Here is a 71,333-nt window from a genome sequence, read left to right as displayed (position 1 = left end):
TTCTTATGTGAATTTCTTATAGAACTTAGCAATAGATAAAGTTACAAGAAGCATGCACTTCTTTTGTGATTAAGAAAATAAGCAATAATTTCCATGACAAGAAAGCATTGAAACACCCAGGTGAAGACAAGTGGTTATTAACAGTGCATTCACGGCACAAAAAAAGCCTCTAGAAATCTACACTAATTTTTAAGAAATGTTATAGTTGAAGGGTAGATCTTATATGCTTCGGGCTTTGTTAGGACTCTGTGTTGCAAGGATTAGAAATTAAATCAAGATTGCTCAAGGAATAAAAAGAGAGTTAAAAAAGAAAAAGAAAATATAGATGGCACATAGAACCCCAGGACAGCAAAAGAAAACAAACCAAAAAACCCTCAAATAAGTAAAAAGCCGCTGAAGACTCTCTTCTGTTTGCTCCCCAGCTCTTTGTCGCTTTAGTTTTCCCAGTAAACCCTTTCCCTCTGCTCCTTTGGGACACCAGGAACAGCACATGGCTGGCCTGCCAATCTTAGTTCAGTTCCAGCCACCAGAAGACTGGAGTCAGCACATCCCCCAGTCCCAGGAAAAGCATCTGATTGGCTAAGTTTGGGTCAAATGTCCATCTCTGGTCCAATTGGCGACATCGAACCAGCCAGTGGCGCAGGACCATGCAATGCTGTACTGACACTGATTCGAACCCTTTGGGTGGGGATGAAAAGCTATTGTAGAGCAGCAGTAGGCATATATTACCAAGTTGCCTACTACAAAAAGAGAAGAGAGTATTATAAAATGATAAGCTAAAAAATATATATTTTAAATATCCCCATAGCTTAAAAGCAAAAAGCTGTTTCAAGACGGTAAACAATCAGATAATATGTCCTGGATTAATCATGCATAAATGTAGAACTGTTTAAAAAGTCACAGATAACAAATAGTGAATGACTTTAAAATAATAGTAATGATACATCTTATAGTCTTCATAAGGTTTGTACATTTACTTTCTATTTAAGCAAAATCCAGAAAAGTCAACTGAGGGGTCAAGTGATTTGTACAAAGTCACAGCCAAACTGACGTTAGCCCCACATTTGCACTCCACACACTAACTACTAGATCAGAGGATTGAACTGCTAACCACAAGATCAGAGGATTGAACCCTCCATCTGCTTCTTGGGGAAAAGATGAGGCTGTCTACTCCCATAAAAACTTAAAGTCTCAGAAACAAAAAGGGACAGTTATATTCTGTCCTTATAGGGCCTATATGAATGTGTTTAATTTTTTATACAGGACTACCCTATTGAATCAATCTTCCCACTTTTTCAAAGGTAGTTCAAACTTTTTCAGCAATACAAATTAAAGGTAGGAAAGATTTCAAGTGCTATTTTTTTCTTTAGGAACAATGTATTTTTTAAAAAACGATGTTTTCACCAAATCCAAAAGCAAACAGAATTGAACATGATCCAAACAGCAGCAGCGACAACAAAGGTCTAAACACTAACGATCGATCGCTGTTGAGGTTGTCGGAAGAAACACCCTTGCTTCAGTGCATGTTTACTGTGAACTGACTGCTTTCCATAAAAATAGGCTCGGAGCAAAGTTAAAAAAGGAAACCAGTGCTCAACTGTGCTCTTGCCATGAAGAGGATGCACTGAAAACAAAAAATAGTTTTCTAAATAGTTGTCTAAAAGTGGTGGGATCAAAGGTCACACATTTAAAGGAAGAGGAAAGGGAAATCTAGCTGGGTCGCCTGAAGGGAAAACACAGTTCCAGGGAAAGAACATAAAATTCGTCGTGAGGGTGAATGTGATGAGATTGCTGGTGCAGCGGGACCGTCAAAAGAGCAGGGGACGAAACAAAAAAGAGCCTGCATCCAAACAGCACGAAATACAAAACACTGCAGGAGACCAGTAGCTTAATTAGCCGCTTGAACCACCATTAAAAAAAAAACAAGAAAAGTGGAGGGATTGCTTCTGTAGATCCCAAACAAGCAAGCGTTAAAACCAAAGTTGCAAAAGTAAAATGAGAAAGAGGAAAGAACTAGGAGGCAAAGGACATTTGTGGAGGTCTAAATACAGGCATGTAGATATGCAAATATATTTATATATAATAATAGGGAAATAGATCTATGGACTATATTTATATGTTAAGTATTAAGGCAGCAGATGGACATTAAGTCTTTACTCAAGTACTCCCTCATAGCAAGAACACTTTGTTCTAATAACCCAGAATTCTGTGATGCTCACCCTGATAGGATTGCTGAAGACAAAGCGGGTGCATAAGCAAATGTGGTGAAGAAAAGCTGATGGTGCCCGGCTATCAAAAGATATCATGTATGGGGTCTTAAAGACTTGAAGATAAACAAGTGGCCATTTAGCTGAGAAGCAACAAAGCCCACATGGAAGAAGCCTATCAGCTTGTGTCCTCATGAGGTGTCGATAGGATCAGGTATCAGGCATCTAAGACCCAGAACAAAAATCATATTGATGTGAATGGGGGGTGGGTCAGAGTGGAGACCCAAAGCTCACCTGGTATAAGACATGGAAAAAAAAAAAGATAAATTATCAAAGGTCCATGAGGGAAGGAGGGAGTGAGGATGGGAGAGGGGAAAAAAGAGCTGATACCAAGGGCTCAAGTACAAAGAAAATGTTTTGAAAATGATGATGGCAACAAATGTGCTTGACACAATGGATGTATGTATGGATTGTGATAAGAGCTGTAAGAGCCCCCAATAAAATGATTGAAAAAACCCAAACCAATTAACCCAAGGTTGTAATGACTATCATACATATCTGGGGACTTGGGAGATAATGGCAGAGTCTGGGAAATAAAGCAAAGGTCAGCATTTCCCCGGATCCTGGGCGATCAGAGAATCTTTATGGCCACTAGAGGGCTGTGGACTCGGGTGCAGTCTCTTCTGGCACCAAAGGAAAAGATGTGATAAACTAGATGCATTGTAATAGGGCCAGGGGAGGGTGGGGGTGGTTCTTTTATATTAAAATGATGTAATAAGTCCCACACGCATCCTGTTTTACCAGAAAGCCGTCATGGTAGAGTCTTTGTAAGAATAAGTGGCTTAAGATGAAGCAGTGATTCTTGGAATCCTATTGAATGTATGACGGATACATTGACCAGTGAAACCGTTCCCTGCTGTAGATGCAAACAATAGTGAGAAAGCAAAGGAAGACAAAGCAGCGGCAACATATCTACCAAGAAAAAAAAAAGCTATTTTATAAAGGGATCAATATTACATCAGACTGGACAGAATGAGCAGAACTCCAGCTGTGTGCTGTGACACACTCCAGGAGGGTCAAATTAAGTTAAAATATTTATTGTGGGTGCTTTCTTTTTCTTCCATTCCCCCCTCCAGCATCAGCGTCCCTTTCCCCAGCAGAACTGCCCTACCCCGCAGACATGCCATCCTTTCCCAGTGTGGACACTGGACTTGCTTCTCCCGATTATGGGTCCTGTTAGCAGGAGGGAAAGGCTCTGTGACCGTCTTCCACTGGGACAGTCTGGGATGAGCACTTGACCTAAACTCAGCCAATCCAGAAGTGTCTCCCAGGATTTTGATTTTAAATTGATTCCAGGAGAAGAGGAAGTCGTGGCCAGTCACATCCAGATAGGCTGCTGTCTCTGGCTTCTTGGTTCTCTCTAGGGCTCCTTGATCCTTTCCCATTCTCAAGCATGTCCCCAAATTCATGGCAATGCCCTTGCTGTTGAGTCAGTTCCAACTCATAGCGACCCTGTTTATAACACAGTGCAACACCACCTGGTCCTGAGCCATCCTCACAATTGTTCTTACTTTTGAGCCCATTGTTGCAGCCACTGCGTCAATACATTGTGTGAGTCTTCTTTTTCACTGCCCTTGCACTTTACCAAGCACCATGTTCTTTTTCAAGACTGGTCTTGCCTGAGAACATGTTCAAAGTACTTGAGACAAAGTCTCACCATCCTGGCTTCCTAGGAGACAGATTGATTTGCTCTTCTAGCACTTTATAGAACTTTCAAAAGTATTCACCAGCACCATAATCCAAATGTAGTGATTCTTCTTCAGTCTTCCTTATTCAATGTCCACCTGTACCATGCATATGAGATGATTGAAAATACTTTGGCTTAACTAACTCAGGGATAAGGGAACAACAAGAGGTCTAAAATTTATGGTGAAGAGGGCGTATAATGCCTGGTGGGGTTTAATCAAGTGCATTGTATCCAAGAGGAATTATTGAGAGTCAAATGGAGGGTGAGCATGATAGTGGGACAGGAGGAAGGTGAAAGTAAATAGAAGAAAGAAATAGGAGGCAAAAGCTATTTATAGAGGTATAGCTAGAGGCATATATATATATATATATGTAAATATACTAATTTATAATGAAAGGGATAGAGGTCAATGTACATATATTTATATAATAAGTATTAAGATAGCAGACGGACTTTGTACCTCTACTCAAGGCCTCCCTTAACACACGAACACTTTGTTCTAATAACCTGGCACTCTTTGATACTCACCTTCCGGACACAATTGCTGAAGATAAAATGGGTACATAAGCAAATGTGGTGAAGAGAGTGGTTGGTGCCTGGCTATTTAAAAAAAATAGCATCTAGGGTCTTAAAGGCTTGAAGTTAAACAAGTAGCTATCCAGCAGGGAAGCAAATAAGCCCACAGGGAAGAATTACAGCAGCCTGTGAGATAATGAGGTGTTGATGGGATCAGGTTATCAGGTATCAAAAGATCCAAAGCAAACGACTATATTGATGCAAACAAGGGGGTTTGGAATGGAGACCTAAAGCCCACCTGTAGACAATTCGGTATTTCCTCACAGAAGGGTTACAAGGAAGGGATGGTTCAACCAAGGTGCAGTATAGCACCAACGAATCACACACCATCCCTGTAGTTCCTGAATGCTTCCTCCCTGCCACTACCATGACCCAGTGCTACCTTACAACTCGGGCTAGACTGTAAAACAAACACTGGTACAGATAAGAGCTCTTGACACATGGAATTCATTACAGATAAACACCTCAAGAACAGTAGTGGAAGTAGTGAGATCATGAGGGTAGGAAGATAGGAAGGGGGAGAAAGGGGAAACCCATCACAAGGTTGGATATATAGCACCCTCCACCAAGAGGATGAATAAGAGAAATGTGGGTGAAGAGAGACAACGGACAGTGTAAGATATGGAATAATAATAACACTATATAATTGATCAAGGATTCATGTGGGTGGAGGGTTTTGGAGGGAGGGGGAAAAAGAGGAGTTTACACTAAGGGCTCAAGTAGAAAATGTTTTGGAAATGATGATGGCAGCTTATGTACCAATATGCTTGATACAGTTGATGTATGGAATGTTATAAGAGCTGTAAGACCCCACAATAAAATGATTTTTTTAAAAAAGAAAGAAAACACTTTGGCTTGGGCCTGGTACACCTAGCATAGTCCTCAAAGTAACATCCTCGCTTTTCAACGTTCTGAAGCGGGCTTGTGCAGCACACTTACCCAGTACAATGCATCGTTTGATCTCTTGACAGTTGCTTCCGTGAGCATGGACTATGCATTCCAAAATAAATCCTTGACAACTTCAACCTTTCGGTTTATCACGACGTTACTGATTGGCCCAGTTGTGAGGATTTTTGTTTTCTTTACATTAAGTTGTAATCTACATAGAAGGCTACGATCCTTGATCTTCATCATCAAGTGCTTTAAGTCCTCCTCATTTTCAGCCAGCACGGTTGTGTCACCTGCAAATCACAGGTTGTTAGTAAGCCTTCTTCTAATCCTGATGCTGCATTCTTCTTCATCTAATCCAGCTTCTCTGATGATTTGCTCAGCATACAGATTGAAAAAGGATGGTGAGAGGACACAACCCTGATGTGCACCTTTCCCGATTTTAAACCATGTAGCATTCCCTTGTTCTGTTTGCACAACTGCCTCTCGATCCCTTACAGGTTATGCAAGAGCACAATGAAGTGTGTGGGAAGCCCTATTTTCTCAAGGCTGTTCATAGTTTGTTATGGATCCACATAGTCCAATGCCTTGGCATAGTCAATGAAATACAAGTAAAGGTCTTTCTTGTATTCTCTGCATTCAGCCAAGATCCACCTGACCTTAGCAATGCTATCCCTCATAGCAATAGTTTGTTTATTTTAGCCTAAGTAGGATTCTCCTCTGTCCAGCTGAAGACTGCATTTCCGAGGAAATCACTGAGAAGGATGGAGGAATTTGAAATTATTGATGTGTGATGATATTCTTGGATGTCTCTTCTCCACAATGAAAGCACTCGGGTTGCTGGCCTGGTGGTTTCCTGAGAAGGCTGAAGTGTACTTCCTCATCTCATTGACCCTGGCTGGGCCGTTTGACCTGATTTGGCCAATATAAAGTACGTGGATATGATGGCTACCATGTCTGAGCAGACATTCTGAATAGATTTTGCAAATTTTGCTCACAAACTTAAAAAAAATCTCACTTGCTCCACAGTCTCCTTACCAATACATTTTCAAATCCACCTTGTATCGTCTATGTCAATAGCCTTTTTTTTTTTTAATGTTCATGACCTTTATTCACAAGTACAGTTACTTGTCTTCTGGCTTGTTGAAGCAGTAGGTCAGACAGCACTTGCCGCAGTAATGCCTGTCGAAGTGGCTGGCCATGAAAACCCCAGCACCACACTCGTCTGAAGGGCACTTGCGACGAAGGCAGCTGATTTTGCCATTTTCATCCACCTTATAGTATTTTAAGACGGCCAGCTTAACCTTCTTTCTCTTATGCTTGTTCTTCTTGGGAGTGGTGTAAGACTTCTTCCTCTTCTTAGCACCACCACGAAGTCTCAGCACAAGGTGAAGAGTGGACTCCTTCTGAATGTTGTAGTCAGACAAGGTACGTCCATCTTCCAGCTGCTTGCCAGCAAAGATCAGCCGTTGCTGATCGGGAGGAAATCCCTCCTTGTCCTGGATCTTGGCCTTCACATTCTCTATCGTATCCGAGGGTTCGACCTCGAGAGTGATGGTCTTCCCCGTGAGGGTCTTCACGAAGATCTGCATCCTGGCGGCAGCCCCACCTGGGTGCGAGGGGAAGACGGGTTAGAGCCGGGGACGCACGATGGAGGCGGGGTGGCCGCTGAGCAGAGAGCGGCCGGAGGAGTTCACTCACCGCAGATGGCGGATCAGAAAGCGTCAATAGCCTTTTAACTCATTTCTTGCCTTTCAGTAAAATAACTTTCAAAACCATTCTTCACACACGGCGAGTGCTGTCCACCGTATCCTACAAGGCCCCAGGCTAAAGCTTCCAATGACCGCCTCTTCCCTGCATGGACCAGAGACCTGTCATGACTTGCTCCTTGTGTACCCCGGGCATTTCCAGCCTTTCACTTTATGCTCAGCGACACCGAGCTGCCTGAAGGATCCTGAACCCTCCTCAGTGCCTTCGTTCATTCTCGTCCATCAGCCTGCCATCTTCTCATTTTTGTCCAAAGGACTTCGGATCACCTTCAAGGTTCAGCTCATCGTGAGTCCTCCTTCGGCAGGGACTTTCCCTACGCATCCCTGGTTTCTGCACACAGCTCTGGCATGTTCCATGGTGAACTATAATGAGCTGTTCATTATCTTTCTCTTCCAATAGATGGCAGTCCCTTGGAAGACAGGAAATCTTCAAGTTTTTATCCTCAGAAGCAAGCATGACGGCAGGGCACACAATAAATATTTCACACATATTTGTGGCGTTAAAGTCAACAACAACAAATTAAAATGAGCAAGCAAACATTGTGGTAAGAAAACGGAGTTGTCTCAACACCAGAAACTATTATTCCTACAAAGCTGTTGGCATTATGAATCGATTCCTCTAGAAAGTAGCATAGCAGAGCCACATGTAACAAAAACGAAGAAACGGTTTAATCTCGCTCATCTGGTGTCTTCCCATTTGTGATTGCTCCCCCAAGAAATCAGCCATAAAGGGAAAATGTGCACAGATGTTCCCGGCAACTTTAGAGATCGTACTGGGAAGAGGAAAGGTAAAAAGAGCAACTGGGAGCAACCCAAGGGCCTAATAGGGAAATGACTAAGCAAAAAAAGGGATTATTACAAAGCTATTACCAAGACAGAGGTGCGGACTATGCCAACATGAACACGTCTGTGTCGGCAGGAATGTGAAGTGGACAGGAGGACACAGATCGATGTTTAAGGATTTGTGTGCATAGGAACAGAGGTCACCTGTCCCCTTGAAGACATGAAACGGCTGTTTCCGTGTTTATTGGGGTTTGCGCCCTATGCAGCTCTGTGAATACAGGGCAGAACTAATTGAGGAATAAAGGCTCTAAGACCCTATCAGGTCTGATGTTTGTTCCATCAGACAATGCAGCGCGAAGCCCTTGTAAAGAAATCATGAAAACAATGATATGTCTTTGAATGAACAAAGCATTTTTCTTTAAATAATTTAATAAACATATCCAGGTATTTATCATGGGCTACCACACTTACATTCTGGTGAAGTTTCCAAAACAGGTGCAAAAATTTCCGATTGGATATGTGCTTTTCTCGATTTGAGCGTTTGTGTAAGGAGAAGAGGGGGGCTGTTGGCTTCAGTCTCAAGTTCACAAATTGTCTTGATTTTCATACGTTTGATGCCATCTCCAAATGACACTGCCCATGTGGAACTTTGGATCCAAATACCGGCAACTAGTCATTATTTCTGTGTGTGCGTGTGTGTGTGTGTGTGTGCTTTCTTATGTGCAAGTAAATGAGTGCTAAGTGGAAAGTATTAAGTTCAACTATCTGCTCTTGTAAATAATGTAAAGTACCTGGCTTATATATTTTAATCATTTTATTAGGGGCTCATACAACTCTTTTCACAATCCATACATACATCAATTGTGTAAAGCACATTTGTACATTCATTGCCCTCATCATTCTCAAAACATTTGCTCTCCATGTAGCCCCTGGCATCAGCCCCTCATTTCCCCCTCCCTCCCGCTCCCCTTCCCTCATGAACTCTTGATAATTTATAAAGTATTATTTTGTCTTATCTTGCACTGTCCGACGTCTCCCTTCACCCACTTTTCTGTTGTCCATCCCCCAAGGAGGAGGTCACATGTAGATCTTTGTAATCGCGTCCCACTTTCCAACCCCCCCTCTCTCCACCCTCCCAGTATGGCCACTCTCACCACTGGTCCTGAAGGGATCATCTTTCCTGGATTCCCTGTGTTTCCAGTTGCTATCTGTACCAGTGTACATCCTCTGGTCTAGCCAGATTTGTAAAGTAGAGTTAGGATCATGATAGTGGGTGGGGAAGAAGCATTTAGGAACTAGAGGAAAGTTGTATATTTCATCATTGCTACACTGCACCCTGACCGGCCCTTCCATAAGGGGTTGTCCAATTGCCTACAGATGGGCTTTGGGTCTCCACTCCACACTCCCCGTCATTCACAACGATAGGAATTTTTGTTCTGATGATGCCTGATACCTGATCCTTTCGACATCTGGTGATCACACAGGCTGGTGTGCTTCTTCTATGTGGGCTTTGTTTCTTCTGAGCTAGATGGTGGCTTGTTTACCTTCAAGCTTTTAAGACCCCAGACGCTATATCTTTTGGTAGTCGGGCAACATCAGTTTTCTTCACCACATTTGCGTATTCACCTGAATTGTCAGTGATTGTGTCGGGAAGGTGAGCATCATGGAATGCCAGTTTAATAGAACAAAGTATTCTTGCATTGAGGGAGTACTTGAGTGAAGACCCGATGTCCATCTGCTATCTTAATACCAAACCTATAAATATATGCACATAGATCCATTTCCCCATCCTCATATATAAATATATTTACATATGTACATGCCTTTATTTAGATCGCTATAAATGCCCTTTGCCTCCTAGTTCTTTCCTCTATTTCCTTTTACTTTCCTCTTGTCCCACTATCATGCTCAGTCTTCATTTGGGTTTCAGTAATTCCTCTGGGTTACATTACCCTTGGTCACACCCTACCATCCTACACCCTCCTCACCACCAATTTGGATCACATGTTGTTCCCTTGTTCCTGTTTTTGTTGTTAACACCACTACTTTCCCCCCCACGTCCCCCTCTTCCTTCCATGTCCCCCTGGAACTTTTGGTCCTGTTGTTTTATCCACCAGATTGTTCATCCAGCCTATCTTATTTAGACAGATCTATGGATATAACATGCACAAAAATAAGACAAAGCAAAATCAAGCAATAAAATAAAACATCAACAACACCAACAAGCCAATGCAAAAAAACCCCAAACAAAACATAACAAGAAAAAAAAGCTTGTAGTAAGTTCAAGGACTGTTTGTTGACCTTTAGGAGTGTTTTCTGGTTGAGTCTGTTGGGGCACCAAGCCCCAGCCCCAAAGTCTATTTTTGGTTTTCCCTGCGGACTTCATTGCTCTGTTCCCCTTGCTGTCTGTTCCACACCCTTAGTGTTTTGCTTCAGTGTGGTGGGATCAGATTGGGCGGAATTCCCAGACTGTGTCTCCAATGTTGTCCCCTGTAGGGCTATGGGTCAGTGAGGGATGTCATGTCTCATAGTGGGGCCAGCCCTGCGGTCTTCTCTGTGGATTGGCTGCTCTGAGCGGGAATATCGTCCTCAAGGCTTGGTGGGTCAGGGAAGTGCCTGACTTTTATAGGAAGTAAAAGTTCATTTAGGTCACTGTTCCATGACTGGACTCTGTACTCCAGAAAGAGGCAAATAGCAGAGGGGAGCCCCGAGGACCCCTGGAAGAGCACTGTCAAGTTCTCTCTGTCGGAAGTGGCCACTGAGGCCAGATGCACTAGGCACTGTGGTGCAGAAACACAGAGAAGCAGTTCTGAGACAATGGGGTATCTATCTCCTTCTTATCTAGCCCAAGACTGTGGAACTGTGGGACTAAGTGACAGGCAGGTTGACTTCCTGATCCGCAGAGGCTCAGATCAAGGGATCATGTGGCTGAGAGACTGGAACAGGAGCGAGACTTGGCTGCTGGGTGAGGAGACCAATGACTCAGTCCTTACTGTTGGTTCTTCCTGACTTGTGGTAACCTATTCACTCCCCTAATAAGCCCTCCTAATTGGAGGAGCGGCAGGGGTGGGGGTACGGGTGGTTGGGAAGAAGTAAATCTGAACAAAAATATTTCCACCACAGAGAAAAATCCCATATGAACTGTGTCTGGGCACTTGCTACCCACTCTCCAGTGCTTTCCCCCTTCTTCACCCTCACTCTGCACGATGACTGCTGAAGATGACCATGAGTATCAACAACACGTGAACAGTCACCTAAGAAGCAACTGTCGGTCTCTTCATGCATGGAGCAAAGGAGAATGAAGGAAACTGGAAACTCAACACAGCAATCAGTGCAAAGAACTAACGACCCACATGAAACACAGCCTCCTCTGACCTGAGACCAGAAGAAGCAAGAGGTGCCTACTTACCCTTACTGGCTGTTCCAATTAGGGACACAGAGATGGTCCTGGACAGAATGGGAGGAAATGTCAAACAAACATCAAATTCCTAAAAAAAAAAAAAGGGCCAGACTTACTGGACTGGTAGAGAATAGAAGAGCCTCTGAGACTGTCTCCTGGGATGCCCTATACACATGGGACCCAAATCACTCCCAAAGTCACCTTGCAGCCAGATGACAGATGGTTTCCTCTGTGAGCACTATGCTCATCTAAAAAAATCATTAGAATGAGGCCCATTGGCAAGCATTTACTCAAGACCAAAGATGAGAAGAGTGAGGTGACAGGGAAACTAGATCCATGAAAACAGAACAACCAGAATGGAAATAATGAAAGCATTGACATTTTGTAATGATGGGACCTCCTCAAAACTAGACACTTAGGTGCATCAAAAGAGCTCATGAAAAGAGTACCCAAAGACCAGGAAAAAAATTTTTTGTAGCAACATCAGATAAGAGACTAATCTTTTAAAAAAATCATTTTACTGGGGACTCATATAACTCTTATCATAATCCATTCATCCACCCATTGTGTCAAGCACATTTGTGCATTTGTTGCCATCATCATTCTCAAAACATTTGCTTTCTACTTGAGCCCTTGGTATTAGCTCCTCATTTCCCCCTTTCCTCGCTGTGCCCACCCATGAACCCTTAATAATTTATACATTATTATTATTTTGTCATGTCTTACATTGTCTGCTGTTCCTCTCACCCACTTTTCTGTTGTCCGTCCCCCAGGGAGGAGGTTATATGGAGATCCTTATGATTGGTTCCCCCTTTCTACTCCACCTTCCCTCCACCCTCCTGATATCACCACAAGAGATCAATCTTTAAAGGGGAGCTGATATCAAGGAGTTCAAGAAGAAGAAAATGTTTTGAAACTGATTGTGGTAGCAATCGTACAATACTGCTTGATGTGATCGACCTATGGAACGTTATGATGCCTATAAGATCTTCCGATAGAATGATAAATTAAAAAAAGAGAGAGACTAATCTCTAGAATTTATAGAAAATGTCAGTCCCTCCACAACAAATAGACACACAATTCAATGAAAAATCAGCAGAGGACACGAACAACTAGTTCATCAAAGAACACACTCAACACATGAAGCGATGCTTTGGATCACTAATCCTTACAACACTGAAAAACAAAAAACAAACAAGAAACAATAGCACCACACTCCAGCATTCATAGCAAAGTTTAACAGCAAGCAAGAAGGAAACCATGAACCTTCATCCACTGTGGTGGGGCGGGGGGAAGGGGGGCTGGGCAATGGCGTGGACAGTGTGGAAGCATCATGTGCTGCGTTGAAACGTTGGACACAGCAGGGCATGGGACCAAGCCATCCCACAGGAGGGATCACAGGGAAATGCGAGTCGTGCTGCCAACAGATATAACGTGCACACCCATGACCATCATAGCACAAGGGCACAGATGAGGAAACAACAGCTGCCCTCGATGGAAGAATGGATAGACCAGCCACAATCCTCACACACCCTGGAATACTTACTGTCCAACACGGAAAGATAATGATGCATTTGCAAAATACCTTCTGCTTAACAGGGATCCTATCCCCAAACTTATATGGCCTATGGTCCCATTTTCAGAAAAATAAAATGACTCAGAGCCCCTCGGTACTTAAAAATCATTTTTGCGATAGCCCATCATGCAGGATAAGGTGTAGGCATAGCCTTTGCAACTTCCCTAGCTGGTTCCAGTGCCCCCAGGGGATGGTATCACCCACTTGGGAAGCACTGGTATGGATGAAGGTGGAGGACATTGTGAGAAGTGAAATCAGTCAATCACAAAAGGACAAATATTATACGAGACATCTATTACAAAACAAAACAAACGAATAAGAAGTCATGTTCTTTGATGGTTTCCAGGGGTGAGAGGCTACGGGAAGGCCAATCACTGACTAGAGGGTAGACATGTATTAAATTTGGCGAAGGGAGACAATTGAGGGGGAAAAAATGTAACCAAGTTCACCGAATAACTCATATAGAAATGGCTAAACTTCTGTGTAAACTTTTCCCTCCAAACACAACAAGAACAACGAGGGAGTCCCAGCATATTTCTCAGGCATGAAATAATGAATTGTGATGATCTGACGCGGAACTAAAGAGCCCTGGTAGCTCTGTGGCGAAGTGTTTCACGGTCAACGGGAAGGTCTGAGGCTTAACCCCCTCGACCCATCCCCAGGAGGAAGATGAGGGAGGCTACTTACTAAAGATTACAGGCTGGGAAACCCGATGGGGCCATTCTACTCTGTCCTGTGGGATCACTAGGAGTCAGAATCAAGGGGACCTCAACGGCATAACTGAAACACACAAGGAAATGGCCAAGGAAGTTAGAGGAGCAAGAAGAAGGAGGATCGATGCCTCCTTGCCTATCCCCCTTTCACCCTGGCCCACGGCCCTGTGTGCAGTGCTTCGGTGGAAACAAAAGACGGTCTCCTCCTTCGGACTTTACAACGTACAAGTGGCTCTGGAGGGAGCTTCAACAGGCTTACATGTTTCCTTTGAGGTGTTGTAGCTAGACTCTCTGGACATAGATCAAATTTAGAATACTCAAACTCAAAAGACCACACCTGTGAGTGCTGGTGAATGTGGCGGAGTGGTTATGCCTTGGGGTGATAATGATGAGGTCAGCAGTTTGAAGCCACCAGCTACTCCGGGGAGGAAGAGGAGACGCGAAAAGTGACAGTCTCAGAAGCTCAGGGGCATTTCTACCTCGTGTTCTGGATTCCTGATGAGGAGAATCGAACTCTATGGCAGTGAGTCTTGTTTGTTTTGTTAAGGAAACAACATCTTTGTAACCCCCTGGGTGATGGAAGCAGGCAATGGGGATCAGCCCTCACCAGAGAGATCAGAAACCACTGAGAGGCAATCAGAAGCAAGTCCTGGTCATCTACTTGATTGGAAAAAGTAGCCACTGAAAGATCGGAAAGAGTAGCCACTGAAAGCCCCAGAGCACTGCTCTCCTGGCAACTGGAAGGCACTGCTTCTAGTTACAAAGGCAGGGACTTCCCCGTGTTCCAGAAAGATATGGCTGTTAGATTTTCCAAATGACTAGAGTGGAAACAACTATTAGATTGATTAACACGAAAAGCTCACTGGGGACTCTTTATCAGAAGGCTCCACCCCCTGCCTGTCAGCTTGTCTGACTGTGGTGGCTTGCACGTTACTGCGATACCAGGGGATCCGTCAAGGATGTCTCAAACAACAGCAGGCGGACGGCTTACAGTGGGCCTTCTCGACGAAGTCAGAGCCGGAGAACAGGGCTGGTGATGAACTTCGCGAAGTGAACCCGTGAAAGCCCCCTGTCTGAGACGGTGGTGTGGAAGGAGGAGCCCCGCTGGCACTACGGGGTGAGCATTGGTCTGCTACCTGAAAGGTGGTCGGTCTGAACCCACCAGAAAGATGACGTGGTCCGGTGCGGTGATAACTGAGTCTGGGAAATCCTCCAGAGCCGGAAGGAGCAGAAATCAACTTGAGGGGCTGGAGGACACTGCAGAAGACACAGTCACCCTACAGACGGGCTGGGACATACCAACTTTCGGGAAGATGGCTGGGGACCGGACAACCTGTTATTCTATTACACCGACAGTCGCGTCCGAAGGGAGGGTGCACTTGGGCACCTACGACCGAGTCCCCCAGCTGCTCTCCACCCTCCCCTGAGGGTCCAGGCCTGTGACAAGGCCACGGTGGGGCACTGAGTTATGCACACAATCACCCTGCCGGCAGCAGACAGGGTTCCTCTAACTGCCGGCTGCAACAAGGGCTCCAAAGGAAAACCTGGGAACCAGACCCCGACTCGGGCGGCTATATAATTAGCTCCTTGTGCAGCTTGACCCCACCGAGTTTTCTGACGCATGTGCCTGCAATGTGCCCTTCCCGCGACCTCCCCTGTCTTGTCCACAGCTGGAGATGGCCAGAACTGCACGCAGCCCTTCCTGTGGGCCGGGCCTGCTCCTCCCAGAGCCGGATGCCAGGGCTGTGAGCCCGCCTGAGCCCGGGTTTCCACCACTCGCAGCTTCCTGGTGCATTTTCAACTGCTGGAGTCACGCAGGAGTGGCCAGTAGCAGATGGAAGAGCGGGGTGCTGTTGTTTCTTGCTCGCTTCTCTTTTTAAAAAGTGGCCTTGTCACGGTGGCCTCTGAAGAAACAGTCTAATTGGTCAGTCTTGGGTGCGTTTGATGTCCTCCCAGATAACGTCATTCCCTATTCACCAGAGAGGAAAGGCAGGGTATCCCCACGGGGAGCATGACAACACTTGTTTCAAGTTGGGGAAGAGCCTGTTTCTTTTCCTGCGTTTGGGGGGTGAGGGTGGGGGGAAAGCGAACACACAATGTTCATTTCCTAAATACGGGATGTACCGTGTGACTCCAGGTCACTTTCCACCATGTCACATCCTCCTGGGTGAAGACAGCAGGGGCCTGGACAGGAAAGGGCAAAGTCACGGACTGAGGCCAGCCGTTCCCAGGGCTGCCATTGGCCCTCTGGAACTATAAAGCATGCTCCTCCAGAAACAGCCTCAGATTTTCCTTTCCCCCCGGGAGCTGGCCAAGTGGATGGTAAGTGGATGGGGAGCCTGGAGGGATAATGGCTGGAAAAAATAGCGTCTGATGCTTGCATTGTATCCTGGGTCCGTTAACTATTCGGAGTGACCTTTTCTCATTTTGCTAAGAGGTGTGTGTAACCAGGAAATGTTGGGAAGCATGGAAGTTTTAAAAGAGGACCTAGGAGTCAGGGGTGCTGGATTTGGATCTGGAGCCCTGGGATGTATCGGGTACAGCCCTTACCATGGGTCTGTGTTGCCCTGCGGACTTTGGGAGGTAGAAATGTTTTGTACCCAAGGTATTCGTACCAAAGGATCCTACTCCTAACACTAACCCGCCCCCTTTTAGACGTTCTTAAAAATACGGAGGACAGTGGCTAGGACGGTGGAAATCTCTAGTAGGCAGGAATGTGTCCTTCTATCCCAGACAGTATCTTTTTCTCTTGGCTAGTCATCTTCAGCCAGCTTCTATTCAACTTGATACAAGGGAGCTCTCAGTCAATTGTTGGACACAACTTTGACTGCTTTATTTTATTCAACCGTGTCTAATTTTTCTTTTCTTTTGTGGGGGGTGGGAGAGGGGGTGGAGGAAGCCTTAATAACCAAGAAGCACAGTGGTATTAATTTAATGCAATTTAATTTTAAGTAAGTGGTCACCGGAGGGAGATTTCAGAAGGCTTTTGATGAGTCCCAGTTATCTAATCAAAGGAATCTTTAAGGCAAAGCACATTTTAGGCTTGATCCCAAGATCAGAGTTCTGGAAGACTAACACGCAGAAGACTTGTTGCAGACACGCATCAAACGTAGAGTCGTTTTGTGCTCTAATAGACAGTATGCTTTTTGAGTTTGGGTGACTTGTCTTGTTCACTGTCAGAGAGAAGGTGCAGCTGTTGAGCCGCCCGGGTCCAAGTCTCCCGCTACCCAAAGCACTGAGTGCCCAGTACCACCCACCACTTGTCAAACGCAGCCCTTTCAATCTTGGCAAAGGCCTCAGTATGGGAGGGGCTGCCAGGTGGACCGCCACCTCCTCTTTGGGGAACTTACATCTTGCTGAACAGAGAGTTCATGAAGTCCGTCAGAGAGAATAGGATGGCAGCTCTTTCTGTGGCCCTAAAGCCCCGAGCACCTGCTGTGACTTGCCCCCGATGATAAAACGGGTCTTTGAGAACCTGGCTCAGGGGTGGCAGCAGCTGAGATGGGGCGCCGAGGGCTAACCGTGTGTCTGTTCCCGCAGGGCATGGAGAACCTGGTGGCCTGGGAGCCGCGGGGCGCCGACTCGCTGCGGCGCTTCCAGGGGCTGCTGCTCGACCGCCGCGGGCTGCTGCACGGCCAGGTGCTGCGCCTGCGCGAGGTGGCGCGGCGCCTCGAGCGCCTCCGCCGACGCTCCCTGGCGGCCAACGTGGCGGGCAGCTCGCTGAGCGCCGCGGGCGCGGTCGCCGCCATCGTGGGCCTCTCGCTCAGCCCCATCACGCTCGGGGCCTCGCTGCTGGCCTCCGCCGTGGGGCTGGGGGTGGCCACCGCCGGTGGGGCGGTCACCATCACTTCTGACCTTTCCTTGGTCTTCCGCAACTCTCGGGAGCTGCGGAGGGTGCAGGAGATCGCGGCCACCTGCCAGGACCAGATGCGCGAGATCCTGAGCTGCCTGGAGTTCTTCTGCCGCTGGCAGGGCTGCGGGGACCGCCAGCTGCTGCAGTGCGGGCGGAACGCCTCCATCGCCCTGTACAACTCGGTCTATTTCATTGTCTTCTTTGGCTCCAGTGGCTTCCTCATCCCTAGGCGGGCCGAGGGGGCTACCAAGGTTAGCCAGGCCGTGTTGAAGGCCAAGATTCAGAAATTGGCCGAGAGCCTGGAGTCCTGCACCGGGGCCCTGGACGAACTCAGTGAGCAGCTGGAGTCCAGGGTACGACTCTGCACGAAATCCAGCCGTGGCCACGACCTCCAGATCTCTGCTGACCAGCCTGCAGGACTGTGTTTCTGAGAACATCCTTTCCTCTCGGGACTAAGGCCAGAAACCATCCCCATGGGATGCTCCGGATTTATAGCCCCTCAGGAAAGCACCAAGTTGGGCCAGGATCTGAATGCCATGGATAAAGGGGGGGAGGGGAGGGGACGACACCACCACCCCAAAACGATTCTTCAAGTGGGTGGGTCCTCAGCCCTTTACCTATCACTGGGACATCCTGCATGGAGTCGAAGGTTCAGGACATTGAACTTGGAATGATTCCAGTGCTGTATGTGCCCTGCATATTGTTTTTCCTTTAGCAAAACCTTTCACTGGTCACAAAGCTAAATCAAGGTAGCTGGCCACACCGGATTTAGAGTTGAGGTGTCCCTGGCCCTGGGGTGATGGTTTGAGCTGAGGCTGGAAAGGGTAGAGACAGTGGGTCCTTTCCCTGCAGGCTCTTATATTCCTGTGTGAGATTACATACCTCCAAAAACTCCCTTCCAGAGTTTATGTGTACAACCCAAAACAAACAAAAACTACAGGACATGGTAGAACTGTCCCCTGTGAGTTTCTGAAACGGTAACTCTTTCGGGGAGTAGAAAGGCCCATTTCCCATGGATCAGCTGGTGGTTTCCAACTGCTGGTTTTGTGTTAGTAGCTTAAGCACTAGGCCATCAGATCTCCTCCTGAGTACAAAGAACCTCAGAATCCAATGCAATCTATCCTCCACCTCTGACTTTTGTAGGAAGATTCAGGACCCTTGAAGGCCCCTGAGCTGGGATCTTCTCCTTGCGCCTCTTAGCATACACACTGGGTGCAGAACCAGTTGGGTGTAAGATGGACCTTTTCTGGGTGACTGTGGCCTAGTCTTTCCAAGCCACCCACCAGACATTCTGATGGGAGACGGTGGGAGAGTAAGCAGCCATGTAAGTCCTGTCTTCAGCCTCTTGTATGAAGATGCTCATGTGGAGAAAGATGGACGGATTAAACATTTCATTTACAGACACCACAGTGGAGACCACGAGGAAAAGAGAAGTCACATTTTAGTTTAGCTGTGCCACCAAGAAATCATATAGATGTTAGAGTGGGCTACACATTGCATTGTGAGCTTCAGGGTCAGCAGTTCAAGGGTGGCGTCTCCTCCTGTAGAGGTTGACAGCCTCAGCGACCCCACAGGTCAGTTCTAGTCTGCCCCGGAGGGTCACTGAGTTGGCATTGGTTTGAAGTCAGTCGGTAGGCAGGTGTGAGCTTGGCCCCTTGATCTCTCTCTGGGACTTAGTTTTTTGGACTTGCAAAACAGAGAGGATAAAACATCACCCTGTTGAAAGCTATGAGTAGGGTAAAGTGCCTAGCGCCACGTCTGGCAACTGTGGTACTTGGATTGGCAGCGTTAGCATCACCCCCTGATTTACAGAATCAGAAACTCTAAGGGTGGGCCCAGCAACCTTCGTTTAAACAAACCCTCCAGATCTTTGTAAAAGGGCACTACAGTTTGAGACTCCGTGGGAGGCATACAGCTCTCTAGGGGCTCTCCATGGGCTTCCACGTCACTCACAGAAAATCAAGGGCAAGCTCTGTCCCAGAAGCTGTGTGTGTGTGTGTGTGTGTGTGTGTGTGTGTGTGTGTGTGTGTGAGAGAGAGAGAGAGAGAGAGAGAGAGAGAGAGAGAGAGAGAGAGAGAGAGAGAGAGAGAGAGAGAGAAAGAGGGAGGAGAGGGAGATTGCTAATCATTACATCCTAGGGCCATTTCCCACTATCTGAACTAAAGGATGTAACATAATAAATCCTCTAGAGGGCAGTATTGCCCATTCTTGCGGAAATTGGTACCAAAAGGCGTGTGAATGTTATGGGGGAACTGACCTTTCTCTATATAACCTTCTCTAAAAAACCACCTGACCCTGTATTTTTCTTTTAATTTATTTTAGGTTTGTTACTATTTAATTACTGTGTATTATATGCAGTTGATTTTATTTAAGCACCGTATTTAGAAAATAAGAGGACTAATAAGTTTTTAAATGGGAGATTATGGTTCTCCTCAAAAAGCGAGGTTGAGTTTGACTTTCTAAGGCAGAGCATTAGCTGGACATAGCCTTGCTATCCTTTAACAAGTCTCTTCCTTCAGAGGGGTTTATTTTATTTTATTACTAAGTGTTTTAAATGATCCTGTTAAAGAAATGTGGGAAGTTCTGATTAGGGAGGCCAGAACCCAGCTTTGAGCTTGTCAATGGAAGCGTGAATTGAGGGATATGTAAATGATACAAACATATGATCCTGAGGTACTCTGCAAGCTGACCCACATAATCCGGAAGGAGAACCTGTGCAGTGCAGAAATGTCGACAGGGATGTGTAACGTAAGTGTGGTGATGTGTCGGATTTCTCCTTCGGGGTCTGGAAGAACTCAGTTGGCCAGCTTGAAGAAATCATGTATAATCTCCTCAACGTTCATTCCTGTAATATTGAAACACTATGGTGGAGCTTCTTTGGGACCACATCAAAAACTTGGCTGTATTATCTAATTCTTTAATACACTGCACATCTGCCAACTTTACTTCAGATTCCCAATGAGAGCAGTGTGTCTGAGGGAGTATAATCTCAGTACTGTCCGACAAACAAGGTTGGTATCCTTTCATCGTTGTCATAAATCGCAATTTCTCCGTATCCTGGCTTATCTTGAATGTGATGTTGGTTACTTTGAAACTGGTCCTTTTTTACTAGACCACCTTGTACAGATGCTAGAATTTTACATCCCAGAATGTACTGTATCCTCTCGTTTGTGGTGTTGTGTCTTAAAGGTACAGCCACCCCCGCCCCACTGAACTCCATCTCTGTTGGATGCTTGAGTCTGATGTGTGTTCTTCCAACGCCGATGTTATTCCTTAGAGATAAACTGGGTGCCTTTGGACATGGCAGCAAACCTTTCCAATCCTCAGGCTACCTTGGGAGCTTCACAGCCCTTACTTCTGAAATTGCCATTGTAACTGACTAATAACGAAAGATCATCCATGCTCGAATGCGCCTGGTAGGGAGAGTGAAGTCTTTACTGGGATTTAGTCACAAGTGTGTATTTCCTTCTCTTGTGCGAATGTGAACCGGGCTTTTCCCTCAAGGCCTGCTGGCCCGTCATCGAACAGGTTGGCAATGGTATGTTGTAAAGGGAAGAAAGGAAAGGGGGATTTAGAGTTCAAGTGTACTTCAGGAAAAAAAAAAAACGCCAGAATTTGCTAAATAAATGTGTCTGTGCTAAGTGTTAAAGTGGGGCTCTGTCAGTTTCTTGGGTTTGCAATCACCTGGGCTGTTCCCTTCCACAATCCAGGAGATTCATCTGGGTCTGCCTTTCAAGGATTCACTAAAACTACACCCTGAAAGAAAGAAAGAAAAAAATCCTTAGCAAGCATTCTGATCCCAAGTGCCTCTCTGCACTTGGCCTCGGGCACCCATCAGTGTCATTATGCTGAATGTCAACATCAGAGGCATTCGCTAGGAGAAAAAAGGGCGTGGGATGTCATTCTAGAGCAAGCCTGTCAGCCCATCAGTCAACACCATAGATGATAGATCCCTTACTCCCTACCTTGGTGTGAAAAGAAAGCCCAAGGGACTGAGGCCCTGACATCAGGGCTTTATGCAGAGACACAAAGATCACTGGGGATACAGTTAAAAGAACTGGGTTTTGAACTCCACACTGCTGCCATCAAGCATACTTCCTCCACCATAGCAAAATTACTCCTTCCCCTTTCTTTCAGTAAACTGTGCAGTCTGCAAGCTGCCCTGTAAGCGATTACCTAAACTCATGTTTGCCTGGCTATGAATGCATAAATCTGACAGCGGGCAGCGGTTTCGTTATTTTCCCTTAGATTATCCAACCTCAGACTACATGAATCAATTTTGAAAAGAGCAATCGCGTACAGGAAACCCCTTCTTATGTAGAAGTCAGCCTGCCAGCAGCCCCAGCACCTGGGGACCTATGAGCATCTCTTGGGAGATAGTGCAAGTGTGATTCCAGACTACCACAATGAAGCAAACGCTGCAATACAGTGAGTCCACGAGTTTATAGTATAGATTATACTGTACTGCAGTTTTTTCTGTGTGATAACATCATGAAAAAGTTAGAAATATTGTGCAAATTACCAACATGTGACCCACAGACACCGAGCCAGCGCGTGCTGTTGGAAATCTGGCTCCCACAGACTCGCTTCACGCAGGTTGCTGCCAACATCTGCTTTGCAAAAACCCCACATTATCTTCACAACGAAGCACAATAAAATGAGGTATAGTTGTAATTATAACCTGGGAAATATAGGTACGCACTACCATTTCATTGATTTAGACTCAGAGTGACCTTCTATAGTGCTTCTAAGACTGCAATTATTTTTAAAAGATCATTTTATTGGGTTCCTTTCACAGCTCTTATAACAATCCATACATCCATTGTATCAAGCATATTTGTCATCATCATTTTCTAAACATTCTTTTGAGCCCTTGGTATCAGCTCCTCTTTTTTCCCTCCCTCCCTCCATCCCTCGTGACCCCTTAATAAATGATAAATTATTATATATTCATATCTTATACCCACCACTGTCTCCCTTCCCCAATGGTTTCTGTTGTTCATCCCTTTTTGTGCGAATCATTGTGATCAGTTTCCCTTTCCTCCCCTCTTCTTCCCTCCCTCCCCCTACCCTCCTGCTATCCCTACTCCCATTTCTGTTCCTGAGGAGTTTATCTGACCTGGATTCCACGTGTCGTGAGCTCTTATCTGTACCTCTGAAAGGACTGGGGTCATGATAGTGGGGGGTGAGGAAGCCTCAAGGAACCAAAGGAATAGTGTGTGTTTCGTCAGAGCTATACTGCACCCTGCTTGACTCATCCCTTCTTTGTGACCCTTCTGTGAGGGGATATTCCACTGTCTACAAAGACTGTAAATCACTTTTTGTTTAAGTTTTATTTTAATTTTGCTCTTTAAAAATCATTTTATTGGGGGCTATTACAACTCTTGTCACAATCCATACATCCATCCATTGAATCGAGCACTTTTGTACATATGTTTCCCTCATCATTCTCAAAACATTTGCTTTCCACTTGAGCCCTGGTATCAGCTCCTCATTTCTTCCCCTCCCTCTCTGTTCCCCCATCCTCCATGAACCCCTATTAATTTATAAATTATTATAATTTTGTCATATCTTATACCATCTGATGACTCCCCTCACCTTCTCCGCCATCCTTCCCCCCAGGGAGGAGGTTATGTGTAGATCCTTGTAATCGGGCCTTGTTTCTCCCTCACCTTCCCTCCACCCTCCCAGAATCGCCACTCTCACCACTGGTCCCGAGGGGTTCATCTGTCCTGGATTCCCTGTGTTTCCAGTTCCTATCTGTACCAGTGTACATCCTCCGGTCCAGCCGGATTTGTAAGGTAGAATTGGTATCATGATAGTGGGGGGAGGAAGCCTTCAAGAACTAGAGGAAAGTTGTATGTTTCATTGTTGCTACATTGCACCCTGACTGGCTGGTCTCTTCTCCATGGCCCTTCTGCAAGGGGATGAGGGACTGTCGATCTTCATGGGAGAAGACAACATGCCTTTCTCCCAAAGAATAGCCTGAGGTTTGAACTGTCACCCTTGTGGTTGGCACAATGCTACAGTGCCCCGGGAGCTCCGTGGGAAGTATAGGTAGTACCTGATTTGAAACGTGTTTGAGACACAACAAACTACACCTGTCAATGTTTTTGTTGTTGTACATTTTATTATTAACAATAGGACCTACATACATTGCTGCAGCCTGTGATGCGCTGATGTTATTCTCAGTCACTTGCATATATGAAATCATGAATGACAAAGATACTGATAAGAGACAATAACAATGAAAACAGAAAAAACAAAACAAAAACCAAAACCCCGAAGCATTCAACTTTTGTTGGATCAGATTGATGCTGAAGATCTTGGAAGACAATCCCACTGTAAGTCAGAGATGACCTGCTATGAAAAGAGCGACAGTAAGCGGGAACTTTTTGGATCAGTGCTGTTGAGTTGATTCTAACCTACAGGGACTTTGTGCACAACAGAGCCAAACACTGCCTGGTTCTGTGTCATCCTCACATTCTCATTCACATGCTTGAGTCCATGGCTGGAGTCACTGCCAATCCATCTCGACAAGGGTCTTCCTCACCTAGAAAAATTAGCCTTCATGGAACCCAGACAATAGAGAAGCAGAAAGAAGGGTAAGGCACAGTATTTCTGTCAGGGTATCGAACTTTCCCAGAAACCTTCCGGGTACTTCGCTTTGCAAGTGAATCATGCGAGACTGGCTAAGATGCAACATTTTCAGGTGAGAAGATCGCTGTCGTCGATATACCTGGGGTCTTGTGTGGGAGAAAGGGAGGTGGACCTTGGGCAGGTGGGCCAAGCCACACAACGAGAAAGCCTGCTGTGGCTGCTGCCTCCAATCTGGAATGGCCGTGCTAGAGGTAACCTTGCCCGCTGAGTGCCAGGCTCTGGGCTGCACCTTGGAGACGTTCCTGGGCTGGATGTTGCATTGCTAATGATGGCTGCAGCAGTGGCAGAAAGGGCTGTGTTGGCAGCACCCGACTGTCTGCACAGGGCAGCCATGAGCTGGGACCCCCTATTTGCTGAGACGTGTGTCATTCCTGTCCTAACAAGTGTCCTTTCAGTTAATGGCAGTGACTCTCTCCTTGTTGGGTTGACCGGAGGTTGGGATGTTACTTTTTGCTCCTGGAAAACTCCTAAGAGAGAAAGCCAACCCTACTGTGGTCCAGAACAGGGCAAATAGTGAGTCTTCAGATCTGGCAATAAGATCACTATCACCATCACCACCACCACCACCATCACCACCACCACCACCACCTCCACCACCACCACCACCTCCACCACCACCACCTCCACCACCATCACCATCACCACCATTATCATCATCACCACCACCATCATCACCACCATCACCACCACCACCAACATCACTACCACCAGCACCAACATCGCCATCACAACTACCACTAGCACCACCATCACTATCACCACCACCATTACCACTACCACCATAATCATCATCACCACTACCACCAGCACGACCATCATCATCGCCATCACAACTACCACTACCACCACCATAACAACCACCACCACCACCAGCATCACCACTACTACCATCACCACTGCCACTGCCATCACCATTACCACCACCATCATCACATAGTGTCATTTGTGAATGCGATAGAAAGAATTCTAGCCCTCATGGCACTAATAATTGAGTCAATAACCTTATGCTTTCAGGTAAATCAGTAAGAAATTCTGAATGACTTGACTTGAAAGTTACCAAGCTTCAGTTTTGATCACAAAAACCCATGAACAGATATTTTGTGATCCTATTACCCTCAATGTTGTTCAGCACATGGCAAGATTCTTGTGACCCCAACACCTAGCCCTGATGTGTGTGATTAATAAGAAATTTTGGTAACTGCTAATGTGCTGGGTCAAGGCATCAGCAGAGACTGGTTCAGCAGGTCTTCCTGGGCTGTGTATAACAGACCTCTGAAAATGAAACTTCCCAAGGTCATTGCCTCGAAACTGCCACAATCGGAACCTGCTTGTCCATGTTTCTTCCTCTGAGGGCTGTGTGTTCACGTTCAGTACAATAGTGGTGGACTAAACCTGCTGGAGGCGGTGAGGGAGTAGCTGGAGATGGCAGGAATGGAACCGCAGGCATCAGGGAACTAGACACACACACATAATGATTTGTCTCCTGGTGGTTTGGTTTTAGCATTGCTCCCTGAGATTTTGCACAGAAAACATTGTTACTTGACTTTTATTCTTTCTAACCTCTCTGGAGGGTTTGACATTGCTATCTAACTCGGGCAACTCTTCTCTCTTAAATCCATGGCACCAGTCTTCCTCATTTATTTTTCTATGCACTTGTGGGGTAGTTCATCATTCCTAAACTTCAGGTGATTCCCAAGTCCTAGGTTGAGGCTGCTCCTGCTGTAACCAGTGTCCAGGGATACCACCGTACGCTCCTGCGCTTCACATGATAGCATTCACTGAGAGTGCTTTCTAAAGGGTTGATCGTGCGTGGCAGCCACGTGTGGGGCAAATCAGTGGGTTCCATGTTCCAACAACATGTGCTCATTTCGTGATCTGTGCCACATCTTGGTAATGCCCACAATATTTCAACTATTACACAATGGTATTGCACTCGTAATAAAGCAAAAAACCAAACTCACTGCCACCAAGTCAATTTCAACTCCTAGTGACCCTAGAGGATAGGGTAGAACCACCCCTGTGGGTTTCTGAGACTGAGACTCTTTTTATTTTTGAAATAAATAAGTTTTATAGGAGCAAAATATCATAATTCAAAGGTTCAGTCATATCAAGAAGTGTGGTTACCATCATTACCACATCCATTTCAGAACCTCTTCTTTTACTTCTTGTTATCAGCTCTCCATTTCCCCCCAACCTCCCCTGCTGTACCCCCCAAGGAGCTGTTAATGCCGTGACTGTCTCTATAGATTCCCCATCCTGGATGTCATACCCTGAAAGCACACCAAACCCAGAGGCAAAGGAGCTAACAAGAATAACAGAGTAAAATAGAGAAAAACCCCAGTTAGAGAGAAAACACAGATATTAAAAACTAGAACAACTTTAAAATAGGTCAAAAGAGAGATCAAGTGATAAGTTGGCCGGCAAGGATATTTGTGTCCCTGCTCGGTGTTCAGAGGGGATTCATCAGAAACTTCATCTGCATGTATTCCCCCCCCCCTCATTTTTTCAATGGCTAGAACATTAATGTGTGTAAAAAAAGGGATCTAGTCAGCTGTTACATTTTAATCTAGTATAATCACCAAGACTGCTGCTTACTTGGAGTAGAAAGCCTCATATTTCTGCCGCAGAGTGGCTGGCGGTTTTAAACTGCTGACCTTGAGGTTAGCAGCCAAGTATGCAACCACGACTCCCCCAGGCCTCCTCAATAAACTACCAAACTGAAACTCAAACTCTCTGCCATCAGTCGATTCCGACTCAGAGTATGAACCTGACTTGTATACGCACTGGGAACCCAACAGAGGTTTGTTGTTCGCTTTACTGCGGTGATCTGGAAGGAGACTTGCAGCACGGGGGAGGAGCGACCTAGTCCTTCCCTGGTCTCATCCGAATCCAGTGTTTCACCAATCCTGGTCTGGATGCTGGTTTGGATGAAGCTAGCTCTAAAGAGCTTTCTCGGGTCAATTTGAACTTCGTATTCGATGAGATAAAGATAGAGCTCTATGTTTCTGTCACTCCGCGACCTCATTGGAGTACAAGTGGCTTGGTTTCAACCAATGAAAATGGGAGGTGACAGCTATCAAGACATAGCATCCGGGGTCTTAAAGGCTTGAAGATAAACAAGCAGCCATCTAGTAGGGAAGCAACAAAGCCCACATGGAAGAAGCACACCAGCCTGTGTGATCATGAGGTGTCGATGGGATCAGGTATCAGGCATCAAAGACCCAGAACAAAACCATATTCAATGTGAATTGGGGGCGGGAAGAGGGCATGGATTGGAGACCCAGTGCCCATCTGTTGACAATTGGAAATCCCCTCGCAGAGGGGTCACAGGGAAGAGATGCCCAGTCAAGGTGCAGTATAGCACCGATGAAACACACAACTTTCCTCTAGTTCTTTGGTGTTTCCTTCCTCCCACTGTCATGACCTCAATTCTACCTTACAAATTGGATTAGACCAGAACATGCACACTGCTACAGATAAGAGCCCGCAACCCAGGGAATCCAGGGTAGATACACCTCTCAGGGCCAACAAGGCGAGTAGAGATACCAGGAGGATTAGGGGAGGGTTGAGGGAGAAAGGGGGAATCGATCACAAGGATCAGCCTTAACCCCCTCCCAGGGGGACACACAATGGAAAAGTAGGTGAGGGGGCGACAGAGGACAATGTAAGATGTGAAAATAATCATCTATAACTTATCAAGAGTTCATGAGGGAGGGTGGACAGGGGAAGGAGGGGAGGAAATGGGGAGCTGATATCAGGGGCTCAAGTGGGAAGAGAATGCTTTGAAAATGATGGCGTCATATGTGCAAATGTGCTTGACACACTAGATGAATGTATGGATTGTGAAAAGAGATGTAAGAGGCCCCAGTAAAAGTATTTTTAAAAAAAAGAAGAAAAGAAAATGGGAGGCGAGGTCATGAGTGGGGAGTGATGGTGGGAGCGGGTCAGTGAGGCAGCCAAAGCCCAGGTTATTTAAAGAGGCCCCACAAAGGGAAGTGTTTCCTTTTCATACAAAGTAAGAGCCGGTGTGGCCAGTGTGTTTTGAGTTGATTCTGACTCAGGGCAATTGTGCGCAGAGCAGAATTGCGCGCCATAGGGTTTTCCAGACTCTATGATTCAGGACATGTTTGGGGGAGGGGTTAGGGGGGGGTCAAGGGGATGGAGTCAAAGAATTTAACACCAGTTGGCTGCCCTGATGACCGTTATAAGTGTCAAAAAGGTAAACTGAAAGGTAGTTTATGATCACATATAGTTAAGACTTAGAATAACAAAGGAGGTACACAGCACTAGGCAATGTGAGTTTTAAAATATTGATGCAAAAAATATTAAATAATACCTGACAAAAAAACCTGATAAAACTGTTAGTTATTTTCATTTGCTTCCTGATTGGCGTCCTCATTGGTCATGTCCTTCACTTTCTCTGAGCACCATCGGCTGTGTGACTTAGCTTAGCCTTCCGTTCCCTGCAGAAGCAGGGCCCCATGCCTCTACAGTACTGGTTCCCCACCTCCCTCACGCCGCGACCCTTTCAGACAGTTCCTCAGGTGGGGGGACCCCCAACCATACAATTCTTTTCATTGCTACTTCATCACTGTCATTTTGCTACTGTTATGAATCATCATGTAATTATCTTGTAGGCAGGATGTATTTTCATTGTTACAAATTGCAGCATACATCATTACAGCATAGTGATTAATCACAAAACAATATGTAATTATCTATTGTGAAATACTTATGCGTTTTCCGATGGTCTTAGGTGACCCCTGTGAAAGGGTCGTTTAACCCTCAGAGGGGTCATGAGCCCCAGGTTGAGAATGGCTGTGTTAGAGGGGGGTCAATTAGATAATAGTCATTGTTTGATAGATTAGATACAGGTGACTTCTCAGAACATATAATGTTCATTTTTGAAAAAAAAAACCCAAAACTGAACAAACCAAAAAACCCAACCCTTTTTTCCGTCTGCTGAACTTACAGCCATTGCTCTGACAGTATTTTTAGCTCTTGGACTCTTTCAGGAATTGCGTCATTCACTCATGATACATATCCTGGGAGTTGGGGTGCAGCATGAAGCTGAAGCAAATGCCAGTGTCCCCTCTGGGTGTTTGACACACATTCTCTCCACGTTCTAGGTTGCTTTACTGACGGAGCAAACGAAGGGAATAAAAACGCAGTAGTTCATCAAACGTATGTTGAGTTTTAGGAAATGAGTAAGTAGACATTCCAAGCATAGCTCTATGTAATTCTTTACACCTGTGGCTGGAACGAACGTTACTACAGGTGCTTAGAATATGCTGCCACGCGGTAAGCAGAGTGGGGAATGGGAGGGTGTGGTTCCCACACGCTGCGCCGCCCAGTGTCCACCTGAGAACCCTGGGGACACGAACCCCCCCAAATTAGGTATTGGGTCTGCCGAGCTGGTGCCAACTGGCCGACTCCCACCACGGCCTCAGAGGCATCTGTGAGCAGGTTCAAACCTCCAACCTTTGCTTGGTAATGGAGTGCTTAATCATGTGTACCACCCTCGTGCAAAACACATTTCTCAAAACTCACTGCCAGCGACTCCATTCCCACTCAGCAACCCTCTGGGACAGAGTAGAGCTGCCCCTGTGGGGTTCCACAACTGGAAATTTGGACAGGAGTAGAAAGTCTCCTTTTTCTCCCAAGGAGCAGCTGGCAGTTTAGAACTGCTGACCTTGAGATGATCAGCCCAATGTGTAGCCCACTAAGGCACCAGAGCTCCTTAAAATGGATTGAACTTAATTATATATAGTTTGGGAAACATAATTTCGTTTCTTCAGCAGTTCTATTGGTTACGCTTTTTAAATACAAACAACAGGATGGATTGTGGGTCATTCAGCAGAACAGGAAATTATTACGCTATATTAGGAAGCTCACAGAATCTCCAAGGTCAAAGTCAGGCTTGAGGGCAATGTAGCTAAAAGCCATCCCCAAACCAGGCTGTAAGTAGCCTCATTACTGCTGTCATAGGTGTCTTACCCTCCACCAGAGAGCCAGCCTCTGGACACCAGACCTCTTGCCACAGCTGCCCCTGATGTCGGACAACTCTGCCAATGCCAGTGCCCACCTCTGGCCTGGCTGTGCCTGCTGAGTCGGGCCCGAGTCACGTGCCTGCACTCTGGGTATAAGGGACGGTGAGCCAGCGAGTTTCTTCTTTTCCAGGCTAGGGAGGCAGGCTCCCGGTAGGATAAATTTGCCAATAATAGAAAAGCTGTTCAAAAGATGTAGGGTGATCGCCAAGCATAAGCAGTAGCCAACACCACAGTGAATGTCTTATTTATTCATTTAATTCAAACGTAGTCATAAACTCCTTATACGGAAATCCACACCCTATGAAGTGGAACAGCACAACGCTTCATTTTATTGTGGTAACCGTATCTGGGTGGCCAAAGACTTTCAGAAACACTTCTACTTCTATTTTTTTTAAATGGCATATATGTTTAAATAGGCATGCCTATGAAAGGAAGATGAAATGACCAGGAAGCCAGGAAATGAGTCAAGGCGGCCCTTTCCTTTATTACCCACCCCATACAGAGCATGAACTGACCTTGACACCGCAGGCTTTCTGGGTTTCTACATAAGGATGGTGGCATAACGTGGAATTTCCTGCCTGCTGCTGACTGTAGGTTCAGCCCATCATTTTTTTTTTTTTAACAATTTATTGGGGCTCATACAATTCTTATCACAGTTCATACATATACATACATCAATTGTATAAAGTACATCTGTACAGTCTTTGCAGCCCATCATTTCTATTTAACTCCGAGAACACCATTTTGTCCTCTCTGCTGTGGTTGTTAGCAAGGGCCACCAGCTCTTTGGGGCACTGGGTCTTTGAACCTAGGTGTTCTAGCTAATGCTCAGAGGCTAAGTGGCCTGCGTGGAAGAGAAGTCACCTTGTCTGCTACACTGCCCCCCCCCCTAGCCGTATCCTCCTCCCTGCCCTCCCCACCCCCCACCACACACACACAGCTGCTCCGAGCTACTCCCTCCTGAGTGTGTCTGTCATGTGAGTCCTGTTTGGATGCTCACACTCAGGGACTGTTTCCCCCAGTTTCTTTTCAGGTTGAGAAACTCCCTGTGTTGCGTAGAATTAGTAAATTAATGGGCTGGGGGGTATTGGTTCAGATTAAGCACACTCCCAGGAGACTAACCTCCACACCAGTCTCATTCATTATGGGGCAGCTCTCCATAGAGAGCCCGTTAGATACTGGACACTGGGGATCGCAAAGGCATTACTGCTCATGTTGTGTCTATAGGCTTGTGGAAAACCCAGCACGATGACGTCTATTTTAGACCGCGGTGGTTGTGACAAGAAGGGAGATGCTGAGCGGGTACCAGGTTCACTTTGGAAGCCATGCGTCTTGGATTTGGGGAGGTTGAACAAGGGAAGTGCGGTGAGGAAAGTGGGGAGAGAGGAGCCAGTGCGGGGGAAGATCCAGGTACAAGTGCTTTACTGATATTGGGAGATTAAGGCCGAGTTGAGATTCAAAACTGTTTATTACAGAATAGGTAGCCACTCGTGGGGGCCCGATGACTACCGAAGACAGAACCAGTGGCTTCAGCGATTAGGAGATTTTAAAAGCACACTATGGGTGTTTCTTACGGAGTTCTGGTGGCGCGATGATTTCAGCATTCGGGCTGCTGAGTGCAAGGTTGGAGATTCAAACTCACCCCGCGCTCCGAGGGAGAAAGACGAGGCCGTCTGTCCTTGTGAAGATTTATAGCCCAGAAACCCCAGGAGGGAATTCTTCTCTGTCCCCAGAAGTGACTCCAGGGCGGTGGGTTTTTGCTTTAGTGAGATTTCCTTTCCTTTAGCCTTCCTCGGGACAAACAGTGACGAGGTTTAGTGGGAAGAGTGTGGGCTCTGGAGCCTGGGAGCCTGCGATGAAATCCTGGTTCCTATAGTAACCATTTCCTACAGATCAAGGGCTCAGCTACTGGCTGAAAGGTGCGTCAACTTCACCGCTAGGCACTGAGAAAGAAAGGCCTGATTACCTGCTGTCCTATATCTGAAATATCGCAGCCATGGAAAACCCCATGGCGCTCAGTTCTACTCCGAAACACAGTTACCTTCAGTTGGACTCCACTCCCTGGCAAATTGCTCTGTGTTTGTTTCCAAACACCACCTCACTGTCCTCAGCCCTCACATCTGCCCCTCTTCCAGGGTTTTAACCAAGCCTATTGTCACGTTGATGCAGACTCATGACTGTTAAGCCTTTCTTCCACCAGCCAACCCCCTGGAGAGGTTTGAACTACCAACCTTTGGGTTAGCGGCTAAGCACAAACTTTTTTTTTTTTTTTTGCCACCTAGTATTTTCTAGCTCTTTCTAATAGTTCTACTTGCTTAAGCCTAGCAATCATTGATACATTCCTAGGCTTCATCCTTCATGTTAATGAAAGTGCGGGGACTTAACTCACCTCTACACACCCCTCCCTCAACCTTGTTTATTTGCCTCCCAACTCCTCTGCACCCATCTGGTCCCAAACACGATCACCTTTTAGAGACAAGCTGCTAACTGATCTCTCTATAGCCACTGATCTTCTCATCCAGTCCATTCTCAGAGGCATCCTGTCTTCAGCAAAGCTGATCTTGCAAATCTCTGTAGCAATTCCTGCAATCGCTTCCTGCTGCCTTGAGAATTGAGTCCCTCATCCTCAGGTCCTTGGCATGGCCCATGAGACCCTAGATAGTTCCGTTCCTTTCTATCCTATCTACACACTCAGCTTCTTCATAATCACTACCTTCTATCTTCTATGAATTTCACTTGATGGGCTTTGGGTCTCTGCTCCGACCCCCCCCCCCCATTCCCAACAATATGTTTTTTGTTTGTTTTGGGTCTTCTGATGCCTATTTCCTGATCCCGTGGACAAAGGGTCACAGGGAAGGGATAAGTCAACCAGGGCGCAGTAAAGTTCCAATGAAACACACAATATTCCTCTGGTTCCTTGAGGCTTCCTGACCCCCCCACTATCATGATCCCAGTCCTGCCTTTCACTGGGGTTAGGCTGGAGCATGTGCACAGGTATAGATAAGAGCTCATGACACATGGAATCCAGGAACAGGAATGGGAGTAAACATACCAGGAGGATAAGGGGATGGTGGAATAGAGGAGAGGAGGAAGGGGGAGCCAATCACAATGATTGAAGTATCACACACACACACACACACACACACACACACACACACACATGCCAGGGGGATGAACGACAGAAACCATGGGGACAGGAGATAGTGGTCGGTGTAAAATATGAAAATAATAATAATAATAATTTATGATTTATCAAGGGGTCACGAGGGGGTGGGGGCGGGGAGGGGAAGAGGAGCTGATACCAAGGGCTCAATAGAAAGTAAATGTGTAGAAAATAATGATGGCAACATAGGTAGTTATATGCTCAATACAATTGACGTATGGGTTGTTACAAGAGCTGTAAGAACTCCCAATAAAATGATCTTCAAATAAAAAAAACAAAAAATAACTTCACTTGATTTTTTTTCCAATGCAGGACCTGAGTTGGAAGTTTCTTTCTGTCTGTAAGCCACACCCACCACACAGACATGTAACAAATATGACTCAGCTTTCAGATCTCAGCTCAAACGCCAGCCCCCATGGAGAAAATGTCAATGTTGGGCACAGCTCAGATCACCCCCATATCGATTGCTCCATCACTTCGCTTTTTCCCTTGGTAGCAGTCATCTAGGTCACAGGGTGGCAAACGTTTGAGACTGAAGGGCCAACCCTCCCCCTCCCAACAAGTAAACAACTTTCCAAGAGTCATAAAGAAATGTTTACAAACAAATGAAATCATCAAGGTCTGAAGACGGCAATATCCTTGAAAATGTTTCCATTTTACTTCAGGGCCACATGTATGCACTGACAGCCGCAGGAGGCTCTCCAGCCCGTTTGTTGACTCCTGGGCAAGCCTGTGATTCCTCTTCCCTGTCTGTCTGTCTGTCTTACCCGGTTCCGAGAATATGTCTGTTTATTAGAACTGGTTTTTAGAGGCATCTCCTTTGGGAGCTCATGAAGCCAGGGGTTGCTTTTCAGTCTTGCACAGTGACAGCTCCTTACCAGCTGGTCCAGGACCTGGCTCAGTGACAATGTTTGCTGAATAATTCACTCACTGCCCCCGAGTCAAGGCTGAGTCAAAGCAACCCTATGGGGCAGGGGAGAACTATCCCACATGAGTTTCTGAGACGAACTCTTTACAGGAGTAGAAAGCCTGGTCTTTTCCCTTGGAAAGCTGGTGGATTCGAACTGCTGACCTTGCTGTTAGGACAACAAGTAAGCCTATGCCACCAGGGCCCTGGGCTCCTTTGCTGACTAAACAAAGGCATAAATACAAGTGTCCTGTATGTTTTTAAGCAGTTCAAATGAAAAAGAAAGCCAAGTCCACAAATCTCTAGGGCTAGTTATCTTTTTTTCCCTAGACACACATTGGTTAGATAGAATTGGCTCGATAACGAAGTAATTTTGACTTTCATGCTATTTTTTTTATAGATTCCAAATGAACTGACCTCACCCCTTCCTGCCTTCAGGATTACATCATCTCTGTCCTTGCTTCCTTTGAACACACCTAGCAGCCGAAAGCTACGTTCCCAACCGATCACATTCCCACGGGGTAACCTCTTGTGACAAAGAGCTCGCTGTCACGCCTTAGTTACTTGGTGCTCGACAACCGGCATAGCACACACATGTGGGAGATTTATGAACAAGCAGAGATGTCAGCACTAACACACTACATGAAAAGTCATATTAACATGACAAAGAACAACCATTCCCAAACGGGATTTTTTTTAAATTAAAAAAGTGCTATTGTCATTGAGTCCATTCCAACTCATGGTGACCCAATAGCACAGACAGAACTCCCTACCCAGGTTTCCAAGGCTCAGTCTTTAAGGACGCAGACTGCTGCATCTCTCTCCTGCGGAGCAGCTGTTGAGTTTAATAAACCATTGGCTTTCGCGATAGCAGCTAAGTGCTTAACCACTGGAACCCGGGGTCGGCCCCAGGTACGGGTCTAGGATTTGCATACCTCTTTTGAGGGGATACAATTCAATCCACAACAGTGGGCTTTCTCCACACGAGACTATAGCCATGTCACGGCTGGGAAGAGCTGGTGTAGAAACTGACACATAACTGATTTTCATTTGAGTCGGCCAGAGAGCTCTTGTCCTGTCCCTAGGTCAGGGGCTCATTTTAATTAGCTCAGCGACCACTCATGTACAAACACACCCACATCCCACGGCAGCCTGAGTTACCGGCCCATTACAGGCTTACCCATGCCCCTCATTTCCTTCTCTTATCCATCAGGCCTGGCTGGCCCAGAGCCAGCGCCCACAATATTTTACGAAGCCCGTAAAAATAAGTTTTAATTTATCTTAAATGAAAAACAACAACAAAGAAAATGTTTTCATTTGTAATATTCATATCTTTATCTTTATACCATTGCAGTCCTAAGACACACTTTTAAATATTCGTTTATGGAGGAAGGCAAACATGCCCAGGGCCTCACGAAAGCCTTTCAGTGAGACCCCTGTCTCTCTGCAGCCAACCCACACGTGCTGTTTCAGGTTTGCATCGGTTTGCATGCTTATTTGGATTTCCTCTCAGAACCTTCCTCATTGTTCTGAAAGTACAGGATGTGACATGAATGGACCTCTAGAATTTATTTCCACTACCAGAGTAGAAATTTCCAAGCAACTCGACATGTGCTAAGAATAGTAACCCACAGACACGTCTCTGGGTGAATGAGAGTGTTTAGCTTTGCCCTGTGCCCGTGGCACCCCATCGGTCAGACATGAACCTGCCATTGACGTGGGGGCTGGTTGGAGGCCCAAAGCTCTCTGGTCTTTGTCAGACCCAAACTCCCCAACTTACCCTTTCAAAAAACAAAACAAGAAACCCACTGCTGTGGACAGGATTCTGATTCAGAGACCCCTGACGGAAGAAGAGCACAAAGCCGAGGAGACCCCACATCCTCTTTGATCCCCAGATGCCCAGGGGAGGAAATTTTAAAAATAACCAATGTCTGAGGCCTCTAAGAATAAACAGCGATGGACTTTATTTGGCTAAAAGCAAACAGAGTTTTCATATTACAATAGTGGTTGAGTGGTTTAAATCAGTTCCCCCCCAAATAGGTTTCCTTTGAAGGCAGCAGCGGCAATTTCATCTCTTTGGGATTAAAGGATTTTTTCCCCAAGAAATGTATGGGTGGTGGGTGTGTGTGTGTTGGTGGTGATGTTGTTGTTGGTCTTCTTCCTGCTATCTGTAACACGTGCAAACAAATGTGTGTGTCGGTAGCCCCTGTGGAATATACCATTCTGTGGTCTTTCCATTGTTTGTAGCTGGGACCCTTTTCCGGACCCTTATCTCTGCTTCCCACCGGCCCCTCCCCAGTCAGGTTTCTCACCTGCACAGCTGAGTTCCCATTTCCTGATCCTAAATGAAATCGGAAAGAGCCTCTGGGTTCATAAACGGGCGGTGCTGGATGACTGACCCAAAGGCTAGCAGCTGAAACCCACAGGGTGCCTTTGGGACCTCGGCCTGGCCATCATCTTCGGCAAGGTCACAGCTCGAAAACCGCTTGGAGCACAGGGCTACGCTGCACGCAGAGGGCTGCCTTGCCGTAAGTTGACATTGAGTTGACAGTTACTAACGACAGCTACCAGGACACAAAATGAAGCCAGGGACGGGGCCTAAGGGAAGACAGCACATCATTCAGTTGTTTACCTTCCTGTGCGGGTGCAATTGTGCAGAAGGCAGCTGCTTGTGACTAGGTGACATGACATGATGTTTGCTTCATGGAAAGCAATGGCCGGGGCCTCCCGAGGCTGGGGTGCTAGTCTTGTCTCTTGTCACCTCCTGTGTGATCACAGACGCTTCTCTGTGCCCTGGAACTCCAGTCCCCACTTGTCAGACCAGCAGTTCCCTCCAGGTTGGCATGGCAGAGCATAGGAAGAGGAGTCAGAGTAAGCCCATTTGGAAGATTAATTTGGTGTATTCCAAAGCATAGCCTGTACTTTGGAGATCATCTGGGATGGCTTAGGAAAAGAAGGAGGGTATCCATGACGGGCAGTCCTTCAGTGGTATAAACAGATAATGCACTTGGCTGCTAAAGGTTAGACGTTCGAGTTTACCCAGAGACACCTCAGAAGAAGGTCCTGGTCACTGTGCTTCTACTCAAGCCCTTCCTCAACACAAGAACACTTTGTTCTAATAACCTGACATTCTGTGATGCTCACCATCCCGACAAGATCACTGAAGCAAAATGGGTGCATAAGCAAGTGTGGTGAAGAAAGAAGATGGTGCCTGGCTATCAAAAGATATAGTGTCTGGGGTCTTAAAGGCTTGAAGATAAACAAGTGGCCTTCTATCAGCAAAGCAACAAGCCCATATGGAAGAAGCACACCAACCTGTGTGATCACAGAGTGTTGGTGGGATCAGGTATCAGAAGACCCAAAACAAACAATCATGTCGATGCAACCAAAGTGGGGGTGGAGTGGAGACCCCAAGCCCATTGGTAGACAATTGAACATCCCCTCACAGAGGGGTCACACGAAGGGATGAGTTAGTTTGGGTACAGGAAACACACACCATTCCTCTATTTCTTTAATGCTCCCCCACCCCAACACACTAACATGACCCCACTTCTACCTTACAAATTAGGCTAGACCACAGCATGAACACTGACATAAACAAGAACTCTTGACACACAGAATCCAGGAGAGCTAACCACCCCCAGGAACAATAATGGGAGTAGTGATACATGAGGGTAGGGGGAAGGTGGAGGAGAAGGGGGAGAAAAGGGGACCCGATTGCAACAATCGATGTATAACCCACCCCCTCTTGGGTGGATGAACAACAGAAACATGGGTGAAAGGAGATAGTGTGAGCAGTGTTAAGATAGGAAAATAACAATAATTGATAATTTATCAAAGGTTCACGAGGGTAGGAAGGTGGAGAAGGGAGGGTAAAATAGAGGAGCTGATACCAAGAGCGCTTGACACAACTGATGTATGGATTGTTATAAGATCTTTAAGAGCCCCCCAATAAAATTATATACATAACTACATAGAATATATACATATAATTATACAGAATATATAACTATATATCTCTCTATATCTATATTGTCCTGGTGATCTACTTCCTAAAAAAGCAGCCATTGAAAGCCCTCTGGAGCACAGTCCTACTTGACCATGCCAGGGCAGCCATGAGTTGGAATCAATGCTATGGTAACTGAAAAACATAGATGTGTATTAATGATCTCCAAGTGTTGCTGAGTTTCAATTCATCCATTGTATGGGCTACTGAGTTCATTCTGACTCATAGCAACACTATAGGATGGAGCAGAGCTGCCCCACAGGGTTTACAGAACTGTAGTCTCCATGGAAGCATACTGCCACATCTTTCTCTTGAAGCCATTGGTGGGTTCAAACCACTGACCTTTTGGTTAGTAGCCTAGCACTTAACCACTGCATCCCAAGGGTTCCCTCACACAGTTAGTAGTTGTGTTAAGCACTGTTCGGGATTGAATTGTGCTCCTCCAAAATAGGTGTACTGCCTATTCCTGTGGGTGTAATTCCATTTGGGATTGGGTGCTCTTTGTTATGTTAATAAGGCAGTATCAGTGTAGGGTGGTGGTGATGGTCCCCAGTTGAAAACCACCAGCAGCTCAGGAGAAAGACTGGGCTTTCTACTCCGTCCAGGGGTCCTCAAACTTTTTAAACAGAGGGCCAGTTCACTGTCCCTCAGACCCGTTGGAGGGCCGGACTATAGTTTTTTAAAAAAGATGAACAAATTCCTATGCACACTGCACACATCTTATTTTGAAGTAAAAAAACAAATGGGACAAAAACACCCGGCGGGCTGGATAAATGTCCTCGGCAGGCCGCATGTGGCCCGCGGGTGGTAGTTTAAGGACGCCTGCAACAGTCTCAGAAGCGCACCAGAGGCTTGCAGTGAGTCAGCACTGGCTGGATGGCAGTGAGTTTGGCGTTTCTGAGTGTAGTGTGTCTTAAACCAATGTCTTCGGAGCTACAGTAGAACCTGGGAAGCGTCTGTGTTTCCCTCTGTGAGTCTTAAGGTGACAAGTGAGACCCCACTCTCAAATGCAATTTATTATATAGAGCGAGTTATACTCTGTACTTATGGACCGCAGTGAATCAGAAGTAACGACAGCGAGCAACACTTTACCGATCTGTTCCAAATTGTATGATTAGGAAAGCTAGGACAATAACGGATTCGAAAAGTAGTAAGAGCTTTTAAATGGGACCTAATGCACATACTGGAGGCCCTAGTCAGCAGAGCCTTCTGCCCAACCAACAGGCTCAATGGTCCACGCCTCCACTGGTAAGCGCTTCTCAAAGGGGTTTCACATTTCCACGAGTTTCCCCCTAGCCTCGCCGGAAGCTAGAACTTCCTGCAGGGGGCGCCCGAACATCCGCCCGGTAAGATGAAACACTACATTTCCCAGAAGGACGCGCGCCGCCGACCGACTTCCGGAATCCTAGGACGGAATGGCGGCGTCCCAGGAGCACGGTTCTCCGGCTGGAGCCCCGGAGCCGCCGGTGGAGGAGGAGGACGCTAAGACGTTTAAAGATCTGGTGAGGGTCGATGACTAGCTTCTCTGACCGCGCAAGGCGGAGTCCGGGCGCCGTGGAGCCCGGCGGCAGCGTGCGGGAGCGGCCGGGCCTACGTTAGGCTTCCCTGGAAGAGCAGACGCGTGGCTTCCGACGCGCGTCCCCAGCTGGGTTCGGGTGGCGGGAGGGCTGCCGGGCCCCGAGAGACCCCGTGGGCACTTCACCAGGAGAGCCTACCGGTGACAGGTCAGCCTTTGGAGTCAGATTAAGAAGGTTTGCAACTTGATCATCACGTACTACGTAGGCAAATCACGAGACCTCTCGGCGTCTCCGTGGCCACCTCTGCAGGTTGAGGATGCTCTATCTGACACAAGTGTTGTGCGGGTTAAATGAGATAATACGCATAAAGTCTTGAGCCACGCCCTCTGGCACTCCTGGTGAAAGAGCGGGCTCTGAGTAGGTGCACAGTAAATACCTTTGGGTTCAAAGTGTGAGCAGTGCACGTGTGGGTCTGTCATGTACGGAGGAGCAGGGTGAGGGGTCGCTGCCGCTTGCTCAGTGGTGCTTCTCTGAATTGTAAGGGTGTGACCGACGTGTTGTGCGAAGCTTGTGACCAGCTGGGATGGAAGAAGCCCACGAAGATCCAGGTGGAAGCTATTCCTTTGGCTTTACAAGGTGGGTTGAAACTGATCCCGTGGAATGGGTGTTGTTGGGTGCCCTCCTGCGGTTGGTTCTAACTCTTAGCGACCCTACATGCAAGAATGAAACCCTGCCCAGTCCTACACCATCCCCTCAGTTGTTAGGTTTGATGCTTTTATTGCAGCCACTGTGTCAATCCATCTCCTCGAAGGGCTTACTCTTTTTCACTGACACCTACTATGCATGATGGTACACACCACGTTACTCAAATACTCAACATTTTTTCTCTTTTTAAAATCTTTTTATTGGGAGCTCGTACAACTCTTATCACCATCCATCCATCCATCCATCCATCCATTGTGTCAAGCACATTTGTACACATGTGGCCATCATCATTCTTAAAACATTTGCTTTCTACATTTCCCTTGGTATCAGCTCCTCATTTTTATCCTCCCTCATGAACCCTTGATAATATATAAATTATTATTTTGTCATGTCTTACACTGTCCGATGTCTCCCTTCACCCACTTTTGTGTTGTCCATCCCTCTGGTTATATGTACCTTGTGATCAGTTCTCCCTTTCTACCCCACCTTCCTTTACCCTCTCCTGGTATGGCTACTCTCACTATTCGCCCTGAGGGGTTCATCTGTCCTGGATTCCCTGTGCTTCCAGTTCCTCTCTGTACCAGTGTACATCCTCTGGTCTAGCCGGATTTGTAAAGTAAAATTGGGATCATGATAGTTGGGGGAGGAAGCATTAAAGAACTAGAGGAAAGTTGTATGTTTCATCATTGCTACACTGCACCCTGACTGGCTGGTGGCTCCTCCCCACCACCCTTCTGTAAGGGGATGTCTGCTTGCCTACAGATGGGCTTTGGGTCCCCAATCTGCACTCCCCCTCATTCACAACGATATGATATGATTTTTTTTGTTCTTTGATGCCTGATCCCTTTGACACCTCGTGATCATACAGGCTGGTGTGCTTCTTCCATGTGGGCTTTGTTGCTTCTCAGCTAGATGGCTAATTGTTTATCATCAAGCTTAATCCCAATCTTAAAGACTGGGGCCTTTAAGGCCCCAGTCACTATATCTTTTGATAGCCGGGTACCATCAGCTTTTGTCACCACATTTGCTTATGAACCCTCTTTGTCTTCAGTGATTGGGTCGGGAAGGTGAGCGTCATGGAATGCCAGTTTAATAGAACAAAATGTTCTTGCATTGAGGGAGTATTTGAGTGGAGGCCAATGTCCATCTGCTACCTTAATACTAAACCTATACATATATGCACATAGATCTATTCCTCATCCTTATATATAAATATATTTACATATATACATACCTGTAGTTAGACCTCTATAAATGCCCTTTACCTCCTAGTTCTTTCCTCTATTTCCTTTTATTTTTCTCTTGTCCCACTATCATGCTCAGTCTTCATTTGGGTTTTAGTAATTCCTCTTAGTTACATTGCCCTTGATCAACCCTACCAGGCCTCCTACACCCTCCTTGCCATTGATTTTGGATCATTTGTTGTTCCCTTATCCCTGGGTTTGTTAACACCACTTCCTTTCCCCCACCCGCTCTTCTCCCATGTCCCCCTGGAACCTTTGGTCCTGTTGTTGTTTTCTCATTCAGATTGTTTCTCTTCCTATCTCATCTAGGTAGACCTGTAGAGATAATAATGTGCACAAAAATAAGACAGAACAAAGAAAGCAACAAAAAACCAATGACAAAAAAAGAAAAGCCTGTAAATAGTTCAAGGTCTGTTTGTTGACCTTTGTGGGTGTTTTCTGGTCGAATCTGATGGGGTGCCACACCCTGTCCCAAAGTCTATTTTTGGTGTTCCCTCAGGACTTCCTTGCTCTAAATATTCAACATTTTGGAGAGCTGTTGCCTGCACATTTCAAGGGAAATAAGTCAGATTGAATAAGTATGGTGAGAGAATTCAGCAGTGATGCACACCTTTCCTGATTTTTATCCTCTGCACAACTCCATGTACAAGTTGTGCAGGAGCACAATGATGTGTTCTGGAAATCCCATTCTTCTTAAAATTAACCATAGTTTGTTAAGATTCACACAATTGAATGCCTTTGCAAAGTCAAGGAAAAATAAATATCTTTCTTATACTCTGCTTTCAGTCAAAAGTCGTCTGACATCAGCAATGATATCCCTTGTTCCACATCCTCTTCTGAATCTGGCCTGAACCTTTGGCAATTCTCAGGGTACCGCTGCAACTGTTGTTGGATGATCCTCTGCAAAATTTCACTTGCATGTGATATCAATGATTCTGTCTTCCAAATTTCCTGGCATAGACGAATCAGTGCTTCATCAACTTGTGACATTTTAATTGGTATTTCATCAGTGTATGCCAGCTCACTTTTGGCTAATGCTTCAGTGCAGCTTGGACTTCTTCCTTCAATACCATAGGTTCTTGCTCATATGCTACCTCTTGACATGGTTGACTATTGACTAGTTCTTTTGGGTAAGGTGACTGTATTCATTCAGCTTCTTTTGATTAATTAAACATATAATCAAGATGCATTGATTATTGATGATTAGGATTCTAAAGTTGGAAACAGAGGAAGGAACACTAGTTAGAAAATAGGCCCTCCTGGTAGGGCTTGATCAAACCAAGGGGAATTACTGAAACCCAAATGAAGGCTGAACATGATAGTGGGACAAGAGGAAAGTAAAAGGAAATAGAGGAAAGAACTAGGAGGCAAAGGACATTTATAGAGGTCTAACTACAGGTATGTACATAAGTAAATATATATATGAGGATATAGAAATAGATCTACATACATGCATTTATAGGTTTAGTATTAAGGTAGCAGATGGACATTGGGCCTCCACTCGAGTACTCCCTCAATGCAAGAACTTTTTGTTCTATTAAACTGGCATTCCATGATGCTCCTTCCCGACCCAATCACTGAAGACAAAGAGGGTGCATAAGGAAATGTGAAAAAAGCTGATGGTGCCTGGCTATTTCAAGATATAGCGTCTGGGATATTAAAAGCTCGAAGAAAAACAAGCAGTCATCTAGCTGAGAAGCAACAAAGCCCACATGGAAGAAACACATCAGCCTGTGTGATCACGAGGTGTCCATGGGATCAGGTATCAGGCATCAAAGAACAAAAAAATCATGTCAAAGCCCACATGGAAAAAGCACATCAGCCTGTGTGATCGCGAGGTGTCCATGGGATCAGGTATCAGGCATCAAAGAACAAAAAATCATAATTGTGAATGAGGGGGAGTGCGGAGTGGGGACCCAAAGCTCATCTGTAGGCAACTGGACATCCCCTTACAGAAGGGTGGCAGGGAGGAGACGAGCCAGTCAGGGTACAGTGTAGCAATGATGAAACATACAACTTTCCTCTAGTTCCTAAATGCTTCCCCCACCCCACTGTGATGACCCCAGCTCCACCTTACAAATCTGGCTAGAGCAGAGGATGTACACTGGTACAGCTAAGAACTGGAAACACAGGGAATAGGACATGAACCCCTCAGGACCAACAATGAGAGTAGCTATCCCAGGAGGGTAAGGGGAAGGTGGGGTAGAAAGGGAGAACCAATCACAAGGATCTACATATAGGCCCCTCCCAGGGGGATGGACAACAGAAAAGTGGGTGAGGGGAGATATCAGACAGTATAAGACATGACAAAGTTATAATAATTTATAAATTATCAAGGGTTCGTGAGGGAGGGTGGGAAGGGAGGAGAAAAATGAGCTGATAAGTGCTCAAGTAGAATGAAAATGTTTTGAGATGGGGGAACTGATTACAAGGATCTACATGTGACCTCCTCCCTGGGGGACGGACAACAGAAAAGTGGGTGAAGGGAGACATCAGACAGGGCAAGATATGACAAAATAATTATAAATTATCAAGGGTTCATGAAGGAGGGGAGAGCGGGGAGGGAGGGGAAAAAGGAGGACCTGATGCCAGGGGCTTAATTGGAGAGCAAATGTTTTGAAAATGATGAGGGCAATGAATGTACAGATGTGCTTTACACAGTTGATGTATGTATGGTTTGTGATAGGAGTTGCATGAGCCCCTAATAAAACGATTTAAAAAATGTTTTGAGATTGATGATGGCTACAAATGTATAAATGTGCTCGACACGATGGATTATGGATTGTGATAAGAGTTGTACAAGCCCCAATCAAATGATTTTTAAAAAAATGAAGAAAATGATAAGAAAAGAAAAGGACCTTGGTGATAGAAATCAAGCTGGAGGTCACTTGGTAGAATTTTGCAAGACCAACAGCTTTTTCGTTGCCAATACCTTTTTCCAATGCTACAAAGGCAACTATGTAGGTGGTGGTCTCCAGTCGGCCTCCACAGAAACCCAACTACATCTGTGGGAAGAGGTACCGGAGAAGCTCAGTATCAGCCGCTAAAACAAGTCCCAGGGCCAACTGTGAAACACCAGGAATTTCTCACATGTAAGCTCAGACTGAAGAAGTGAAACACTTTCTGAGAGCCAAAATGTGAACTGAATCTATCCAACTTGAATTCTGAGAACATGTCAAGAACAGATCTGACACACTGAACACTAGTGACAGAGACCTGCTGAGCTGCGGGAGGACATCAGGACCACTCAGAAAGAAAGCCAAGGGTCATTGAAAAGACAGCACAGAAAGACATCAGTGTGGCTGTCAGGAGATGTGTGATTTCCTCTTCATCGCAGAGTTGCTAAGGCACGTGGGGGAAATGCGGAGGGCAAAGGGCTGAAAACATTTTTTTTTTCTTAAACCTTTTATTAGGGACTCATGCAACTCTTATCACAATCCATACATGTACATATATCAATTGTATAAAGCACACCTGTACACTCTTTGCCCAAATCATTTTCAGAGCATTTGCTCTCCACTTAAGCCCTTTGCATCAAGTCCTCTTTTTTTCCCTCCCTCCCCGCTTCCCCCTCCCTCATGAGCCCTTGATAATTTATAAATTGTTATTTTGTCATATCTTGCCCTGTCCCACGTCTCCCTTCACCCCTTCACATGTAGATCCTTGTAATCAGTACCCCCTTTCCAACCTACTCACCCTCTACCCTCCCAGTATCGCCCCTCACACCCCTGGTCCTGAAGGTATCATCCGCCCTGGATTCCCTGTGCTTCCAGCTCCTATCTGCACCAGTGTACATCCTCTGCTCTATCCAGACTTGTAGAATTCGGATCATGGTAGTGGGGGAGGGGAGGAAGCATTTAGGAACTGGAGGAAAGCTGTATTCTTCATCGGTGCTACGCCACACCCGAGAACATTTCAAAGAGCAGCTCTAGAAGACCCGAGTCCAAGTCATAGTGAAATGAGCCGAGACCTAGAGTTAGAAATCCACAGAGGAAGAACGCGCTCAGCATGGCTTAAACCGAAACTCCAAGTCTCCGAAAAGATCGGACAGAATATTGCCTGATGCGGGAAGCATCCAAAGAAGTTGGAAAGAACACAAGAGGACTTGTGTTAGGTGTTGGCAGTGTGGCAGATGACAAACAGTATTGTCTGTCATGGGGCCTAGGCATGCTAGTGAACTTCACACCGACGCTAATATTGAAAAGGCTTAGGGGTTTTGAGAAGAGAAGAGGAGATGATTAAGAAAAATGAATCAGCCGCACAAAGGGAGTGTTGCTTTGAGGGGTATCATGAACACAGTGTACATTCCAGCTGTGGGCAGTGGATGCTGCTCACTGCTGCATGAGTCAGAGTGTGAGTGCTTGTGCGCCCGTCTGCTATGAGACCACACTGTGTCATTAGAGAAGCTAGGATTTCCTGGGTAGAAGGTGCCTTCTTTTTCTTCTAGGCCGTGATATCATTGGGCTGGCGGAAACGGGCTCTGGGAAGACGGGGGCCTTTGCTCTGCCCATATTGAATGCGCTGCTGGAGACGCCCCAGCGTCTGTTTGCCCTGGTCCTCACCCCGACGCGGGAGCTGGCCTTTCAGATCTCCGAGCAGTTCGAAGCTCTGGGCTCCTCCATTGGGGTACAGACCGGTGAGTGCATGGGCGCAAAGGAGCCTGAGTGAATGGGTGGACCGTTCTGTTCAGGTTAAGTTCTCGGTCCGACAGCTGACTTGCTGTCTCAGCTTTGAGGATCGTTTAATTCTTAGAGAAGAGGGAAATTTCAGTAGATAATGTAGCATTGGCTTTAAAAGACCATTAATGGGCAAGTGGGGCAAATGAAGGATCTCTCTCTCTCTCTCTTTTTTTTTTTTAATATTTCTGCAGCCGTGATTGTAGGTGGAATTGATTCAATGTCCCAATCTCTGGCCCTGGCGAAAAAACCGCATGTGGTGATAGGTGAGTAATTGGTTAGAGCAAAACACATTGGCAATGATGATTGGAGAATGCCTATCAATATTGGGTATAATTTACTTGTATGGAAAAACTCTGGGGAGCAGCTTTTCATAACTGATTAATTAAAAAAAATTCACGGAATAAATAACTATTTCTTAAACATTGCTGTTTCCCTCTCTTGTGGTAGCAACCCCCGGTCGACTGATTGACCATTTGGAAAACACAAAAGGCTTCAACTTAAGAGCTCTCAAATACTTGGTCATGGATGAGGCCGACAGAATTTTGAATATGGATTTTGAGACAGAGGTAAGTTCTCCGTCTCCTTCCTCTTCTTAGAGCATCCCAGGGGCCTCCCAACCTCTGGCCCGTTGCAATGAACCTCACAGAGGTTCTCACCACACCGGTAGCAGCTCATTTAAACATCCCTGCGGCCCTTCACGGTGTCCAGGCTTCTAAAGAAAATAATCGGAGAAAACTTCAACACTTGAGAGACGAGAACTCTCAAAGCCAGGTTTTCTTTTCCTTTTGAGCTCTGTATCTCCCATGCACCTACAATGTCTTCGTCTTCTTTAGTGACCTGTCGTCGTAACTTCAGTATCACGTGGTAGAGTGCAACTAACTTTCCCTCTTTTTGAGATGAGCTGTAACCTACTCATTCAAAAGGTTATTTTCTCGGAATGACATTTTGTGTGTGTGTTTTACAACCATTTGGGATAATAACAAATGGTAAATATTAAGTAAATTTTAGCGTAACTGAATTGAATTTTCTAATATACCCAAGTGATGCCAGAGGGATGTGGATAGGTTGCTAATCTCGCTCTACCTAGAGGGACTGCAGGTATCTACTCTAAATGTGTATTCTCTCCTCCCTGTAATTTAGGTTGATAAGATCCTCAAAGTGATCCCCCGAGACCGGAAAACATTCCTCTTCTCTGCGACCATGACCAAGAAGGTGACCTTGGATTACTGTGCTCTCCTCTATAAGAACTGATCAATAGCAACAACTAATGAAGATAACAGCGTGAAAAATAAAAACAGCATTGAGGAATCAGTGTACTATTCTAGATTTTCTTTCTTCAGGTGCAAAAACTTCAGCGAGCAGCTTTGAAGAACGCCGTGAAATGTGCCGTTTCCTCTAAATACCAGACTGTTGAGAAATTACAGCAATATTACCTTTTTATTCCTTCCAAGTTCAAGGTGAAGTATTTGCTGTGACTGCGCCTGCCTTTCTCACCCCTTCCTCACCAAGGCATCTGACAGCCAGGGGTCAGCCCTGATCTAGCTACGAGCTGTGGTTCAGACTTGGTTGCTCTTGTTTTGGCTTCAGGGTACATGGTGTGCATATGTGCATCGCCGATGAGCCAAGCATCCTGGAATTCACAGTATATTAACCCGTAGTAATGCTGTCAGGGTGTGATGGTGAACTGCTCTAACTGCATCGTTTACTGTGTGGTCTGCAGCTTTCTCATTAGACTAGTCTGTGTGTGACCTAAAGTGTTTCCTGATGGCTGTCCATACATCTTGAGCTTGGCAGCAGGCTTATGTGCAATGCGTGGCTCACTAAGAAATGCAGACCTGGCCAGAGGAATTGGGAATCAACTCTAGGCTCAGTCTTTTCTGCAGTTTCTATGTCTGGGCCCCTGCCCCCTTCCTCCCCCTGACGCAACATGTTTTGGGTTTGTGACATAGGATACCTACCTGGTGTATATCCTAAACGAGTTGGCTGGGAACTCCTTCATGATATTCTGCAGCACCTGCAACAATACTCAGAGAACCGCTCTGCTCCTCCGGAATCTTGGGTTCACTGCCATCCCCCTCCACGGACAGATGAGCCAGGTAAGGGTCCCTCGGCTTTGTTAGCTGTGACCTGGCAGCTGAGAAAAAGAAGCCTCGCAGTAGATGCTCAGCAAGGGAAACACCTGTTGTCTGCTCTACTTTGGAGGGGCGTTGAAGTGTTGCTCTGTGTGAATGATGCATGCATCCTCCTCTCAGGAGACTCAGATTTTGAAGCACTCCATCGGTAGATGTGTGGCGCAGGGGCTGTTGACTTGATTTCGTCAGCCCTAGCTTGATGGCATTTCCTGGTCTTTCATAAGTTATTTCCATTTACTTTTCTAGCCTGTTGAACCATCTCTAGTTCACGTTACTATTTTCTAGTCTTTAAGTATTTTTTTTGCTCTTTCCTGTTTTCTGCTTTGGGTCATGAAGCCCCAGCCTAGACTTGCTGGGGAAGAAAGACATCCACAAGCAGTTTCCATCTCTTGGTTCTTGTAGCTGAGTGGTCTCTTCCATGTGGCATGGGCTTAGAGTTCAAGATTCCCCAGTGTTCCGAGATTAAGATTCTTCTCATTTAATCTTCTCTTTTTTTCCCTCCTCGTCACCTCAGACCAAGCGCCTAGGATCCCTTAACAAATTCAAGGCGAAAGCTCGTTCCATTCTTCTAGCCACTGACGTCGCCAGCCGCGGCTTAGATATTCCTCATGTGGATGTTGTGGTCAACTTTGACATTCCCACCCATTCCAAGGTGAGTCCTGCTGCCAGCTTGACGTGTAGTCCCTAGACCCGTGGCATCGAGCCGTTCGCACTCCTGGCGACCCTACAGGGCAGAGCAGGACTGCTTCCTGGGGTTTCTGAAGTTGTACATCTTTACAGGAGTAGAAAGCCTCTGCTTTCTCCTGAGGAGCAACTGGTGGATTTGAACTGCCAACCTTTCAGTTAGCAGCCCAACACGTAACGCATTAGGCCATGGCTCCTCTCTAGGCCCAAAGTGTAATGTTGTTATCTGACTTTCCTTAGTTAGAGGAGAGGAGAGAATTTGTTTTTGATTAATTAAAAATATAAAGTAGAACAGCTTTTAATTGACCCATCCTCCTCATCTGGCTGATGTGGTGTTAATCTGACCGTAACGAACGTGCATGAAGTTTGGCAAGAGGGGTGCTTGCATGATGGTAGTTGGAAGGGGTCTGGCACAGCAGAGGCCGATCTGGCTGACCTCATTTCATGAGAAGTGACTGGTCATGGTGCATCGCAGGGCTTCTCAGCCTCACTGCTGCCATTGACCTTGTTTGCTGTGGGAGCTGGCCTGTGTGTTCCAGGGGGCTTCGTGGCATCCCTGGCCTCTGTCCACTAGGTAGCAGCTGGTTGAGAACACCTGATGTGTCTCGGCTTGAACTACTGTTGACAGAAGCCGTTGTCTCATGTGATTTTCTTGGGTGTGTGTCTCCATCCTCCCTTTCGAGGGAGGCGCCGCGGTTCCAAGAAGCCATGCACCTGCAGGTGATCTGTAGTTGGCAGGTGGTCGCACCAGAGCTGTAGCCTAGCTCTGCTGCTCCCCCCTCCCTTTCTCTCCCCAGGATGCTGCTCAGCCCTGGGCTGTGCTTTAGAGCTCGGTCTTTGTGTAAAGGAGAGGAGACCAAGAACACTGAAATTAATTAATCCCTACTAATTGCCTGCTTGTTTCCCCCATTCCCCCATTCCAGCATGGCTCCATTTTGTTTCAGAGACGGAGCTTTTTACGTGTCTCCTGTCTAAATCGAATTTCCGTCCGGTTTTTGTTGTAGGATTACATCCATCGCGTGGGAAGAACGGCTCGGGCGGGGCGCTCGGGCAAGTCTATTACTTTTGTCACGCAGTGAGTAAATCCACATCCCGACAGGGCACGCCACACCAGGCTAAAACGGGGGGCGGGCTCACTCGGACCCTGTTCTGGCATTTATTTTACTATTCACCTTAACCCCCCCGATCCTGTGTGTGTGTGTGTGTGTGTGTTTTTTTAATCATCTGTGAAATAGAAATAATAGCATCTGCCCAGCAGACTTTTGGTAAAGACTGGAGATGATACATGTTGAAAGTCTAGAGTAAAACCACACTCAGTGTCATCGAGTTGGTTACGACTCACAGCGCCCCTGTAAGACGGAACGGCGCTGCCCCGTGGGTTGGGAACCGTAATGCTTGACCTCGGAGTGGCTGCTGCTGGGGAATTGCTGGCTTCGTGGTTGGCGGCCAGAGCCTGACCTCCCGCGCGTGTAGAAGCACACCACTGCTAACTGCTTACTTCCACCTGCCAGGGCTAGCAGTGACCACCCCCTCATTCCGAGAAATTGCAGAATGTCTGCAGGGTTTTAAAGAAAAAACTGTGATACACCCCAGGTTTTCCTGTTAAGCGATCGTTGGCTGGGCCATCTGCAGAAGGTTACACATCACCCAGAGTTCGAAGAGACTCACTAGCATCCCACCATGACTCAAGCGTGGAGCGGGCAGCACCTCAGTTTGGGAATGGACAGGCGTTAGCACTGTCCGTCCAAGCCTCACCTGTTGTCCTTCCCCAGGTATGATGTAGAACTCTTCCAGCGCATAGAACACTTAATTGGGAAGAAGCTGCCTGTCTTTCCCACACAGGACGACGAGGTTATGATGCTGACAGAACGTGTGACGGAAGCCCAAAGATTTGCCCGAATGGTATGCAAGTTACTTGCTTTCTTACTATCTTCTTGACAAGTGCTGACCATGTGCCAAGCACGGTGTTATATGCTAATCATGATAATAAGCAGCACCTGGGTATTTCCTTCTTTTGAATGTAAGGTGAGGAAACTGAGGCATAGAGTTGGTAGGTGATTTGTTTTGGACTCTGCAAGTGCCTGGCTGGGCCAGGGCTTGGACTTACTGTGACGTTCTTAGCTCCTGTTCACGTATCACGCACAGTAAGAAAGAAAACCAATAGCCCAGGGGCCATACAGTCTACCTGTGAACTGTGTGAGCTTGCGGGCAGTTTGTAAATTGAGAGTGATCATACTGGCCTTGAGTACATTAGGATTATGAGAACCAGAGAAGCGAATGTAAGCTGTAGCTTGTCAGGATTGCCAACTACTGGCATAGCGGGGGGAACAGATTCGGAAGGGAGATCCTGCACGTGCTTGCGGTCTGCTACCTGCAGGTTTAGTCTTAGAAGCGGAGAAGCTTTTGCCCATAACGAGTAGCTGGGGGCCAAATTACTTTGCTTTTCTACCTACGTGGAATTCCTTAGTATTTTCTTTATAAGAACATGTGCATTGGGGGGGAAGTTTTAGAAAGTATAGAAAGGATTAGGTTAATAAATGAAATAACATATAAACCACCCCTCCGAGAGAACCATTCATAACATATGCCCCTCCCCTGTTTTTCCTTAACCATAATTAGATTATATCTAATTATATAATTGACATTTTTTCTGTTTCAACAAATAAAAACAATTTCAACAAATACATAAATTTTTTTCTTCTGAAGGAATATTTTTAATTTTTTCCAACAAATATTAAGGAGGTCATTTCTTTTCTTTTTAAAATCATTTTTTTGGGGACTCGTACAACTTTTATCACAATCCATACATACATCCATTGTGTCAAGCACATTTGTACATTTGTCGCCATCATCATTCTCAAAACATTTGCCTTCTACTTGAGCCCTTGGTATCAGCTTCTCATTTTCTCCCTCCCTACCTCCCTTTCTCCCTCATGAACCCGTGGTAATTTATAACTTATTATTTTTTCATGTTTTATATGGACTGATATCTCCCTTCACCCACTTTTCTGTTGTCCAGCCCCTTGGGAGGGAGTTATAGGTAGATCACTGTGATTGGTTCCTCCTATCTCCCCTCACCTTCCCCTTACCCTCCTGGTATGGCTACTCTCAATATTGGTCCAGAGGGGTTTATGTATCCTGGATTTCCTGTGTTTCCAGCTCTTGTCTGTACCTGTGTATATGCTCTGGTCTAGCCAGATTTGTAAGGTAGAATTGGGATCAGGATGGTGGCGTGGTGGTGGGGAGGAGGCATTCAAGAACTAGAGGAAAGTTGTATGATTCTTTGTTGCTAAACTGCACCCTGACTGGCTCATCTCCTCCCCACGACCCTTCTGTAAGGGGATGTCCAATTGCCTACAGATGGGTTTTGGATAGCCACTCCGCACGCCCCCTCATTCACAGTGATAAGATTTTCTGTTTTGGGTCTTTGATGTCTGATATCTGATCCTATCGACACCTCGTGATCGCCCAGGCTGGTGTGCTTCCTCCATGTGGGCTTGGTTGCTTCTCAGCTAGATGGTCGCTTATTTATCTTCAAGTCTTTAAGACCAATGGAATAATTTCTTAATGGATGCAAAATATTTCTTTAGACTTCGTAGCATGACTTCCATCGATGAGTTTTCGTAGTTATTACACTTGTTATTTTAACCAAGGCAGTGTTGAGCAACCTAGTATGTTTAGCTTGCATACTTGTCTTAGTAGATTACGTTTCTAGAAGTAGAATCATTGGGCCAAGAAGTAAATTGTGCTTGTTGGCGGCCATCGTGTTGATTCCAACTCACAGCAACCTCATCTGACAAAGTGGGACTTCCCGTGGGGTTTCTCCTGTGAGTTGAATTAGGCGCAATAGGACCAAGAACAGCAGCAGCAGCGACCTCAGCACCAACAGTCTCTACGGAGTCAGGTTGCCTGGTCTGGCACCCATAGAATCTAGGGTGGGTTTGAACTGCTAACCCTTCAGTTAGTGTCTGAGCACTTAACCATTTGTATTACACAAGGAGTGCATGAACACCAAAAACCAAACCCACTGCCATCAAGCAGATGGTGACTCTTAGAAATGTTTAGGGCATAGAACTGCTACTAGGGTTTCTGATGGTGTTCCTCCTTGTGGCGACAGACTCCTCTCTTCCATCCTGGTCCTGGTGGGCGTGCGCAGCTGGCGAGTTTGGACTGTTAGCAGACCAGTACTTGGCTCACATCACCACCAGGAGTGTGCAGTTAAAATCGGAATTCATACAAAATGGGAAATGAAAATCTTCCCCTCCTCTCCCCAGAAGTTGTATTTATAATTTACGCTGTCAGTGTACTCTGTGTGAATTTCCCACACCTTAGTCACACTGGGATGACCATTCCCTTCAGTCTCTTAGGTGCCGGTGCTTGCTTATTGCTGTGATTTTCTTGTGTCTAATGGGTGGTAAGTTAACATCCTTGCTTATTAGCAGCTGGGTTTTTCCTGTTCCCGGGGGAATAAGGCGTTCACTCAGTGTGTGTGTGATCTTGAGGAGAGACTAGAATGTGATCTCCTCCGAGAGTAACTTGCTCCCTATCCCGCCCTCTGTTTTCCTCTAGGAGCTCAGGGAGCACGGAGAAAAGAAGAAACGCTCACGAGAGGATGCTGGGGACAACGATGACACGGAGGGTGCCATTGGTGTCAGGAACAAAGTGGCTGGAGGGAAAATGAGAAAACGGAGAGGCCGTTAGTCACTGTGGCGGAGACTCAGGGTTGCGGTGTGCTCGGTAAACGGGCACTGAAGAACGGGCCGGGCCGCCGCCAGCGGCCTCCCAGCTGCTCAGCGAACCCACTGCTCGTCCCGTTCTTGGCGGGAGTCTCGTGCCTGCAGAGCAGAGGCCTGCCGTGCTGAGCTGTGACTGTGGGTGTGCTCCGCCCTCGGCTCTCTGCCCCTGAGGTGTGCACCTCTTACACGTCACGCCCGTTACCATTTTCTCCCGCAAGCCAAGGACTGTGGTGAAGCCAATGCGCTGTGGTTACGAAGAGGGGGATCCCGCTTTATCCATCATCCTGGATGTACCTTGGCTGCAGCTATAAAATGGTGATATTTAAGGCTTCTCAGGTTGGGCTTTATTAGCGCTGATATGAAATAGTAATAAATTTACTTATTTTTAAAAAGACTCGAACTTCTCGAGGACCTTAGTTTTATTTTTTAATTTATAAAAATATCATTTTATTGTGGGCTCCTACAGCTCTAATCACAATATATATATATATATTTACATACATTGTGTCAGTAGCTACATCTTGAAGGACATTTTACATGGGCACAGGCTGCACTCTCTGCTTCATTACTCTTTTACTCACACACGTATACCCCTCTCTCTCTTAAAAAAAAACTTTTATTGGGGGCTCTTACATCTCTTATAATCCATAAATTTATCTAGTGTGTCTTGCACATATGCTGCCATCATTTTCAAAGCATTTTCTTCCCACTTGAGCCCCTGATATCAGCTCCCCATTTCTTCCCCCTCCTTTCACTGCCCGCCTCCACGAACCCTTGATAAGTTATAGATGATTATTTTCATATCTTACATTGTCCTCTCTCGCCTCTCACCTACTTTTCCTTTGTTCATCCCCCTGGGAGGGGGCTATAGGCTGATCCTTGTGATCGATTCCCCCTTCTCCCCCCACCCTCCCCTAATCCTCCTGGTATCTCTACTCTCCTTGTTGGCCCTGAGGGGCTTATCCTGGATTCCCTGTGTTCCGAACTCATCTGTTCTGGTTTAATCCGATTTTTAAAGTAGAATTGAGGTCATGATAGGGGAGAGGAAACATTAACTAGAGAAAAGTTGTGTTTCATCGGTGCTATACTGCACCCTGACTGGCTCATCTCTTCCCTGCGACCCCACTGTGGGGGTGTCCAGCTGTCTACAGATGGGCATTGGGTCTCCACTCCATGCCCCACCTCTCATTCACTTTGGGTATGATTTTGTTCTGGGTCTTTGATGCCTGACACCTGATCCCATCGACACCTCATGATCACACAGGCTGGTGTCCTTCCATGTGGGCTTTGTTACTTCTCAGCTTGATGACTGTTTGTTTATTTTTCAGGCCTTTAAGACCCCAGATGCTATATCTTGATAGCCGGCATCCTCAGCTTCCTTCACCATATTTGCTTATGCACCTATTTGTCTTCAGTGATCGTGTCGGAAAGGGGAGCATCACAGAATATTGGATTGTTAGAACAAAGTGTTCTTGTGTTGAGGGAATACTTGAGTTGAGGCCCCATGTCCATCTGCAACTTTAATTCTTAACATATAGATATGAGTACATAGTTCTATTCCCCTCATTATATATGTATGCACATATGTACATACCTGTATTTAGACCTCTATAAATGTCCTTTGCCTCCTAGTTATTTCAGCTATTTCCTTTTACTTTCCTCTTGTCCCACCATCATGTTCAGCCTTCATTTGGGTTTAGTAATTCCTTGCTGTTACATTGCCCTTGATTAAGCCCCACTATGCCCTCTCCATTGATTTTAGTTCACTTGTTGTTCCCTTATCCCTGGGTTGGTTCTCTTCCCACCCCCTTCCTTTCTCCCACCTCCCTTTCTCCCATATCCCTCCGGAACCATTGGTCCCGTTCTTCTCATCTCCAAATTATTTGTCCTGCCTATCTTCTCTAGACAGACATGCCAGATACATTAATAAGTGCAAAAACCAGGCAAAGCCAAATAAAACAACAAGGGAAGTCAAGACCAATAAAACAACAACCAAAAAACAACAGAAAGCCACGGACAAAAATGGAAGAGCCTATAAATAGTTCAAGGTCAGGCGAAGGGAGACGTTGGACAGTGTAAGATACGACAAAATAATTGATAAATTATCAAGGGTTCATGCAGGGAGTGGGGAAAAAATGAGGACCTGATGCCAGGGACTTAAGTGGAGAGCAAATGTTTTGAGAATGATGAGGGCAACGAATGTACAAATGCGCTTGACACAATGGATGTATGGATTGTGATGAGTTGTATGAGTCCCTAATAAAATGATTTTTAAAAATTAAAAAAAAAAAGATAAAAAGTTCAAGGTCCGGTTGTTGTCCTTTACGAGTGTTCTCCAGTTGAGTGATGGGGAGCCATACTCGGTCTCCAAAGTCTATTTGTGGTACTCCCCAGGCACTCCATCACTGTGCTCCCCTTCCTGTTCTGCTGCAGAACCTTAGTGTTCACCCAGCATGATGGGGTCAGATTGTGCACAGTTCCTGCACTGTCTCCACTGTGTCTCCCACAGCCCTATGGTTTAGTGAGGGATGGCGTGTCTCATGGTGGGGTCGGCCCTACGAGAACCTTCGTTTTAAAGGGCTCTGTAGATTATTAAGTAAAGCGTTGTTAATGGGTGAGAAACTGGCAGTTACTTAGCAAATCCATTGGTTGTCCTTAATTTAAAGGAAAGCGTCATGACTAATGAAATCAACAAAGTCCCTATTTAAAGATGTTTTGCATGGGAGTGGAGCAAAGTCCATCAGTAAAATTGCAAGTCTTTATTTCCGGATTGAAAAATAAGTTCACCCCTCAGGTCTGGTTGGTTCAGCGAGGGCTTAGTTCTTTACGCAGATTCTTCAATCCTCAGGTGACTAGAGGGAAATGAATGCCTCAGGAAAAGGGTAATTCCCAGACCCACTCATCTGCTTGTCATTGAGGCCCTTTTGCTTTTCCCACCCTCCCTGGTGGGTGACGATCCAGGACGGATAGAGCCAGTGCTGAGCGCTGGCATAGGGGCTGCGAGGGACAGAGGGCTGGATGGAAATCGAACAACTTTGAACATGCCACCATGCACAGTCGTTACACATTCTTGGAGTCCATCCCAACTCCCAAGGACCCTCTGCAGGACAGGTAGGACAGCCCTGTGGATTTCTGACACTGGAACTCCTGAAGGGCGTGGGAAGCCTCAGCTTTCTGCCCGCAGAGCAGCCGGTGGTTTCCAAGTGCAGACCTCGTGGTCAGCAGCCACAGCCGCGGGGCGGCCGCCTCTGCCCAGACAGAAGATGCCTGATAACATTGGTTGAAGATCGTTTTCCTCGATGTGGCTCCGAAACGGCAGAACCAAGGTGGAGAGGTTGTGAAGAATTAGGGAGGTGCTTTCCGAGTGGGTGTAATTTGGGGGTTTCCTTTGGACGCATGAAGTGAATGAAAGTAGATGTCAGTAAGGTTCTCGGTTGGAGTCCACAGTTGGCTGGCCGCAGACCTTCTCCCTCCTCCCTCGGCAGCTGACCCTGGTCAGGCAGGGTTTGGGAGCTAATGGACTCTCAGGGCGTGGCTGCTGCTTAGGGTGTTTCTGTGTGGGAGACAGCTAGCAGAGGCAGAAGGCGATCAGAAAAAGGATGTGAGAACCAGGCGGGAGAAGAGGAGGAGACGGCCATCAGGCATTTGTTCCTGTGGCTGCTGGTTCGGAGCTGTGCTCTGCGCTGAGGCTGATGTCCACAGCATCCCTTCCAGCCAGGCCCTCTGATGGCTTTGGGGAGCCACTGAGGCAGCGGGTCAAAGGCGACAGATGGTGGCTGTTTCCACTTGGTGTAGGACCAAGATGGAAGCTGCGCTGGGGGTGTGGCTAGGGGATGGGCGGAAAAGACTGGAATGATCCTGAAGAATATAATGTCTGGACTTGCTAAAACAGGCAGGGAGATGTCTTTAGCTTGGGGTTTGGTGACCTTGAAATAGGTGGCTATTTCTGGGATAGCTCTCCAAAAGTTAAATACTGCCTCAAAGTTTAACTCTTGTTTCAGAAAAAGCAAAGCAAAGGAAACTCTGCCAGAGTCGATTCTGACAGCAGCCTTATAGGGCAGGGTAGAACGGCCTCTGTGGGCGGCTGGAGCGAATTCACTACGGAGCAGACAGCCTTTTGGTCTCGAGAGGAACAGCAGGGGGTCTCAAATTGCTGATCTTGCAGTTAGCAGCCCAATGTGTAACCACTCCAGCGCCAGGGCTCCTCGCCTCAGAAGGATGTGCGTAATGACGCTTCGCCGGGATGGGCAGGTGGGCCCTGTAGAAGAAATGCAGAGGTCGTGTCAGCGGGCTTGTTAGCAAATCCACATGATAAACCAGTCTCAGAGAGGAAGATCGCGTGGCAGGGCAGCGGAAGCCAGAATGTAAATGAACGAGCCAGCCACACATGAAAACACAAGGCGGTGAGATGGTATCACTGGTCCCAGCTGCTGCGACCGGAAGGTTGTGGTGTCTGGCTTGCAGGAGCCCTATCCAGGTGTCTTTCTGATGAACTCTGCCCCCTGGGGTCACAGATGATATTGTGGTTTGCTGGGGTTGTGGAAGAGAAGTGGTGCGTAGAACGGGCGACCGAGAGTGGAGCCCAAAGAGACAGGTCTTCGGAAATAGTAGGGCAGGCAGAAGTACAGAGGAAGTTGAACAGGAAACCCAAGTTGCTCTTAGAGGAAGCAAGTTGACTTTGCCACCGAAGGTACCAATGCCTCCAGAACTAGGAGTGGGGAAGGCTCCCTGTGTTGGCTTCTCTCCCTCCTTGATGTAATGCCCTAGTTCTCCTTGGCCAATTGAAGAAACGGAGAGCTGAAAAGTACACACACACACAACTGAGGACAAGTCCATCTCACTTTTAGGATCCAACAAAGGGAGTCATTTTCTTTTTTTTTTTTTAATTTTTATTTTTTTAAATTTTAAAATGTAATTTTTTTTAAATTTTAACAATTTATTAGGGGCTCATACAATTCTTATCACAGTTCATACATATACATACATCAATTGTATAAAGCACATCTGTACAGTCTTTGCCCTAATCATTTTTTTCTCCTCTTCTTTTTTTTAAAATGTAATTTTTTTAATCTTTTTATTGGGGCTCATAAGGCTCTTATCACAATCTGTACATACATCAATTGAACAAAGCACCCTTATACATTCGTTGCACTCGTCACTCTCATAATTCACCTTCCAATTGGGTTCCTGGAATCAGCTCGGTTTCCCTTTTTTTCCCCCTATCCCCCTCCCTCCCCGATCCCACCCCTGGTCCCTTGATAGTTTATAAATAATTATTATATCTTCTCTTACACTCCCCGGCATCTCCCCTCACCCGCCTCCCCCTTGCCAATCTCCCAGAGAGGAGGTTACACATAGATCTCCGAGATCGGTTCTCCCTTTCTACATGCCCTTCCCTCCTGGTGTCGCCACTCCCACCGCTGGTGTTGAGGGGTTCATCTGTCCTAGATTCCCTGTGCCTCCAGATCCCCACTGCACCGCTGTACATCCTCTGGTATAACCAGGTCCGCAAGGCAAGGTAGGATTGGGGTCATGATGATTGGGAGGGGAGGAAGCGTTCAGGAACTAGAGGAAGGTTTTAAGTTTCATTGTTGCTACACTGAACCCTGAGTGGCCCATCTCCTCCTCACTACCCCTCTGGAAGGGGTGTCCAGCTGTCTACAGGTGGGCATTGGGTCCCCATCATGCACTCCCCCTCTTTCACGGTGATGTGATTCTCACCACCACCCCACCTTTGGTGTTGGAGACCTGGTCTCCTCTGTCCTTCATGGTCACCTATGTTGGTGTGCTGCTTCCGTGTGGGCTTGGTTGCTTCTGGGCAAGATGGCCGCTTGTTTGCTTTCAAGCCTTTAAGTCCCCAGACGCTATATCTCTCAGTAGCCGGGCACCATCCGCCTTCTTCACCACACTTGCTTATGCACACTTTCGTCTTCAGCCATTATGTGAGGAAGGTGATCACACAATGATTGATTTTGTTCCTTTGTATCTGCTACATGGTCCATTCAACACCTTGTATTCGCTTAGGCCGTGTGCTTCTTCTCTGTGGGGGAGTCATTTTCTAATAAGGATTTAACGCTGGCCCAGAGGCTTGGCCCTCTTGTGTCTTATTTGAACCATAGGCCAATGCACCCTCATTGCATCCAGTTGAAATGGCAGTGACTTCATGCTAGACAGCCAAGCTTCCGTCCCGCAGACTCCGCCCAGGGCTTAAAGTGAGAGGAAGACATCCCTGCATAAGGAGCCTAGGGCCTCCATCAGATACTCGATTACCGGCTCAGCCTAGGCTTCCTGTGCCAGGGCTTCCATGGGGGCTCAGCACAGCCTCCGTTTCCAGGGAACCCTGCAGAACCCTGCAGTCTAAGGTCCCCAAGAGGAGCCCTGGTGCTGGAGTAGTCACATGGTGGGCGCTAACCACAAGTTCGAAACCACCCGCTGCTCCTCAGGACAAGGGACTTTCCACTCTGCTTAAGAGTTACAGGGTGAACAACCCCTTCTGCTTACGCATGTGGTTACCTGTCATTGGGGGGGGGGGGCTTGCACACCCCCTGAGTGTAAATAAGCCTTGGTTGGAAATATATTCTCTCTCTCTGCGCAGATCTGGCTCCTGAAGTCATGATAATCTCAGAGACACTCAGAGAGCTGGAGAAGCCACATGGAGCCCTGTGCCAGCATTGAGCTGCTGCTTCTGCCACTGGATCCACAAGACTTTCTACCTACTGGCCTGTGATTTTCCTGCATTCGGGCATCATTGTACGAGCTGCGTAAGTCTGAAGAGGAATTTATGGACTGATATTGGGCGTATGGGCTAATATTAGACTTATGGACTTGATCTGGACTGGGCTGGGATGTTTTCTTAATATACAAATGCTCTTTGATGGAAAGCTCTTCTTTACACACACACACACACACACACACACACACACACACACACACTTACAGTCTGAAACCTATAAGACCAATTCTGCCCTGTCCTGTAGGGTCACTATGAGCATCAATTTGATGGTAGTTAAAAAATTTTGGGGGGGAGAGGATTCCAGTTGCCATGATTATCCTCAGTCTCCAAATTTGGCTTTGGAAAGATGTCTGTTCCCCAGCATGCTTTCTAGGGAGCTTCCCACCTGCAGGTTTATCATCACGCCTCCTTCCATTCGACACTCTGCCCCAGGCTCCTTGCAAAATGAAGGCCATACAGGCTTCGCCGGTATTGGTTACAGAGAATGAAGGCTCCAACTCACCCAAAAAGGGAAACTAGACCCACAAGACTTGCACACGAAGCTGAGAGAACACACAGCGATTCTAATGCGCTAGTTCGTAAGGGGAAACCCAGCTTCAGGGCAGGCGATACACCAGGGCGTGAGTCTCCTCTCCAGCTGGAATGACAAGAGCCAGACCCTGACACTAGAGATTTAAGGGTTATCCACACCCACATTCTTTTTCATACCTCACCTGTCCCAGGTATGCACTAAAACAACATCTAAAAATAATTGCAGAAACTTGACCTCTGGGAAGTCACACGGCACAGTGTCACTAGAGGAAATGCTGTTAGTGCCAAGTGGGAGAGAGACGGAGGGGCATGGCTCCGACAGAGAGCAGACAATCCCAGGAGGGGGACCCTGACGTCTGTTGGTCTGCTCTTGACGCTTTTGCTTATGCCGCACACTCTGCCTTTCCCAATAGGAACCCCCTTTTTAACCTGTTCCTGCCATACACGAGGGACCTTCAATCAAAAAGCTCAGGCATAAATGCCACCATCTTTTCATTCCATCTCCCTCTGGACTTTTCTTGTTTTAATTTGGAAAGTTTGCTTGATCACTTTCACGTCACACTTCTTCACCATAGACCCAGTCTGCTTTCCTCGGTTCCCTTTCCCTCGTCAAGCACCTGTATTTTACATCGGCATTCAGCCACTTTGAGGGACGGCCGTGGCTCTCCCCTTGCTCTGCGAACAGCACTTGGGGGACGGTGAAGGCAGGCACAGGCTTGCGGAGTGGTGGGCCTTCCGGAGAGTGATAGACAAGAGAGTGGGGATACTCGGAGGTCAGGAACTATTGGATTGTTTTCTTTCTTTTTATCCCCCTTCTCAATATCAGCACACAATCCACATATCATGGACTCAAACAGCCCAATTGTTCAGATCAAGGAGGAATTGAACCATCACCACCACATCCACCCCAGAGCATTCCCTGTCCCAAGGGCTGCTATTCCCGAACTCCCCTTCCCCTCCCTATCGACCACCCTCCCCCCTTACAGTCCCTGTAACACCTGGTATCAGTTACCTGGTGTACATCCACTCCTCCTGCGCATCACAGCTGGGAAACCCCACCGAACACAATGAAAACCAAGTTGCACTAAGGCCCTAAGCATGAGATCACATGAGTTTAAAGACAAAAATACAAATAATATGCTAGAGGATGTAGACCCCCATCAACATTCAAGAAGCCAGGGAAGAAGTTTTTGTCACGGAACCTCTAAGAGCTAGTTGCCCCCAGAACAAATTCGGGATGTGTCTATGGGGGAAGTCAATTGGCCAAACATCGAGTTTTATCCAGCACCATCGGGGTTACAATGAGCTTTTTGGAGCCCCCTTTAGGTGTGCCAAGCGACTTGCTGTGTAGACCCTGTGAGACTCCCTGAAGCCCCACCCTCAGCATTTCTCATTGGTAGCATGGAAATACGACCTGCGGCCCTCATTTCTCATTCTGTGCTCTCCCTTCCACCCCACATCTAGCCACAGTGCCTCGCCCTAGGGAGATAGTCTCCATCAGCTGCCGATTCCCACTCAGGTGGTCCCGGCCCCGCGGGGTGGTGGATGGACTCCACAAGGTTTTCCAGTGGGACCTTCAGGCCTGTCCCCTTGAGCTGCACCTCAGAGGGGTTGAACCACAAACACACTCACTGCCATCAAGCCTCGTCCTAGTGCTTACCCAGAAGCCACCTCCCCACATCACACAGCTGGTAGAGAAAGGTTGAGGTCAAATTAGGTTCCTAAGTGTTTGCTTTTCAGATACACTGTTGGCCCATGCACGTGCATTTTGTCAATAAGTGCTTATTGAGCGATAGAACCATCATTTGTAGCACCTTCCCCCCTTTGCAAGGTGTTCTCCACAACAACCCAAACTCCCTGCCTTTCAGTCGAGGCCGACTCCCTGCAACCTTATAGGACAAGGTAGACCGGCCTCTCTCCGTCACTGAGCTTGTAACTCTTTAGGACAGTAGACAGCCTCATCTTTCTCCTGCAGAGCAGCTAGTGGTTTTGAACTGCTGGCCTTGTGGCTTGCAGCCCATTGCATAACCCACCATACCCCTCAGCTCTTTCCCACAAAACAAGTGTTCTACAAAGAACTGCTCCACAACAGCCAGCGGCAAGCATGTGACATTTCCTTCCACCACTAGATGGCAGCAGCGAGGAGCACTCACTCCTACATAGGAAGCCCTGGCCTTCCTATCTGCTTCATGAATAGCCAGGGGTGACAGACACCCAGTGGCAAATTAAAAGAGCTCTTTGTGACTGGCCCACAGTGACTAAGGGTGAGGTCAAGGGTGGGTATGGGAACTACTGACAGGTATTTGAAGGGCGTCAGCCTCTGAGGTAAACTTTAAGTTCACGTAGAAGTAACAAACGAATACCACCGCTATCTTTATTTCATGGGCCCAGATTATGTTTTCTCCCTTTCCATTCAACAGCTTTGATTTCCCCCCAGAATTTGCCTGACCTTCCTGGGGTTGAGATCGCCACTGTCCTCTGTCTCACACCTGCCCAACCCCTGCCCCAGTGTGTTACCAGGAAGAGCAATATCCGCCCCGCCCCCCCACCTGATTACTCCCGTACGTGCTATTTGATTGTGAATGTCAATTGCACTGAGCACGTAAACATCTTCCAATCTCTCTCCGGAAGTTTCTCCGGTCCTTAGTTCTCACTTTTCAATAGTTCTCGTCCATCAAATAAGCTCCGCGGTTGGTGAGCAGGAGAGCCGCCATATTGACTTGTTTTAGAGATGGGTCCTTTGGACTCAACACGATGGGAAGTTGGCCTTCAGGATCTAAAGGGCAGAGCAGTAGCGGAACATGGTAGTCAGCAGTCCGGGTCTGATTCTCCTGTTGATTCTTAGATTGGTTCCCCCAACCCCCGCCCCCAAGCATTCCTTGTGAGGAAGAGTTCACTGGTCTTAGAAACTCTATCTAGCCCAAACTGAGAATTCGATGCGGAATGAAAACCAAGGGCCTTGTCTTCTGTTTTCCGTGCATCCAGAAGATGGGGATTATTAGAAGGGTCCTTATTTGACAGCGTTCTATAGAGCTTTTGGACATTAAAAGAAAACAAATGGCTCTATAATAAGGCTGTGGAGAGAAGGCTTGCTGCTGTCTAGACACCTGCTTAGGTGCCCGGCAGACATCTCATTGATGGGGCTAGCTGCCAGACTGGCTGCTTCTTGAGGAAGCCGAGGAATAGAAAAACGTGTTTATGCCAGGTTCACATCAGGAGCCCGCCAGTCCTATTTTATGGCCCCCACGATTTCCTGAATCCATGTAGGCTTGAGCAGAAACCGTCCAGGGTGTGTGGATGCGGACAGAAGGAAGGCGAGATCTCGCCACGTAGCTGACTTGTGGTTCCTGCTTCCAGTTGGTTCAGTTGGTAGAATTTGGAGGGCTGAGGGTGGGGAGGAAGTGAGAAAGAGACCACTCCCCGCCTTGGCTTTGTGTTTCCTCCAAGTCTCTAGATAAGGACCTACAGCTTTTCATTTGCACTCTGTCTTAATGTTCATGTGAGACCCACAAAGCCACCAGGACAGGGTGGAGAAGACCTTGGACATGATAAGCTAGGCCATATTGATTTGTTGTGAGGATACTTTGATGAATGTGTACATGCTTGGGAGCTGGGGTCTATTATATAGTCTGTAAGCTTGAGCACATTTTATAATCTGCCCACGTTTGTAAGTATTTAAAGAATGATGCCAAAGAAGAATCCACTATTTAACCCCCCAATCCCAAACTTCTAATCGAATTCTATTCATATTACCTACATAAAATGGGAAGAAAAAGAGTCAAACTAAAAGGCTGCTTTCGGCACATACTTCTGGAAGAGAGACGTTTCCTTCCTGAGAAAGGTGTGGGGAGACGCTGGAGGACAAAGATATGTGTCACCTTGGTTAGTAGACAAACTTTTCCTAAGGGTTATCTCGGAAAGGGGTGGCAGATAAGTCGCCCTTTGAACCTCTCCTCTTCCGGCCTCTTTGTCCAAGTCCACAAGGATTAACATGAGCTCTCAAAGGTACCCTTGCAGGAGACAAGAAGAAGTACAAGGGTCAGGCTGAGAGACTTCTGCAGGCGTGAAAGAGCAACCCATTCCCTGTTGATCCCGAAGGTGGAATGGAAAGAGGTGTTTTATGCTAAAATTTACAGCTTGTTTATAAACATGAGCGCTTCCCAGTACTTGGTGGGACAGTCATTTCCGGTCCACTCTTTACCCTCCAGACGCCTTGCGTCACTCGCCACCTGTGACTGAGCAGCCTGTGCTCATTCCGACTCCCTCCCCCCAGAGGAGTGGTTGCTAAGGTGGGGCACACAGTGGGGCCTAAGACAGTTTGGGTGTTAGAGAAAAATTCTGGAACTCACTATCTCTCTTAAAAATCATCCTTTAGATGTAAACTGCTACAGATAGGAACTGGAAACACAGGGAATCCTGGGAGGATGATCCCTTCAGGACCAGGGATGTGAGTGACAATACTGGGAGGGTAGAGGGAGAGTGGGTTGGAAAGAGGGAACCAATTACATGGATCTACATGTGACCTCCTCCCTGGGGGACGGACAACAGAAAAGGGGGTGAAGGGAGACATCAGACAGGGCAAGATATGACAAAATAATAATTTATAAATTATCAAGGGCTCATGAGGGAGGGGGGAGTGGGGAGGGAGGGGAAAAATGAGGACCTGATGCCAGGGGCTTAAGTGGAGAGCACGTATTTTGAGAATGATGAAGGCGATGAATGTACAGATGTGTTTAACACAATTGATGCATATATGGACTGTGATAAGAGCTGTATGAGCCCCTAGTAAAACGATTAAAGAAATCATCCTTTACCTAATTTCTATGTGTGTTTTAGAAGGTATATAAAGCATTAAAGAATGATAGCGATGTATTATATAAGTAAATATATGTACACCCGAAGGGATGGGTTAAGCAGGTTATGTTGAATAAGGATATACTGTCAAGACAATTTTCGAGTCTCCTGATCCAGGGAATTATTCTCTCAACATCCTTTTAAAAGGATGATTTCGGGTGTCATTCTGAAATGCATTTCCAAATAAAACCGTGATGCAGTCTTAAGTTTCTAGAATCACAGTGTGTTAGAACCGAGTGACCTTCCTCAGTCTTGTTTTGAACTCGGAAGTTTTCGTCTGCTTCCGTGAGGGCTCACAAATGGCTTGTGAGCTATTTCCAATAGTTCCAGAGCATAATAGAAATCCTTGGACATGTCATCAGGAGAGACCCGTCCTGAAGACTCCTGACAAGACTAATGACCCAGTGGCTGCATCAATGGGCACCAACGTAAGCGTGATTGTGAGGATGGTTGGCACTGGGTGGTACTTCGTTCTATTGGACGTAGGGTCACTACAAGTCAAAACTGACTCCATAGGAGCTAATAAGAAAAACAGCAACCGAAATATCAACAACAACAAAACGATTAAATTCCCCCCAATAAGACTGCACAGACCAACTTAGAAGGCAAGTAGCTTGTACTGGTTAGTAAGAACTAGGAGTGTTTTTGTCCTGCTGATCTGGAGATGTGGGTCTATGTATACACATTTTAGGAGCAAAACGGAAAATGGAAGAAGGGGAACAAGATAAGAACTCTTATTGGCCAATAGGATATCCCGAACTTGTCTCTGACATTTTTTGCCATAGACCATGAACCAGAAGCTCCTTTAGTGGGAAATGGTACTCAGAGACCGCACTGTGAGCGCAAGCACATGCATTTCTACTGCGTTGTCCTTTGAACTACTCTCTAGACTTTTAAAGTAGAGTTAGAAAGATTTAAAAAATATTTAATCGCAAGTTTATAGTGATATTTCCAACTCAAATTTAAGAATGTAAAGGCTTTTGGAAATTAATCTCTTAAATGATATGTTTTATAGTGATTTCTATGATGCTGAAAATCCTGGTTCAAAATGATTTTTATTTTTTTGGTGTCCCTGGGTGGGCATGAAGGTTTTTTTAACAGAGTTTTTATCATTTTATTGGAAGTTCTTACAGCTCTTATCACAATCCATACATATATCCATTGTGTCAAGCACATTTGCGCTTATGTTACCATCATTATTTTCAAAACATTTTCTTTCTCATTGAGCCCTTGGTATCAGCTCCTCATTTTTCCCCTTCTCTCCTTCCCTCATGAACCCTTGATAATTTATAAATTATTATTTTTTTCGTGCCTTACACTGATCACTGTCTCCCTTCACCCACTTTTCTGTTGTCCGTCCCCCTGGGAAGGGGTTATATGTAGATCATTATGATCAGTTCCCTCTCACTTCCCCCTCCCCACCCACTTTCCTTACCCTCCTGGTATCGCTACTTTCATTATTGGTCCTGAGGGGTTTATCTGTCCTGGATTCCCTGTGTTTCTAGCTCTTATCTGTACCAGTGTACATGCTCTGGTCTGGGGTGGGGAGGAAGAATTAAAGAAATAGAGGAAAGTTGTATGTTTCATTGGTGCTATGCTGCACCCTGACTGGCTCATCTCTTCCTTGTGACGTTCTGAAAGGGGATGTCCAATTGACTGCAGATGGCCATTGGGTCTCCACTCTCCACTCCCCCTCATTCACATTGGGTATGATTTCGTTCTGGGTCTTAGATACCTGACACCTGATCCCATCGACACCTCATAAACACACAGGCTGGTGTGCTTCTTCCATGTGGGTTTTGTTGCTTCTCAGCTAGATGGCCACTTGTTTATCTTCAAACCTTTAAGACCCCAGATGCTAGATCTTTTGACAGACAGGCCCCATCAGCTTTCTTCACCACATTTGCTTATGTACCCATTCAAAATGATCTTAACTGGACTACTTATTAGTTTAATTGTCAATGTACCTGGTTCAGAATAGTGTTTTAGGAATCCAAAGAATTCGTAGAGGCAAGACAGAACACATTAGTAAATAAGTGCAAATACAAATGTCTCCACTCTTTGCTCCCTCAGGGACATTTGTAGACACAATGCACGTGTGTATTTGTGTATAGATATAGACATTTGTAGACACGATGCATATATATATGTATATAGATATAAACTGCCAGTGGGTTGGTTCTGACTCGTTGTGACCCTATAGGACTGGAGTAGAATTCCCCTAAGGTTTCCAAGGCTGTTGATCTTTAGGAAGGAAGCAGACTGCTACATCTTTCTCCCTTGAGGCAGCTGGGGAATTCAAACAGCTGACCTTGGCAACTGAGTGCTTTAGCCGCTGAGACACTAGGGCTTAGATACATGAGTGGTCTTCAAAAACTTTGTGGGAAATTTCCATTATCCTTCCATGAATTACTTGAAGCTCCCTTTGTGTGTACTTGCTTATTTTAAAATAAAAACCTCTCTCCAGGAATACCGAAGAGAAGTAAAATTAGTACCTCCAGAGGGAGGGTGCTTAGGGAGCTGAAGGAGGGACAGTCTTTTCCTTAACTTTTGAATTTTGAACAATGATTCAAACTTTATTCCTGAAGTAAAGGCAAAATGTCAACACAATCTACCGAGTAAATATTCTCGGGCACTGAGGTAGAGACCTTGTGGTATATAGACAGATGGCTAATACACTTCTGCCCTTAGGGGAATGCAGCAGCAGTGGAAGGGAATGGAACAGCCAGTATGCAAATTACAGTCACGTAAATATTGTACTGAACATTCTCTATAAAAGAAAGAGGAAAAAACGATAATAGCCAAGTTCTCACAAATGGCCTATTGTTTAGTTATATGACCCATTTCCTAAAGGATTGAGACAATTAAATCTTTGTCTTTTCCCAGATTCAGGATCCTAGCCTGACCTTGGCATTGTTTTAGAGACCCCCCACCCCCACCCCAACCACTACCCCTCCTCCTAACCCATCCTTGCGCTTTCTCACCTGGGACTCAGGCAGAGCTAAATAAAGGACTTAGCAGCTTATTGAGGTATCATATGTGTATCATAAGATTCACTCATTTAATTGACAAGTTTTAAAGAATTTACCCAGCCATCCCCATACTCTAGCTTTAGAACAATTCCATCACTCCAAAAGTTCCTTTGTTTCCATTTGCTTATTTGTATTGTTCTACCTTTTAGTGTGTGTGTGTGTGTGTGTGTGTTTGTGTATGCATATCTCTCACTCCCATTGCCATCAATTCTAACTCACAGTGACCCTGGTGGCCTAGTGGGTTACATGTTGGGCTGCTAACCAAAGGGTCAGCAGTTCAAAACCACCATTTGTTGCACAGGGGGAAGATGAGGCTTTCTACTCCCGTGAAGAGCTAGTCTTTTTGTAACCAGATTCATGGTTTCTTGGGGCTATGGCAGGGGAGGTTGGGGAGAAATGGGGATCTAATGATGAGTATAAGAATGAAGAAAATATTCTAAAACTGATTGTGATGATTGTGCAACATTTTCTTTATGTGATTGAACTATTAAATATGATATGTGAATTATATGCCAATAAAACTGTTGGCAAAAAAGAAAAAGAGGTACTAGTCTTAGAAACTCACAGGGGTAGTTCTACTCTGTCCTATAGGATTGCTATGTGGTCACACACACACACACACACACACACACACACACACACACATTTGAAGAGGAAGCTAAATCATGGGTTTGTCCTGATAGTTTCAGTTCAGGTTTTCTTATTTTGCCACACCTTGTAAGTTGGAGGTAGGTTTATTGGCGTTGAAGTTGAACACAGGATTTACCACCATGTTAAATGGTGTGTGACCTCCCACTTTTCTTTGGAAGGGTTTCCTAAGTTGATGCTAATAATACTCATTCATCCCCTCCTCCACCTCTCTGCCAGTTCAACCTGTAGTGGCTTGGCTCAATTTCCTTTTCTTCCACTGACGTAAAAAACAAAACAAAACAACCGAGGAGCTAGCCTGCAAGTTATTAGCCAAAATAAATGCAGCGATACCACATGAAAAAGTCTTCTAATTTATCTTTTGTTAGGTGCCAAAAAGCACAAAATCCTGTACAAAGCACAGCACTTGTTCGAGGGGTACAGTGGGGAAACCTGGGGAAACACACGTATGGTACAGAGCTTGGTCTGGCCGCACGCAAGGGCTTTGAAGAGGTTAGTATGAAGAAGAACAACCAATCTCCCACCTCTACACCACGAATGTGCAGATTTCGGATGAGCCCTTTCTTTTCATCACCCTTGATTTTTGGAATAAGGAATCATGTGACCTTCCATCAAAGACCAAGCAACCAGCCAGCCAGTCAGTCAGGCAGCCAACCAACCAACCAGCCAGCCAGCCAGCCAGTCAACTAACCAACCAACCAGCCAGCCAGCCAGCCAACCAACCAACCAACCAACCAACCAACCAGCCAGCCAGCCAGCCAGCCAGCCAGCCAGCCAGCCAGCCAGCCAGCCAGCCAGCCAACCAACCAACCAACCAACCAACTAACCAACCAGCCAGCCAACCAACCAACCAACCCAGCAACGAGTCAACCAAATCACCCTCAACATCCTCCTGTGAGCCTTGGAACAGTAAACAGCACATGGTAAACTAGAGGGGAATTTGCCTTTTGCTAACCAGAAGCAAAGCTGGACCAGAAAACCACTTTGATGTATCTGGGTGGACAATGCTGCTTGTGGCTCAGGCCTGCTGCAGGCAATATGTGAGGCTTCAAAAAGTTCCTGGAAAAAGAGAATTAATATAGATGGAAAAGTGCCCTTGACTTAGGAAGAAATAACAGGCTAAGCATTATCCTGCTCAGACCCAAGTGCCCGCAGAAATCGATTATCTTGTAGTTAACATTGATGGTATTGCTGCCCTTCTTGTGAGGTAGCTTTCTGTCTTGCTGGGCCTTTTCATATATGCTGTACCAATACCCAAAGCCAAAGTCACTGCCATTGAGTCTATTCTGAGGCATACTGACCCTATAGGATAGGGCTGTTCGTTGTTTGCTCCTGTGGGTTTCTGAGACTCTCACTCTTTATGGGAGTAGAAAGCCTCACTGTTCGCCTGAGAAGTGGTTGGTTGTTTCGAACTGCTGACCTTGTGGTTAGCAGCCCAATGTGTAACCACTATGCCACCAGGGTTCCTTCCTCAGCATAAAATGGGAGCAATAATAGTAGCACCCTTACAAAGTTACTGTGCGGATCATGTATGAGTAGT

The 71,333-nt window shown here is 46.3% G+C and overlaps 3 protein-coding genes across 3 annotated transcripts; 2 read left to right on the top strand and 1 right to left on the bottom strand.

The window, feature by feature from the left end:
- Positions 1-6,500: 6,500 nt before the first annotated feature.
- LOC142451178 (ubiquitin-ribosomal protein eS31 fusion protein-like) lies at positions 6,501-7,141 on the bottom strand. Its single transcript, XM_075553092.1, has 2 exons — positions 7,120-7,141; positions 6,501-7,027 (listed from the first exon to the last, which is right to left on the bottom strand). The coding sequence occupies exon 2, from the start codon at positions 7,008-7,010 to the stop codon at positions 6,543-6,545; it is 468 nt and encodes a 155-aa protein (XP_075409207.1). The 5' UTR covers positions 7,011-7,027; positions 7,120-7,141; the 3' UTR covers positions 6,501-6,542.
- Positions 7,142-15,861: 8,720 nt separating this feature from the next.
- APOLD1 (apolipoprotein L domain containing 1) lies at positions 15,862-21,101 on the top strand. The gene is made up of 2 exons (XM_075552040.1): positions 15,862-15,981; positions 17,200-21,101. The coding sequence occupies exons 1-2, from the start codon at positions 15,922-15,924 to the stop codon at positions 17,941-17,943; spliced, it is 804 nt and encodes a 267-aa protein (XP_075408155.1). The 5' UTR covers positions 15,862-15,921; the 3' UTR covers positions 17,944-21,101.
- Positions 21,102-39,662: 18,561 nt separating this feature from the next.
- Positions 39,663-54,389, top strand: DDX47 (DEAD-box helicase 47). The gene is made up of 12 exons (XM_075552039.1): positions 39,663-39,800; positions 40,358-40,451; positions 46,212-46,400; positions 46,635-46,706; positions 46,891-47,009; positions 47,584-47,655; positions 47,784-47,900; positions 48,393-48,539; positions 49,090-49,227; positions 50,264-50,334; positions 51,032-51,161; positions 53,829-54,389. The coding sequence occupies exons 1-12, from the start codon at positions 39,714-39,716 to the stop codon at positions 53,958-53,960; spliced, it is 1,368 nt and encodes a 455-aa protein (XP_075408154.1). The 5' UTR covers positions 39,663-39,713; the 3' UTR covers positions 53,961-54,389.
- The last annotated feature ends 16,944 nt before the right edge of the window (positions 54,390-71,333 follow it).

Source organism: Tenrec ecaudatus, chromosome 6 (assembly GCF_050624435.1).
Source record: "Tenrec ecaudatus isolate mTenEca1 chromosome 6, mTenEca1.hap1, whole genome shotgun sequence".
Lineage (NCBI taxonomy): Eukaryota > Metazoa > Chordata > Mammalia > Afrosoricida > Tenrecidae > Tenrec > Tenrec ecaudatus.
This window is presented reverse-complemented; position numbering and strand designations above follow the sequence as displayed.

Bases quoted from the DNA above. Each gene is read 5' to 3' on its own strand.
- LOC142451178 (XM_075553092.1), bottom strand. From the start codon at position 7,010: ATGCAGATCTTCGTGAAGACCCTCACGGGGAAGACCATCACTCTCGAG.
- DDX47 (XM_075552039.1), top strand. From the start codon at position 39,714: ATGGCGGCGTCCCAGGAGCACGGTTCTCCGGCTGGAGCCCCGGAGCCG. The intron at 47,656-47,783 runs GTGACCTTGGAT...TTCTTTCTTCAG, and splicing joins CTGCGACCATGACCAAGAAG to GTGCAAAAACTTCAGCGAGC. The intron at 47,901-48,392 runs GTGAAGTATTTG...TTTGTGACATAG, and splicing joins TTATTCCTTCCAAGTTCAAG to GATACCTACCTGGTGTATAT.
- APOLD1 (XM_075552040.1), top strand. From the start codon at position 15,922: ATGCTCCTCCAGAAACAGCCTCAGATTTTCCTTTCCCCCCGGGAGCTG. The intron at 15,982-17,199 runs GTAAGTGGATGG...CTGTTCCCGCAG, and splicing joins GGGAGCTGGCCAAGTGGATG to GGCATGGAGAACCTGGTGGC.